The following is a 69,147-nucleotide window of genomic DNA, read 5'->3' as shown; positions in this document are numbered from 1 at the left end:
CACAAGTTCCCAAAGCTGCAGTTACACAGCTGCATACATGCCATTTAGCCATGCAAAGCAAAGCAGGAATAAGCCCAAGGAGACTACAGCCTCTCTCTAAGTAACTAACTCCCACTTAGCAATGGGTCCCAGCTTCCCAGCAGCCCATTTCAGTTCTGAGGTACTGAGGTATCAGGTGGATGAAGTGCCAGACATGCCATAGTTAAGGCAATTTTTCCTTTGCCAACAAAGTTCAAACCCTTGCCACAGCAGATGCTGGACATAGATAGGCAGCTCCTATTCCAAAGAGCTCACTCTCTCAACTGACAGCAGTCAAAGGATGAGAGAGGAAAGAAACACACAAAGTCACTAGTACAGCTGCAAGCAGCATCCTAGTCTCCAATGTCCCATTCCAGTGCCACTCCTCTCAGTCATTTCCCTGAGGCAAATTTAGCTGGTGGGGACAGATGCTGCATTAATGTTTTCTACTATTCTTGGATTTTTTTTCACATCTGGACCTTGGCTGAAGCCTCATGAGGCACTCAGATACCATGATGATGGTGCCTGGGCAAATGGGCACACAATCTGATAGAAAGGCAGAATGTCAGACACAAAAGTCTATCAGGTCATTTAGAGATGTCTTTTCAGAAAAATGTACACATACATTGAATAACTACAAAAGAATGAATACAACCTTGTCCCGCATCATCCTGAAAAAGTTCTTCTTCCTAGATTCAAGGGCTTGTCCGGTGATCTCTTTTATTGGACCAACGGCATATCTGGAAGAAATGTCAGAGAAACTTGATTTTGTGCCCAAAGGCTTGTCTAACAGCTCTTTCAACTATACAGTAGTTGGTCCAGTAAAAGAGATTACCAAAAAAGACTTTGCTTTTCACATATCCTGGACTACTGTAGCCACAACAGCACGCCAGGTCTTCCTAGAGCTATTTGAGAAAGCATATATGCCTTGAAAAAACTGTGGCTATTGCTTCATTTAAATGATTCATTAATTTGTTCGTGAATTCCTCCAAAAATCATGCTATTTACTGCTGAAGGAAAAAAAACCCAGACTACCTGGGAGTGACTACATGAGACACTACATCATTGTTGTGACGAGTTATGGCAATGCAGCATTGGCAGGCACAAACCGTGATGCCAATGCTGCATCGCATAGTGGTCAGCTACACCACCGTAGCTCATTGCTACAGCAACATAGCATCTAAAAGTAACCGTGCACTGCCAGAACTGTGCAGTACCAAATGCGCAGTCCCGGGAACATGCAGATGCGCCAACTGCTACTGGAGTATTTCGGACCTGCTATAGTCTTGCAGTCTTTCCATGCTTTTAAGCAGATCATTCCCTAAAGACAGCTCCACTTTGACAGTCTTAACTCCATTGCTGGGATGGTCAACAGCAAACCAAAGTGGAGCCACTTCCCTGTTCTCCTCAGGGGTCCCTACATTTCTCCACTGACCCAAAGCAGCTGCAAACCTGTCTCAGAAACAGCTAGGTAATGGCTCCCTTGGCACAGTGATGTGAATCAATGTACTCATCACTTCTCACTGACTCTGACCCACGATGTAGGATTGCAGTTGGGCAGAAACACACCTAAGTACACGAAACTGTTAACAGGATGCTGAGTAGAGCAGAGAGGCACCGCAGTGGTCACAAGGAACAGCAACATAAATCAGACTAGCTGGCCGCTCAATGGAAGACCCGCTAATGAAGGACATACACTCCATTGGATTCAGTACTGAAACTCACTCCAGTGCTTATTCACTCCAGCACTATCCATCTCCCCTTGCCCTTTCTTTCTGGATTAGACCAGTCATCCGCCCGTTCCAGCTCCTCACTACTTATTTGCAGGAGCACAGGGATTCCCAAATTGTACCAAGCTACTGATCTACCTTATCTGATTTCCTGCCTCCAACTGTAGCCAGTACCAGCTGCAGGAGAGGAAGGAGGACAATTATGGATGTGGACGAGGGGACAGTTATGGAGCAAGAGGGTCACAAAGAAAACCTATACTAAATACCAATACTTGGAGATAGGCTTGTATTCTGTCCCTCATCTTCACTAATGCCAACAATTTGTTTCTTCTTTAACCTTACTGTTCAATGTCTACACCCCTCAATCTGGTATTTTCATGCCAACAAAGCTCATAGGAAATGCCACTTACCTTCATTCTCCTTTTCCACCTAAGAGAGCAGGATCGTTCCTTCAGCTACCAAAATTCATGATCCAGATGTACCAGACAATAGATCTTCATAAATTAATCCTTCAGGCTAAGGAGAAAATGGTCCTCACACATTGCTAAAGCTTTCTTTACTTGCGAAAAGCTTTGCCTGGATGCCAATCACATTCCGCAGTTCAAGAAAAAATTATAATAATTAAAAATGAGAAATTAAGCAGGATGCTACTAGACACACCAGTAAATTAAAATTGAATAGCAAGACATAACCAACTACATTTCTACATTCTGTTTGAAAAGAATATGAACATAAAGTAACATTTTTAACTTTTAGTTTGATCAGATTAAAAGCACATGGGAAGCTGGTTTATCGTCGTTTAAGTCACCGTATGTCAATCTCTGCCATTACGATACTTCTCTTGTTTTTCCTCGGCAAAGAACCCAGGTTTAAAGAGATTCATTCTCTTCTCTGTTTCACTGATCTTTGCATAAACTGTGAAGCTTATGATTTCACTGAAAAATTATTTCAAAACTGGCTTTGAATCCCTATAGCATTTCATTGAAAAAAAAGTTAATAGTCAAAGGCAAAAGCAGCTTGCAACTTGCTAGTCCTCTCCTGGGTTTTATTATACCATCATTCAACTAAAACAAACTTACTAAATGAAGAGGAATGCAATGGGGAAAAAAAAGTTTTTTGTTTCCTGAGTTTATTTTATTTGGGGAGAAAAACAGGACTTCAAAATATTTAGTTTGGTTTATTTCAATGAACAGGCAGACAAGGGAATGTAACCATGGTCTCCCACACCCAGGGTAGGTGCTGCAAGACCAGGAAACTATTGGACAAAAGGGGCAAAGGGCTGGAACCATGTCTGGCCACCACGTCTGGCCCTCTTTTACTCACAAGACTGACCTCTGCTCCCTTCCTTCCAAAGCACATAGACACCAACCTGCAGCAATGGGCTCTAGCCTGTAAAAGCCAACCAGAGTGAGGGGCTCTCTCTATACTGAGAGACATGGAGTGGACTCCACAATGGCCAGCACAATGACCTGGGAGCTGATGAGAGTGCTCAGGAGGGCAGACTCAATGCTTCGCTGTCCCTCAACAGCTCTCTGGTCAGTGCTGCCTGTTGGAGATTGTATTCAATATCTCCTACCCCTCATTGGGTTTTGTACAAGGAGCCTCTGTTCCTAACCCAGGATGTGGAGTCCACTGCTGCTGCCAACTGACCAAAAGACCCCTGCCAGATGTTCAGTAAAGGTACAAGGACATCAGTTGCACAAGTCACACAACTGTGCGTCTAGCCATGCCACATGCATAGTAGAAGGTATAATTGTGGGATCGAGCATCAGATCCCATCATGCCAAAGTGCTGATGCAGAGGAAGCCCGGTGTGTCCAGTAGCCATCTCCCACAGCTGAGAGCCCTGTCAGGTGATCTAGTGCTGATCCACACCATGGTGATCTGCAGCACGGTGTTCCCCCAACGCTGAGAGCCCAGATTACCTGACAGGGCTCCAAGAGTCAGGGATGCCTGGCCACACATTCAATTAATGGCATGATACGCCAGCTCTCAGCTTTCAGTCACTGTTGGACTCGAACAAAGCAACGGAGCAATTCTTGAGTTGCAAAGAACTCGGGAAGACTCCAAACAGTCAAATGTTTTGCACACTGTGGACTCCTAGTGAAAATCTCTGGGTTTATCTGGACTCACGTAGGTGTTTGCAAATCTAGCAGCACTCATGTCGTGCATCCCTGCAGAAGGAGCTCCCAGCGCCCTGGGGCAGTGGCTTTTCTCAGTTTACCCACATGGAGAAATTTGTGCACCCAAATAATCCCATTTCAATGCAGGGGGCTGTAAATTGGCAGCCTGCCATGGCCGAACCACATTTGGCCCGGGCAAGTCTCTGGTCAGAGATGTCCAGAAGAGTTCCCCAGTGGCACAGAGATGTGCCATGAGGTTGCCCAAAACAGGATATCTAGCTATAATCCCAGCCCCAAATCCAGGTCCTTTTTCAGGTCCATCTACTTAGCACAGTGGCTAGCCTGCTGTCAATTGGTAGCCTGGGACGGCCAAACCACGCTTTGAGCCAGGCAAGTCTCTGGTCACAGATGTCAAGGGCAGTCCCTCAGTGGAGTCAACAGGAAGTCTGAGGTGTCCCAAAATGGATTTTGCCCCATAATCCCATTTAAACCTACCCATCATTTAGGGCTCTGTACTTGATGCAGAATATTTTTATCAATATTAATTAGTAAATGTGCATAGCTAATGACATTCTCTCTGTTTCAGATGTTTAATTCATTAATAACAAGCTTTTATTAGGTGTAGATGAGCTTTGAAAAAGGAACTGGGCACTGGGAGTAAGAAATAGGGAACTGGGAATAAGCAATCAATTTTTGATTGCTCTAGGTAGCTGGGTCCAGTGTTTGACCACCCCATAAGTCTCATACTGCAGATCTCGTACAGTGTTGCAAAATGATGTTGGATGCCCAGTTTCAGCCAGATGTTGGCTATGTTTGCTACACCCAACCCCTGGGGCTCAGCTCCTCCGTAGAAATCCTCTTTGCAGGGACTCAATTGAGGAACCAGTGCAGCCAGTGCCACGCAGCACAGGGTGAGGCCAAGCCCAGCAGCGCAGCTGGCCCCATGGCACGTGGAGCAGCAGGGCAAGCACTTCTGCAGCTGCTAGTTGGAGTTTCCCTGGGGGATCTCCCCCACCCCACAACCCCTTGCCCTGACAAGCTGCTTGCCGTGGGCTGTTGGCATCCAGGCAGGGCCCTCCTTAGGGCAGGGCTGGGCCACGTAGCCGCAGCCCCATGTGCATCACGTGCCAAGCTTTTGTCAGGGCCCTTCTTGTTTGCTCCTCGGAGGAAAAGAGTCTCAGGCTCCAGTCTCCCCTTCCACATCCCCTCAGCACAGCCTGTTATGAGAGGTTGAGATGCCGGTGCCACACTGGGACACACGGCCATTCAGTGCAGCGCCAGGGAGTGCCCCTGTGCTGGGAGACACGGGATTGAGACCCCAAGACACACATGTCATGTCCAGCGAGTCCAGCCTCTGTTAGCCGGGCTGAGAGCCGCTATCAGTCCCAGCTGAGCTGGGCTGGTTGGATATCACTTGTGGCCCCGAGGTGTCAGGCTGGGCACTAGCACATCCCTGGGGCAGGCAGAGCCCCTCCATGGGGCTGGGGTGAATGTGCACCCAGGGATATAATTCCCGTGTCAGGACATTGCAGCACCTCAGTGACGACGTCCTCCTCCTCCCCCACCAACACTGATCACACCCCCCGTGCCGGGGAGCCCAGGGCAAGGCTGCTGCGCCTGAGGAGATGAGAAAGTGTTTGCAGGCTCCGGTCGGTGCGGGAGGCTGGTGCGCGGCGTGCCATGCATTTGCTGAGCTGCCTCAGACACAGAGGACTGTTCCCTGTGCTCATTCACCATCTGTCTGGACCAGTGCAAATGTGCTGGGAAAACATAGCAGCATAGCAGAGATTTTGCACGGGCCTGGATACCAACTGCAAGCTTTTCCGTTCCCTTCTTTTGGGTGTCCTGGGTCTTGAAGGGGGCTGGGTGGGCATTGAACCCCTGCTCCTCACATGTCACACGAGAGCAGTGACTGTGAACACGTGCTTGAGGTCAGGGGGGCAAACAACCAGCCAGGAGCTCCCAGTGCAACGCTGGGAGGAAATGTCCCAGGGACGCTGAACGAGGGAAAAGCAACAGAGTTAGGCAGGGATGCTGTCTTTTGTACAGTGTCAGTGTGAGTAGTACTGGGAGCCATAACCAGGTCTGGGGGTCGCATGTGGGACAAGGGGGAAGAGGAGAGAGGCGTCAATAAGAACCAAAGCAGTGACTCAAAGCTTGGTGAGAACAGCTCCTAGCAGGGTGTCAAAAATATGGCCGGTGAGCTGGATCCAGTCCCCAGAGCCATGTCCTGTGGTCTGCAGGGCTCCTGGAGGGGCCAGGGATTTGGGGTGGGACAAGATGAGGAACCGCCACTGAATTGCAGGGTGCGGAGCCGCCATGGACGTGTGCTGCAGCGCTGGGGGGTGACTGACGGCTGCGTGAATCCCTGAGGCTCCCTGAGCTGACGCCGATCTGCTCCGACCACGGGTGCCACTGCTCCCACAACTGCAGGCGGGGGTCTGGATCCAGACTGCGCGGATCCCTGCAAGCCAGATCTAGCCCTGAGTGCCGGGGGGGGGGCTAAGTGGGTTTATTCCCAAGGGCCTTGTTTATTCCAGTGGAAAAGACTGGGAAGCTCCCTGTGCTGCAGCATGGATACAGAGCTGGGTCTTCCCAACCCACACCAAACAAACACAGCTCAAACCCCCAGAAACCCCACAGCCCCCATGACTGAGAGATCTTGACTCCAGTGACTTGGTACAAATATTAGCCTGGAATGGGCTCCAGGGATCGCGCAGGGGGAGTGGGGCAGGGAGGGGGTTGTCCCCTGCTATTCAGAGAAGCCTGTTACAAGGGCCCATTTGTACACATTGTACTTTCACCAGAAAAATATACTGCGTAGCGAAGGGCCCTGCTTATTCCAATGAAAAGACTCTGGAGAAATCTGCGTTCCAGCTGGGATTCACAGCTGGGTCCTTCCCTTCCCATTGAGTGCCTTCAGCACCACAAAGCCATTGCTCCTGAAACATACTCCCCATCCCCATCTCTCTTCTATTTCTCCCTCTGGTCTTGACAAACTCCAACCTAGAGAACAATTATTGGTTGTGGCAGTGGGTGTTTGTGCCCAAAAGCTTACAAAGAACATTTTTTCCAACTATATCTCCTAAGAGATATCACATCTACCCAAAGCACCTCGGCAACCTGGAGCAGAGAGAACTTTTCCCGTTGCCACTTTCTTGAAACACCTCCCTGACCACCCAACGTTGACTTGTTGAGGAATAAAGGTGGTTTCCCATTGAACAGTATTAGCAGTTTCTCAGGCAGCTCGACCTTGACTTTCTGAGCTAAACATGCCAGGTTTCTCCTGTGTGTTGTAGACCCTGTTCTCTACAGCAATGGATCATCTTGTCTTCTTTCTTACCTTGCATGTCATGAGCTTGTATTTCACACAGGAATTTGAGATGAACACCAACACTTATAAGAAAAGAAAACTAAAGCTTAACTTTATTATCCTACATCTCCTCTTAGTTTCTATAGCATCTATGTTCAACATGACACATTACACTAAATCTATGTTCAACAGTGCTCATGGTTTATGCCTTTGCTCTCTTCACTCCCTGAATGGCTCTCGATGGATTCAAGGACAGGCTACTAACACAACAGACGCCGGGATGGTCTGATTATGTCCCGATGCCTCAGAGGAAGGCGAAAAACCCCCCGAAGTTGGTTCCATAAATGAAGGGGGAAAAAATTCCTTCCTGGCCCCAAATGGCGACCGGCCAAAGCCCTGAGGCAGGGGTCACAAAATGCCATCCACACAACAAGAGCATCCTCCACTTGGCAACCTGGGCACTACAAACTCATGGTGCCTGGTCTTTCCCCAGCCCTTTGCAGAGCTGGTCTGGAAGATATTCAAGTTCTTCACCACGAGGGTTTCTCAGGCTGCCCCTCTTGCAGAGGCTGACTTGGCTGTGGCGGACGGCTCAGACTGGATGATGACTTGTCAGTCGGTGACGTGTGTGGTGGCTTCAGCGCTGTTGCAGCTTTTCTCTGTAGCCATCGGGCTCCCGGTGATGTTGGGGAGGTCATCTTCTCTCATGGAGGTGCTGTCAGGGTTGAGGTGGTCTGCAGGTGTTGCTACGCAGTGTAAGAAAAAGCAGCAGAAGATTAAATCCATGCATTGGGACCATGATACAAGGCTGCGATGTGAGGAAGTGGGGACTGGGAGCTTTCCCAGGACACAAAGGCCTGAACATTTGAATGAGGGGAAAAAAAATAGATGGTGCTTAGCCTCCTGCCTGGAAGAAGCTGAACATCTTTAGGCATCACTGCCCAGCCACGTTCAAGATGAGGTAGATGCTCTGAATGGACAACCCCAGCCCCAAAAAGACCATGGTTGAGAGAGCTACAAGCAAGGGAAAGCAGGTCTCCGACTGTGGGAGTGACAGCAGCCTTTAACAGGAGGCAGAGGGTCCCCCCTGTCCTGGGGTGGCTCAGCCACTTGGGACAGGTCCCGGGACTCCTTCATGAAAGATGGCAACACCCTGCAGGCCCACCCATGCCACCCGGGGCAGAGGGCAGGTTTACCCGGGGGCAGCAGGGCACGAGGAAAGGCTCCTGCCATTGAGAGGAAAGAAAGGAAAGACCTGCGGAGGACGGATCCTAGGACAGGACTCTGTAGGGCAGAGGGGAGAATTGCCCACACGCGGCAGGGAGCAGGTTTGTGTTAGTGCCAAGAGCCTCCCCCTCCCTTCCCACTGCTCCCTGATCCCCAGCGGCAGAGGGGACAGGACAGTACCTGCAGGAGCAAGTGTGGGCGGCTGGAGAGAGGCGATGGCGCTGGAGGAGGTGACCAGCAGGCTGTGCCCTTGCAGATCTTTAGGCAGCTCCTTCAGGTAGGTGATAATGAAGACCTTATTCAGGACCCTGATGGGGATTTCTTTCTCCTGCAGAGGTACAAGAGCTGGTCATAGCCTGTCCTACACCCAGAAAGGACAGGGGATGTGGGGAGGGGTCATGGGGCAGGGATTGGACTGAAACCAAGGGGTCTTGGCAACAGCTCAGGGAAATGGGGGGCAGGTTCCTTGAGCAACATTTTTCTGAGAATCGCGGTAAAGACAGAGGGTGGCAGCTCTGGGCTCTGGGCAATGGGGCAGATCAGCAGCGCCAAGTGCCTGAATCCTCCGTTCTCCCTAGAGCAAGCACAGGATCGTGGGCAGGAGAAGAAATGGAGCCATGCGGGGACCTGTGCACCTCCTAAAGACTCCTGACTGCAGACTGGGAATGGGAAGCTTGTCCTGAGGGAACACGCTGTGTATCTTTGGGCCTGGCAAGAGACCTTGACCCTCAGGGGCATGACATGTGCAAAGGACAGGCTGGTGCCATCCTGCCTAGGCAGATTAATTCATTCCTTTCTCCAAGGCACTTGGCAGGCCTCCCGTTCTCCTCAAGGCCAGTTTGCTCAGAAGGCAAGGGAGATTTGCACCTTACAGACAGGGGCAGGTCACTAATTGAGTTAGTCTGTGAAGTACAAATGGACCCCACCGTGAGCTAGAGCTCAGACTCCAGTGTGTAGTGACCTCTCTCTGCTCCACGTTGTCCCCACACAACAGGTCGTGATGGGACGACAGCAACTTTACATGGAACAGAGCCGAGGGGCCGTGAGCTCACTCTCCTCCCTCCCCGCACTCCCCAACGTGGCTGCTGACCTTGTGCCCCATCAAGCAGCCGGCTTCCCCCAAGATTGCATACAGGAAAACCAGCCCAGCTTGGCTGATGTGCATCGGTCCATTGCGAACTGCATGAAGGGCCCTCTGCAGGAAAGCTCTCCTTTGCTCCTCCAGCAAGATCTTTCTCAGCCCCTGAAACAGGAGAACACAAGGCTGGCTACAACCCACACACAGGCTCCATCTCTGGCGCTGGCACCACATTGCCCTGGACACTTGCAAGGCTGTAACCCACCGCAGGAAGACCCCTGCCAGCTGGAGACAAGCACCAAGCCTTTCTCCGAACCCCTTCATCACACACACCATCCTCACCTCTCCCACTCTCGCCAGGTCCCTGTACTTCTGGACCTGGCTCTGATCGTTCTGGCGCTTGCACCGCAGCTCCTCTGCCCCTCGCATGTCTTGGCCTAGGACAAATGGAGACACATGGCTCTGAGCTGCCATCCTAGCTTTGGTGCTCAATGTCCACCCAGTGGGGCTCTGGCTGCCCTTCTGGCACCATGAAGGGCAGGGCCCCAGCAGGAAGGTCATTGTTCTGCAGGAGTCAATGGACACCACGTGTCCTGGGACCAGTCTGGGCTGGGGGCCTGGGGATGGGCTCCCTGGTTCCCGCATGAGACACCCAGGATGGGTGCATTAGCACAGGCTGCAGTACCACAGCTCGGCGCTGAGGTGAAGAGGCCCAAATCATTAACGCCGACACCCTGAGTTGTTCCCAGGTTGGGAATGGACAGATGGAGACAAAGCGTCTGGCCCAGCACCTGGGACCAGGCTTTTGGAGGGAAACTGCTGGCATCGGAGCCTTGTACTCCAGCTGGGTCTCCTTACCCCTCTGATGAAGGAGGATTTGAGCGAGCAAATACATGCACGCCCTGGCCTTGCAGCTGATGGTCTCCTCCGGGTCGTTGATGGACAGACCCAGGCGGGCTGCCATGTCCCCCACCTCCAGTATGTCAGGGGAGCCCTAAGCAGGGGGAGAGGATCAGGCAGTTCATGCATGTCCCACCTTCCTTCCCCAATACATCCCCAGGCACAGTTCTCTCTCTCCACCTCTCCGCATTACCCAGCAGGAGGGCAGGAAGGCAGAGACCACAGTGCCAGAGCATGACAGCCCTCTCTTCCCATGGGAACCTGCAGCCCAGGGACTTGCTCGGGGCCCCAGGATCACTCCCCGTGCCTCATGCTCCAGGGCTAGTAGGCCCCATGTCCAGGGCTGACCATGCCCAGAGCAGGCCATGGAAAAGAGACCCGTAAAGAGTCAGGGGCACCACTGAGGCAGAAGCAAAGCCCTGGAGTGAAGCTCCTTGTCCAGCTTTGACCCCACTCTCCCAGGAGGGCCCTGGCAAAGGCAGGGGACCAGGACACTGGGGAAGGAAGGGGCTCACTGACCTCAAATTGTGGGAGGAGCTGCACAGCAAAGGCAATGGCGCCGGTCATGATCTTCATGCCCAGTGCACGGTGCTGGGCATCCGGCGCCTCAGTCCACGATGTAAAGTGCTGTGGGAGGAAGATGTTAAGATGAGGGCACATGCCCTGCTGAACCCAGCAGCCTTGGGGCCCTCCTCCTCAGGACCCAGGTTTCAAGCTCGGGCTTGACCATCTTCCTTATGCTTTGAGAGAGGCTTGCTGCAGTGCACAGGGCAGGAGCTGTCCCGGCCCGAGCCCAGCCCCTCTGCACGGTGCTCACCTCCCAGATGGAGTAGAGCTTGCCCAGGCTGGGGGCGCTGGACAAGACGCAGCACAGCAGGCCCTCCAGGTACTCCTCGTACAGTCGCTGCACGACCTGAAAGGGGAGGCAGACCCGAGGGTCAGTGCCACGGAGCCTGGGGCCACTCCTGCCAGGGGGTGGCTTGTGGGACCTGGCAGTGGCAGGGGCACCTACCTGGTTTCGATGGGTTTCACGCCCTATGGCCAGGAAGCTCTTCTCCACGGCGGCCCGCAGGAGGCGCGACTCCAGCGCTGGCTCCAGGCTGAGCTTCGGGTCGCTGTGAGGAGAGAGGAGCCTGCGTCAGATTGAGCTATGTGGGGCGGCGGTGGCACTGGGGTGGGCAGGAAACAGCCTGGAAAGCTGGGCCTGAGCAGTGGGGATCCCCCTGGCCCACAGCAAAGTCAGGAGAGTCAGGCAGAGGTCCCTGTACCTGAGGCAGCGGATGGCGTCTATGCTGTACGCCAGGATGTGTTTTCGGTCGCCCTCCACTGAGATGGTCTCCATCAGGTCCTGTGAGCCCAAAAGGGGACGGGGAGGTAAGGATCAGCCACGTCCCCCACGGGAGACCACCCAGTGCTGCAGGCGCAGGCAGCAGGATCCCAACCAGCCCCCTCCCACCCACCCAGCTGGGCTGGCCCTCTGCCTCCCACGGCCTTGCAAGCATGGCACTCAAACCTCTCCTGATCCCACCCTCCCCTGCCCTCCAGATGCAGGATTGCCCAACGCTCAACATCCAGGTCAGGAATCGACCACTATCTCCCTCATCTAGTACCCCCATGTCATGCCCAGGAAAAGGCGCGCCTGCCATTCTCTCTCTTATCCCGCTCCACCTCTCCCCTCCTTCCTGGTCTCACGAGACAACATTTCCTCTCCTTCCCTCTCCCCACACCATCCCGTGCTACTCACCACGATCCTCTCCATCACGGCCGCTTTCAGGTCCTCCAGCTCCACAGCCACCTCTCTGCTCTGGTCCGCGGCGATGGTCAGGCTGATGATGGCCAGCAGGAAGCGCTGCCTGTCCTTCCCGTCCAGCATCTACCAGGAGCGAGACCAGGGCTAAAGCAGGCTCTTAGCCAGGAGCCTCCTGCTCCTCCGCAAGCCCCCTGTGGGACTCAGGCCTCCTCTGCCCCCACGGAGCTGAGATGCATCTCCTCGGGGCAGGTGTTGTAAAGAGCAGGGCAGTGTCCGTGGAGGGAGGGACCCAGCTGGGGCTTCACAAACACCCACCTCGAGCAGCGCCCCGGGGCTCCCTTGCGGGCTCTGGGTCCCAGGGGTGACCTCCTGCCATGGGCCGCATGGGGGAATGGAAGACTGACTGGGTGCCGGCTCCGCTGGGGCAGTTTCATACCTCCCCGGGGTCCTGCAGGTGTTTCTTCACAAGGAGGAGGGCAGCTTCTTCCGGGGACCTTCCATCTTCCTCCTCCTCCTCCTCTTCCTCCTCCTCTTCCTCCAGCTCCTCGCCGGCTGGGCTGGGAATCACTGCACACGGAGGAAAGGGGAGAGGTCACTCGTGTGCCCCTGAGGGGAAGGGAAGTGGGTGTCGGGGGAAGAGATGGTGTCGTGCTCCCACCACCAGCACTAGGGTCCCCTGTCTGCCCCAGGACGTGCCAGGGAGGTGTGCGGCTCAGCCCCCTCACCTTGGCCAGGATCCCCCTGCCCGGCCCCATGGAGGGTCCGAGTGGCCTCGCTTAGTGAAAGGTGCTGAGACCTCTGGCCCCAGCGGCTCCCCTCACCTGTGCAGGTGGCACCGGGGGCCGGGCTGGTCCCAGACTCCAGGGAGCTACTGGAGTCCTCCGAGGAGGAGCTGCTGGTCGAACTGGTGGTGTTGGACTCCTCCGAGCTATCGCTGTCCTCCGAGGAGGAGCTGCTGCTCGTGCTCGTGCTGGTGCTTTGGGCCTCTTGGGACTTTTCAGAGTCCGAGGAGGAGGAGGAGGAGGAGCTGGTGCTGGGGCTGGTGCTCCCGGACTCCTGGGACGTGTGCCAGTCATCCCAGGAGGAGCTGCGGCTCAGGCAGGGGCTGCTGTGGGCCTGGCTCAGCTCCTGCCCCAGGGCAGCTGGGCCCTCGTCCCCGGCTTGGCACGGGGCTGCCTCCTGCTGCGCGGCTGCAGGGCCGGGCTCCAGGCTGCCCCATGACCCAGGAGGGGAGCTGCACGGCTCTTCGGGTGCCGGGAGCTGTGATGGCGCTGGCTCCCGCCTGCCCAGGCGCACCCATGGCCACCTCCATCTGGACTTGGAGGTGGCTGATTTCTTTCCCTCCTTTCCCCTGCCGCTGGGAGCTGCCAGTTTACTTCGGCAGCAGATGGGGCACAGCCACCTCCTGGCCCCGATGGGCCCCTCGTCCTCACGGCAGGTGGGGACCCGCTCCTCCTGCCCAGGCTCCCTGCTGCTCTCCTCTCCCATGGAGAGCACCTTGGCCGACCTCCTCCTGAGCACCTGCCGCAGCCTGTCCATCCTGGCACCCAACAGGGGCAATTATCACTGGGGTTCAAAGCATCCCCTTCACACGTATCCACCCCCTCCTCTGCTCATCCAAGACACAGGCAGGTGAACCCTGGGTTACAGCCATATCCACAGCCTCCCTGGCACTAGGGTTGGCAGGTGGGGAGAGCCCTTGTCGTAGGGTCCAAGACCTGCAGCTGGTTTGGACACACAGCTCCCTGCTCCTCTACTCCCCTCTCACCCCACGTGACTGGCCATGGGCTGAGTGCCCATGCATTTGGGAATGCCAAGGAGAGGAGGACAGGGGCCATTTGCCTGGGACCTGCAGGAGCCCAGCAGCGCCACGGCTTGGGGCTCCCTGCACGCTCAGTCTGGGCAGCACTGGCTGGGCTGGGAGGGGTGGGGAGCTTCAGCACCTGGGGATGTCTCCAACCCGCTGGAAGTGGTGTGAGGGAGCACCAGGGGCTGAGTGCCCACATTGCAGGGGGTGGATTTTCTGCCCGTTTCTACATTTCCTGCGCAGAGACGGGAAGCCCCCCCGGCGCTGCAGGCCCCTCACCTGCCCTGGGGGATGGAGCGCTGCTGGGCGGGTGCTCACAGGCCCTGGTGACGCCGCACTCCTCCCTCCGGCTCTGGACTAAGGTCTCCTGCCTCTCCTCCGATGGATGTCCCTCGCCGCCTCAAGCTGCAGTCGCTGCCGTCGATGGGGGGATGCGTACCCCTGAAAGGGACTATGCCATCCTGTTGGAAGCCATCCTTGTGCACAGCCTCTTCCCCCAAAACAAAACTACACCTCTCCTCCCCCCCACCTAGTCCCCTCTCTGTTTGCCCATGCCAGGACCCCTCTTCTTCCCTGATCTTCTCTTCCTGGCCCTTTCCTGCCACCCAACAGAAAGTCCTGCCACCCTGCGCTGGCCTTGTTCCACATCACAGGCGCTACTGGCTTGTGCCTGCAGCTTTACTCCATGCGTGTTGGTGCCCAGGAAAGACCAAGTGTCCTGCTCTGCGCCATCAAGACTGGTGGCTCTAAGTGGATTGTAACCAGGGTCCAGTCCACACTGGCTGTGCACCGCGCTCCAGCCATCCTGGCGGGGAGGGGAGCCCTGTCCCAGGTAGCTTTGGGAAGAGGTACGACACCGGTGTGAGAAATGATGTTCTGGATTGGAGATAAAACATGCAGAGTTCAAGGAGAAACATTTCTCATCATGGCCTCAGCAGGGGGTGGCATCCAGAACATGCCCAGCTCCTGCACCCTACACACATGACTGCAGGGAGCGTTACTCAGCCCCTCACGCCAAGGGCAGGGTCCTGTTGGCTCCGTCTTGATGCTTCACAGTTTCTCTGGACGCGGGCCACAGGCCTGAAAGCACAAGAGCCCCTCGCTCCCCTCCCAGCTCGACCCCTGCCGGCGTCTCCGGCAGCGTTGCCCAAGGACCGATCCTGACCTGCTCACTCCGGGCTGAGAGATCGCAGAGCGAAATTCTCCACGAAACCGGTTCTGCTGTCGCTCTCCAAACGGCGCCTGATGATTACTAACAGAGACAAGACGGGACATTAAAATCACATGAACATGGAGGAAATACTTACTCTTCCCCCTCGACTGTGATTGCAAGGAATAAATTAATTGGTATGGGTTTGTTCTTCAATTCTCCCCTTCATTAAAAAGGAGGAGAAACCCCATCTCCAGGTGTCTGGGCTGGGGCAGCTCGGCCGGGCTCGGCTCCGTTTCCTCCCTCCGGGCTTTACACAGGCACAAACCACCCCCGAGGGAAAGGCACAGACCTGGTGCCCGCTCTTGGCTGAACACAACCTGCAGGATCGGGTCCCACTGCCCTTCCCGGTCCCATCGCTGGTGGGGCTGGTGCAAATCCCACCCCATCGGGCTGCGTCCCCCTGGGACACCTCGTCCAGGAGCAGGAGGGCGCCGGCCCCGCGGCTCTTTCACGTCTGACTCTGACAACCCCTGGGGCAAGAGGCCTCCTCTCGACACCCGCGTTGCCTCAGGCGGGGGCACAAGAGGGGCAGCGCTCTCCGCAGCCGACTTACCCGTCTGTGCAGACCCCGGGCGCCCGGCAGCACCGCTCCAGCCTCCGCCGGCAACTGCCTGGAATCCCGCGGCGCCGCGATGATACGAACGCTGCCGCGGCAACGCCCGGGGACCAGCTCCATCGCCCCCCACCCCGCACCCAGCGCCGCAGCCCCCCGCGGCACCGCCATGTCCCCCAGGGCCACTGTCCACGTGCCTGGGGATGGGTGTCGCTCAGGACAGACCAGGTGCTCCCTCAAATTGAGGGCAGGGGGAGGAAATGCCCAGTTTCCCACTTTACCATAACTACTTTGTTTTTCACCGGTGCCAACACGAGAAACAGGCTTGCCGTGCGCACTGCATGGAGCAGTGTGCACGGCACCGGGGCCCTTCTCACAGCTATACCCCTGCTGGGCTCCCTGGGCTTGCTCTGTGCTCCCTTCTTTGCACAGACACCGGGGACCAGGCACAGGGCCATGCACCAACCCTGCCCCCAAAGCCTTGCTCAGCCTGCTTCAGCAACCCCAGGAAGCAGCGCCTGAGACACCTCCTGACAGGACCTGTCCTGGGAAACCCACAGGTGGCATGGGAGACACCAGCCGATACATCCCCAGTTGCCAAAATAGCCCTGCAGCAAAAGGCCCCTGCCACTCAAAATGCCAACCCCAATGCTGGCAGCTCTCCCAGTCCATGCCCCACTGGGGTGCTCTAGGGTCCAGCTTGTGCATGTGGGCTGCCCTCTCCCACCGTGCCCTAAATACATCTCCGGGAGACCAACCAACTCCAAGCAGGAAGACACCTCTATCCCTTTCCTGCTCCTAACCCTGGTCCCAAACCTGACCCTAACCCACGCTCAGCTGCTCCTGCAGGAGACCCCGCACAGCCTGGCTCCAGTGACTGGCCTAGAAGTCCCAAAACCCCGTCACTGGTCCTGCTGCAAATTGCCTTGCTGCCAAAACACCTCCCGGATCCATCTCCAGGTGGGGCCCTCAGGCTCCATCCAGCTTCTTAGCAGCGTGGAGGAGGCGACCCACTGCAATACAGCACTAACAGGGAGTCCTACTCATCCCGAGCAGACAGACAGCTCCACATTTGCCTGTTCTCAGTCCCTAGCCAAAACCCAGCCCCTGCCCCTGCCCCTGCCCCAGTTCAGGCTGCTCCAGCAGCCTCCGGCAGGAGCCCCTGAGCAAGCTGACTACAGCCGAGCCCTAGCATGGGAAACCTGAGCTTGACCCTGGGGTAAGTCAGCCTGGGCCTGGAGAGGGAAGAAGGTATGGGCACGGGAGCTAATACAAAGCACCTCTTTAGGATGGTCAGCACTCCTGGGTAAGGATTGTTATGAGACTGCTACGTTTCCCTCTCCAGCAGCATCTCCACAGCCTGCCTCGCCATGCCTCAGCCTCGCTGGTGGCCTCTGTGGTCCAGCAAGTGCACGGCACATCTCTGCAAGCCTGGCCATTGCTGCACCCTCCTGACCAGTTCAGCACAGCAGTTTGAATGATTTGCCGTCCAGGCCTGCCAGTCATCTGCACCCACCGCTCTCCTCTTCCTGGTCTTTCTTATTGGCTGCAGCCTGGCCCCTTGCTCAGCTCCCATCTCATGCAATGCACCAGCAGCAGTAGGAACCTTGCCCCTGACAGCTCTTGACCCTAGAAAGCAAATAAAGAAACAAGGCATCTGCTAAACTTGTCCAACTTGATGGTAAGCTCTGAACTCGCCGTCTCCTTTTACATTGGGTCTCCGAATCCTCTTTGCATTTGGTTCAGGCTCCCAAATCTGTCCTGAGGCTCTGGCCCTGGGATCCCTTTCTCTTTATGGCTGCCAAGCTCCCCTTAGTGGTACCAATGAGAAGAAATCCTGGCCAGATCCTGGCTCCACCCATGACAGGGGCACAGTCCCTTGTTCATGTGAAGGCAGAGGGGACGGGAACAGACTTCTTCTATTTGGGGTCAGACCCAGGAGACCACCATCACATTCCCAGCTCTTCAGAGGCCACTGCCCATGCACCTGGGGATGGGTGTCCCTCAGGGCAGCCCGGGCACTCCCCAAATCAAGGGAAAGGGGAGGAAATGCCCAGTGCAGTCGCCCACTTTGCCACAGCCACTTTTTTCCACTGGTGCCAACACGAGAAACAGGCACGGTGTGCGCTGTGTGGAGCTGTGCACATGGCACTGGGGCTCTTCTCACAGCTGCACCCCTGCCGGGCTCACTGGGCTTGCTCTGCCCTCCCTTGTGTGAACAGATGCAGGGGACCAGGCACAGGGCTGTGCACCAGCCCTGCCCCCAAAGCCTCACTCGGGCTGCTCCAGCAACCCCAGAAGGCAAAGCCCAGGGCAAAAGGTCCATGCCACTCAAAATGCCAACCCCAATGCTGGCAGCTCTCCCAGCCCATGCCCAGCTGGGTGCCCTGGGGTCCAGCTTGCTTCCTGCTTCCAGTGCTGGCCTCTCTCTGTGGGGGAGGGGGCTCTGGCTGCCACTGAAGGAGATGAGGTTGCTTTTGCCTTGCCTCTGCTCAGGAGACCGGAGTTGAGCCTCCTTCAGCGGCTGCTGCGGCTGCTTCCTTAACTGTGTTTGATGTGTTGTGGGTTCTGCAACAGCACTGTGGACCCTGCTGTGTTGAACTAAGAGTCATTTATTATTATAACTCTCTGAAATCATATCCAGGGTGGATCTTAACATTTGCATCCGTATATGTATGAGGATCTGAGACCTGCTCTGCCTCAACTCAGTCCAGTCCTGTGGAGGGAGAGGAAACAAGAAATGCCTCTGGCTCCTCATGGCAGAGAACAGGGAGTCCCAGTGCTGCAAAAGTGCCACAAGCAACTGAGCCCTGCAGTGCTGAGCATGAGGCTTTAGCCTTCAAGGGACAGCGCAAGGAAAACACAACCAGACACAACCGTGTTGGCAGTCTGGTTTTGAACCTTTGACCCCCACTCTGGTGCCTGGTTTCATTATAATTTGTCCCAAGTAATTAGTAACATGTCACTCTGCCACCAGTAGTAATAGGGCCTTATAGTTTCCTCCATGGGCCTGGGCTTATGACATCCCCTGGTGTTCACAGCCCAGGGTTGTGCTCTGGCAGGTGCTGCTGGGGCTGTGCTGGGAGACGCCTGCACTGCAGCCCCCGATGCCCAGCCCTGGGGGCACTTTCTGCAGTGCTGGGACCAGCGCCCCGGGCAGCCCGGCACCAGCTCCTGAGCCAGAGACTCCAAGTCATGCGGAGAGACCTGGGGGCTGGCAGCCCAGGGGCTCTGCACACGCGGCCCCTCCACACCCATCGCTGGTCCCCGCACGGCTGCGCATCCCAGAGCTGCTGCCCTCACTGATATACAGGGCACGGGCAGATCCAAGGCGGCGCACTTGCTCTGCTTTGGTTCCTGTTCCACCCAAACTTTCAAACCAGCTGCCTGGGAGAGGCAGCATCATTTCTACTTGGAGGGTGCATCTATACAAGGTGCTTATTGTGCATTGGCCTATTAAAACTGCACAGTAGCACGATGGTTAAAAACCGTACTAATAACCTACTGTGCAGCATTACTAGGCTCATGCGCAGGAAGCATCACAAAATAACCGTGCTCCAGTGCGACTGCACAGTAACGCTAGCTCCTGTGCCTTTAGTTAGTATTTTAGAAACAAGTACTAACCTAAATGCCCAGTATGTAACATGCACTGATGAATATGTAGATCTGCCCAGAGAGACTCAACCTATCTCATGGCCTGTAATCAGCTTCCTAATTCTTGTTAATCTTCCTCCCCTCCACAAGTGTCAATGACCCTCTCTCCTTTTTAATGGTCCTGAAGATCCACTTTTCCAACTGTCCTTTCTTCTGCAATGTCACTGCCTGATAGCCACTCTCTTCTGTTTCACAGCCCTGCAGACTGTGTTTAGCATTAGCTAAAAACTTCAGCTCAGGTGTGGACATCTTATTTTAACTTGGGTGTAGAAATGACTGACCGTGAAGTATTGGAGGCCCTGTCAAAATCCTTAAGAAAGCTAGATTTTGTTTCATGAATCTGAATAAATGATGTACATTTAAATTTAATGATAGCAGGGCTTTTGATGCAATGACCTTTGACAATTTAACCTGGTTTGTTGTGTTTTTTAAACCTGATCTATATTCTAGCATAGGGGTTGTCAACTGGGTGCATGCATACCCCTCAGGGGTACTTGGAAAGGGGCTAGGGTGTATGCACAGGAGGGTGGGGACAGAGCAGCGTATTCTCATAATCCTTGACATCGAAGGGGTTAAATTATAAAATGTATGCTGATAGGGTACGTAGGCAGCTGGTCACTCTGGAAGCGGGTGCGCAATAAGAAAAAGTTTAGGAACCTCTGTCCTAACAGGAACACATCACGTGCGGCCTTCTAGTTTCCTCGGTGGGCCTGGGCCTGTGAAGTCCCCTGGTGTTCACAGTCCAGGGTTGTGCTCAGGCAGGTGCTGCTGGGGCTATGCCGGGAGACGCCTGCACTGCAGCCCCCGGTGCCCAGCCCAGGGCATCTGGGCCTTTCTGCACTGGCTGGATCCAGCTCTCCAGGGCAGCCCGGCGCCGGCTCCTGAGCCGGAGAATCCTAAATTGGGGAACCTCTGCCCTACCGTATTAGAGAAGCTTCTTGTTTTGCTTTAGCTGGAGGAAAATGCGTGTCGTGTACCGTGTGATGACGTGCCACAGTGTCTGCATCGCTGTCTTCAAAATCCTAGATCCACTCGTGCACTCAGGATCTTGTTCCCAGTAGCCCTGGCAGGAGCTGACCTAGGTCCTAGGAAGTGGACATCCCCGGGAATGGGCAAGGGCGGAGATGTCCCAGCCTGGGGTGAAGGAGATGGGAAGGGAGAGCCTGGCTGGACGGGGCAGCAGGAGCAGGCATTGGGGAGGGAAGTGGCCAGCTCCAGCCTGGCCCAGGCCCAGGCCCCTGCTCTGTAGCCAGCCTGGGAGAAGCACTGTCCTGTGAGCAGCAGAGAGGAAAAGCCAGTCCCTGCCCCTGCCTGGTGTCTGCACTGCTGAAGGAAAGGGTTTTCAGCAGGGACAATTTTGGGAAGACTGAAAATACTAAGACACCCATATTCTTGCCATACGGCCCTGGCTCGAGTAAAGCTGGAAAGGCAAATGGGGGACATCTAAAGAAGGCAGATTTTGACTTAGATAATGCACCCTGCAGCAGGAGGACAGCAGGCAGCACTGCAGTGAGACGGGCTGTCTGGGCAAGGGGCCCCGGCTTTGCCAGGAGCGCAACCACCGCAGTGCCGCCTGCCCCCAGGCCAGCGTGCTCCGCTCATCGTGGGAGATGTGCTGAACAGCAGAGGGGCTGCGTGGCATCACGGGGCAGGGCCCAAAGTGTGTAGGGAAGGTTGTGACCAAGGATTGTCACAGGAAGGGAAGAAATCTGGTCAAATCAGGGCATGCCCTTGACTGAAGCCCCTTCAATTCCTTCCCGCCCCCACTCCCCTCCCCTTGCATTTCTCTCCCAGGCCAGCTGCAGAATAACTTCCCACTTCACTGCAGATTCTCCCTCAGGCCAGGAGACACCCTCCCCTATATTACTCCTTTCCAGTTACCCCTTTTCCCAGGATCAGTGAGGTTTTCACCATTCTTTCCAGGCCATTCCCTGATGGTTGGGATGAATGCCAAGTGGCTTTCAAAAGGTCCCGTGTGAAATGTGTCTTTCAGTGGAGTCTCGTGCCTTGCTTCACTCAGACAGAGAATTTAGGGCAGGCGTTTGCTTGTGGGTGGGAGGTGACATCTGTCTTTTCAAGGGTGTCGCTTCACATCCAAATTGAAAAGCTGCAGGGAAATCCTGGCCATCTTCAATACGAGCAGGCCGTCTGACCCCAGACCTCGTGATGGGAACATGTGGAATAAAAGAAACCAGAGGCCTTTTGTGTCGGGAATGGAGAGATCTTGGCTAAAGCTAAGTGCGCTGCTTCCACTGAGACGCTCCTGGCTTGAAAAACCAGGATTATCTCAGCACATAAAATGACTTTAAAAAATGGGGCTCTTGTCCCAGTTTAAAAGTCTGTCTCAGGAAAGCCATAGAGTCGCACCATCTCATTAGAGGTGAATGCAGTGAGTGAGGCCGTGGCTGCTCCCTAGGACACGTTACTGACAATAAATGGTGCCACCCTGCCCCTGCTGCCAAATTCCCAAACCCAGAGCCCTACACAGCAGGCTGGGATCAGATTCATAGATTCATAGATGTTAGGGCCAGAAGGGACCTCAATAGATCATCGAGTCCGACCCCCTGCATAGGCAGGAAAGACTGCTGGGTCTAGATGACCCCAGCTAGATACTCATCTAACCTCCTCTTGAAGACCCCCAGGGGAGGGGAGAGCACCACCTCCCTTGGGAGCCCGTTCCAGACCCTGGCCACTCGAACTGTGAAGAAGTTCTTCCAAATGTCCAGTCTAAATCTGCTCTCTGCTAGCTTGTGGCCATTATTTCTTGTAACCCCCGGGGGCGCCTTGGTGAATAAAACCTCACCATTTCCCTTCTGTGCCCCCGTGATGAACTTATAGGCAGCCACAAGGTCGCCTCTCAACCTTCTCTTGCGGAGGCTGAAGAGGTCCAGATTTAGACTGGACATTAGGAAGAACTTCTTCACAGTTCGAGTGGTCAAGGTCTGGAACGGGCTCCCAAGGGAGGTGGTGCTCTCCCCTACCCTGGGGGTCTTCAAGAGGAGGTTGGATGAGTATCTAGCTGGGGTCATCTAGACCCAGCACTCTTTCCTGCTTATGCAGGGGGTCGGGCTTGATGACCTATTGAGGTCCCTTCCGACCCTAACATCTATGAATCTATGAATCATCAGGGGTGGTGATGGCATTCAGCTTTCTGTAGTCCATGCAGAACCGAATGGTGCCATCCTGCTTCCAGATGAGTACCACCGGGCTGGCCCAGGGACTCGTCGAAGCCGGATCACCCCTAACTCCCTCATCTGTGCAAGTTCCCGCTTTATCTCCTCCATCACCCTGGCACTGATTGTGTAGGGTCGGGATTGGATAGGGCGATGACTACCTGTGTCTATCGTGTGCACAGCCAGGTGCGTTTTACCTGGTTTGTTGGAGAACACTGTCTCGTAGTCCTTGAGTACGGTGAGCAGCTTGTCTTTGTCCTGGGACAGCAGATGATCCGGCCGGTGGAGTTCCTCTATCCTTGCCTCTTCACCCCAGTCACCATGCATAACCGGCTCCTCCGGGTCCTCGGGTGAGCTGTCAGCTGGGGAAACCCAGAACACCGTCTCCCCTCAATCGATGTAGGGTTTCAGCATGTTCACATGCACTACCTTAGGCGTCTTTTGTGACCTGCTCTTGCTTCCCACATAACTCACATCCTCCAGCCTGTCCAGGATGAGCTGGGGACCCTCCCAGGCCACTTGCAGCTTGTGCGCTTTTAGTGGCAGGAACACCATGACCTTGTCGCCTCGCTCGAAGGTACGCAAGCGAGCCTTTTTCTCATACCAGACACTCTGCTTCTCCTGCGCCTGGGCCAGGGAGTCTCGTGCCACCTTCATCATGTCAGTCAGTTTCTGACAAAAGTTAAGCACATGCTCCACCGCAGGTCTTTGTGGAAGGGATCTTCCCTTTCCACTCCTCTCTCACCAAATCGGGAGGACCTTGAACTCGCCTCCCGAACATCAACTCGAATGGCGAGAACCCAGTGGACTCCTGGGGCACCTCCCGGTAGGCAAAGAGCAGATGTGGCAGTTTCTCATCCCAGTCATTGGGATTAGAGGCCACCTAGGCCTTTAGCATCCCATTCAAGGTCCCATTAAACCTTTCCATCAGCCCATTTGGTTGAGGATGGTAGGCTGTGGTCTTAAGGTGTTTCACCCCACAGCACTCCCACAAGCACTTCATCACCTCGGCCAGGAAGTTCCCACCCCGGTCAGTCAGGATCTCGGAGGGGAAACCCAGCTGGAAGAAGATGTTAGTCAGGGCATTCGCAACTACTGGTGCCTCGGTGGAGGTTAAGGCAACTGCCACCGGGTACCGTGTCCTAAAGTCCACCAGAGTCAGGATACATTTCTTCCCTCTGCAGGTCCGATGTCTCCGCGGGCCCACAATGTCTATACCCACTCTGTAGGAAGGTTGTACGATGATCAGGAGAGGCTGTAGGGGAGCTCTTTGTTTGCCCCCACTCTTGCCCGTCCGCTGGCACGTCTCACAGGATTTGCAGTAGTCCGTCACGTTCTGGGCAATCCTGGGCCAAGAGAAGTTCGCCTGCAGCCGCTGGTGCGTCCGTTCCCTGCCTATGTGACCGGCACAAGCTTAATCAGGAACTGAGGAAAACAATTGCTGCCTGAACTTTTGAGGTACTACGAACTGGCGAGAGGGCTCCCAGGTCTCGGCCAGGTTCTTCGGTATCCACGACCGATAAAGGAGTCCCTTGTCCCAGACCACCTGTTCCCTCTTTTCTGGGGTGAACTCTGTCTCCGACTCCTGAGCCCTCTGCCGGAGTTCCTCCAAGCTGGGGTCTGCTAGACCCTCCTGCGTGAACTCCTCCTCCCCGCTAAGCAATCAGCAGGTTGCTCAGGTGCTCCTGTAAGTAGTGCACCCCCACCCTCAGGGGCGTCCTCCAACTTCTCCCCAAGAGTCTGTTTCCTCTGCCACTAACTGACCAGACTCCTCTCCGGGACTGTCACTTAACCCCACCTCCAGGTCGCTGGTTTCCTCAATGGCCAGGGGCTGCTTGCAGTCAGAGGGAGTCAGAGTCTCTCCTTCCTCCCCCTCTGCCTCTGTAGCCAATTGGGTGACCAGGCCCTGGGAAGTTTTCACTCCTCCCGCCTTAGCCTTTCCGCTCTGTTCACGGGTCACCACATTAACACAGTAGGACTCTAGCTTGAGGAGGTGGCCCTCCTCCCTGGGCAGGTATTCTAGCTCCATAATATCATGTCCCGCCAGGATGGGGACAGGAGCCCCTTCCAGCACACTCGCGTCTATGCACATCCCACAGCCTCTCCACTCGATGTAGGGACGTGTTACAGGTACCTCAAATGGTGGGCACCCCACCCCTTGAATGGTAAGGGTCCTCCCCCCCAGGATTATAGCTGCAGGTGACACAAGGCTGGCATTGATTAATGACACACTGGACCCTGTGTCCAGCTCCCCAACAAGGTTCTCCCCGTTGCGGAGAAAATGCCATTTCCCAGTTGGTCTAATAAAAGGTATCATTTTGAAACCAAGAGTTCTAGTTTTTGGTATGTCTTTATGTCTCAGACAAACAGGACTACCAAGTACACCTTTAAACGTAAAAGATTTTTTTTGCCCATTTCATCCAAGGGTTACGTGGTGTTAAACAGATGAGCTGAACAGATGTGCCATAAGCTGACAATGGCAGCGAGCTGAGATTTGCTAATTTACAGATGCCAAAAGAATGGACATGTTGTTTAAAAAAACAAAACAAACAGCTTTCACGCTTTGCAGAACCTGCCTTCTTCCTCCTCATCGCCACCTTCTTCGACGTAATCGTCATCATCATCTTCATCCTTCAAGATACAGAATATTAAGAGATTTTTTAAAAACTACCGTATGCTTAGGTTGTAATGACATGTGCTTTGCAGAAGATTAAAACAGCACTTTGAGGTTTAAAGATCATGTTTAATTTCTGTTTTTATTACTAGACATTTGTACAGACCAGAGTCCCAATTTACTATATTACACTTATCAGGTTAGCAAAGATGTACAAAACCAAGGCTGGAGTCTTTTATTTGGAGTCTTTTTCTGCTGTTACTTCTGATCTACCAATAATGATTATGCCAACTAGCTGTGAAAATGTCTCAAGAAGAGTGTTACAAAATTCAGTGGCCCACAACAGCAACAGCTTAGAAGAACCCTTTTTGTCAGTAACAGAAGTCAAACAAGAAGGGAGAAAAAAGAGTTTATACATCCAGAGCTGTTTTGTTTCGAAACAAAACAAAAGTTGCTTTATAAATGGGGTAACTGGACAAATTTAGGCCACTTGGCTACATGAAATCCTAGAAATGTTACACACATACACCGACATCTCCAGTAGTATAAGTGCACTAGCAGGAACTGAGGACAAACTAAAGCTTTTTTTGCATGTAGGTAATATCTTTGCAAATATATTATCTGCCAAATGAAATGCTTTACAACATCTGGTAAAAGTTTAAAGGCATTTAGCAATTCATTCTGGAATTTCATCTTTAACCGACACGTAAATTTAGGATGTGCTTTTGCTGGATTTATTCAAGTTCAGGTTTAGCTGGTGTATAATTATGCTGATTCCAGTCCTCATTTTCCCTTTCCAAAATATACTGAAATTGTTAAGACGGGACTTTCTGAACCGTGTGTGCTTAATGTTGGCTACTGCCTACTCCCCATCAACAACAAATGAAAGGAGTCCTTCCTCTGTTACCAAGCTGTGTTGTGGTAACATTAGGAGTACTTTAGTTCCCAATTTCTTTAGCCCATGCTGCAGTTCTTCACCTCCTGGCAGCCGCTGTACACAGAAGCCACTAAGTATATTGAGGTTTCTACCAATATTGCCACCCCCACCAATCAAGTGTTCATTCATTTTCTCAAAGAATTACTGCCAAGTTCTTACTCAGATCCTCAAATGAGATTTCGTTTTTAGCTTTGGAAGGGGGTTTTTCTCCTCAAAATCTGACCTGGTGACCTGGTAGATAACAACACTAATTCTTCAAGGCAGTGCAGTAATGAACCTTGAAGCATTTCATTGAGCAAGACAATGCAGAATACCAAAGAGAAGTGGCTCTCCTACTGCAACGCACTTTTTTGATAGTAAAAGGTCTCTCTCTAAAGTAGCCTATGGCTCACATCTGATAGTGGATTTACACGGTTCTGCTTACAGAAGTTTAAATTATTACACATGTATAATCAGACAGTGTCAAGGAAATCCTAAGTCTTACAGTAGAAAAGGGAAAGTCCTACCTGGATCTCCTTCATCATCAGGTATAAAAGACCAACTTCTTCCTCCTCTTCACCCTCCCCCAAATCTGAACCCGCATCATCTTCATCTTCTTCGTATTCTCCTGGTGGACCAGCTTCCTCTTCATCTTCTTCATCCTCCTCATCCCCTTCTGAAAGGCAGGTAATTAATTCCTTACAGCTTCACTTAAACCTCAAAGGCTCGTTTGTAAACTCATCTTAAATAAGCTTCTAAAAACCGAATGAGCTACAGAATCAAATATGAAAATGACGGGTACAAAAAAAAGCAAAAGCTTTTGGTATCAGCAATAAAACGACTGCTTTTATATAGTTATGTCTCAGTAAAAAGATTTGTACTCATGTTTTCCTACGTGCAACTCTCCTTTAACTGTGCACAGCACCCATGACTACACTGTTTGCAAGCGCATTCCCCCCGCCCTCATTACTCAACAGAAGCAGTATTTGATACTGGCCTACACTTCAAAAATGTAGCTGATTTGTGCTCCAGCAGTTGCACAGTCACTCTAGTTCCAATTTTATATTTAGATACCAACTGAATGGCATAACTCATGACTGCATGTTTAGAGACGTTACCTTCATCATCCTCGTCTTCCGAGTCAGGGGCCTCGTTATCTTTCTGATCAAACCCATCTAGGTAGGCGATCTGTTGAAGCAGCTCAAAAACGCTTTCCCTGTAATCCTCCAGGTTTGTGACATCACAGTTGAACAAGTCCAGGCTCTTCAAGTTTTTGAGATTTTGCTGAAAATGAATGAAAAATGACTCACTGAGATGAAATAACTATTTGGTACCTCCAAGTACTGGACTGTTGCCTCCTAAATGTCATTGATTTTACTACGTATACCTACTACCTTCTTTTCTCCTTTGCTGTTCCCCATTGTCCAGAGTTCATTTAAGAAGTCTTGGTGCTGACAGTCAAAGTTCCTTCCCCATAAGACCAGAGATCCCACCTCTCCCTCTACACTTGCTTTTGAAATAGCTGTGACCCAGGTTACTTCCCATTAAGATGCATGTCTTTGTTTCTGGAAGCCCCATATGATCCTATAAATCACCCAGGGCTCTCCCATTCTCTGGGGTCAGCACAGCCAACTGTCCCAGCACCAATCCTACCATGCCTGGTGGACAGACAGCTTTCCATGGCCTGAATGGGGCAGCTATGGGATGTGCTGATAGAGGTAATCCTGCTTAGGGAGTAGGAGATCTGGGTTTTGTAGCCCATTATAATCATTAGCTGTTTGAGGTGTTCTTTTCAATACTTCAGTGATACTAAGAAATTGCGGTTTTGGGGGCCATGTATAAGAGACACCACTTTCAGAGGGTAGTTTTGGCACTTAAACAAGTATGCAACAAGTATAATTAACTTAAATAGAAACAATTTTATCTCTGTGACAACTCGAACCAGTGAGATGCAAGGCAGACTATCATTACCAAGTTTCTAAAACACTTGTTTAGCCTGTGTTTAGTAATAAGAACAGCAAAATTAATCATAAAGATTAGCACCTTGCTTCCAAAAACTTAATTAAAAATTTGTGAACTGTTTTTACTAGGCCACAAACCACTTGTTAAAAATGGTCTTGTGGATACCTTTCATTTACTAACCAAGCAGTTTCACTTCTTTTTCCTGCATAAATCGGTTGTTATTAAAGAAATCACGGTGTCTTTTAATGCGTTTTAACCACTGAAAACAAATACGGGGGAATACAGAACTATCGCTGACAGACCACAAGTTTGAATACATCTCCTCCTGTAAACCCCACGGCTGACACAAAATTGATTACTACAGTGTCTTTACAAGTCTGTCTCTAATGAACCATCGGATGATGCATGTATTGCAATAGGAGTAATCAATACTGGCCTAAGTGGGATACAGAAATTCAGAAAAAAGAAGATTCAAATGTTGCCAGAACTGGCAACAAAAAGCTACCCAAGGTTTGGGAAATAGAGAGAGTTTTACTTTTTGCATACTGTTCAGTTCTGTTGAATGTCACACTAAAGCCATCTTGTTTATTATCTTTTTGTGTTTTATTGATTTCCTATTTCAACTGTGTTTGTTGTACTTATCCCTTCTACTTGCAATTACCTTCTATCGTCAGGCACTTACAAACTTTACATTTGCATTCAATGATAAAATTATTGTTATTTCTCTTTTATAATGCTAGAAAGATTCTGACTTCTTTAACACACTGCAATCTTCTAAGAATCTGACTTTGTACTTACAAGGGCTTCCACAGTGCTGAGATCTTTGATTTTGTTGCCACTTAGATTTAGAGGTGTGAGATTTGGACATCTTCCTGCCAGGACCTCTAGGCCTCCCGAAATGACGTTGTCGCTCAATTCCAGCTACAGCGCACAAAAGTTGGATAATTAGATGGTTGGTTTGATTGCTATCAAAATCAAGAGCCTGTATTTTATTGAAAGAACAAATGCATCACAAGACTATTGACTTCCTGTAGAGCCCGTAAAACCTCAGATTACTTGCATAAAATGAAATCTGGTTAAAAACATAGCAACCCATGTTGATCACATGTACGTCTCTTTAGAGTCTAACATTTATTTCAGAAGCTCTTCACACCTGCGCTTGATAGTGATAATTCATTAACTAGTTTCATACTTGGGTGCCTACAGACACTCAAGCATGTTCTACTGTAAGTTGGCAAGTGATCTCACCGATTCCAACTGTTCAGTTAGCATACTTAGTATGGTGCAAACTTAAAATATTTCCAGGCTTTATTTTTTACACGGGGATGTGAAACATAGCATTGGATCTTCGTACAGGCTTTAGGTCAACAGACTAGGTTGAAACTGGTTCCTTACAGGTAACGAACAATGATTTCAGTGTTCCCAGCACTTCACCTAATGCGACTGCTCCCGACCCCCTCTCTTTACAACAGATTGGGATGGCCATCGTTAACAGTTTTCAAGTGATGCTTTTTCAGTACTTTGGCTCATTAATGTTTGAAACCAGCTTTAATTACATTTAGGGTCTTAAAGACTTAATTCTTAAGTTCGCAATGTTTAGTAAAACATTTCAATGAGATGCAAACGTGACTGTGACTATGGAAATACGCAAGTAGTTTAACTGTTGCTTTGTTTCAAGGTATACAACTTTGGCAGGAGAGAACCGATGGGTTTTTGTCTGAAGATGCATACCTTTCGGAGCTTACTCAAGGTGGGGAGCTTGGCCAGGGATGTCAGCTCTACGTTGGCCATGCTGAGAAACTCCAGCTCTTTAAAGGAGTCATTCAGACCTTCAATTTCGCCATTGCTGGATCAGCAGTTATCAAGCACTAACTCTGTCATCTTGAAACAAAACAGAACGTCACTTATTACTTTAATAGGGACCCTCAACCAAGCAAGCAATTCGGGCCAAACCAGCAGCCTGACGACAGGCTTTACTTCTCATCTGGGACGACCTGAACTTGAGTTGTCTGAACTCATCGACCATATCAACCTTGAGAGGAAGTAAACAGAGTATGAAGCACCATCACAGAGAACCAGAAGATAAAAACTTAATTTATTTCTGTTAACATGCTGGCTTCAGAAAGCACAACCACCAAGACAGAGTTCACAATCGCAGTCCTTTACAGGGACGGACAAAAACCTATGGTCCTGGTTCTGATGAAAGCCGGAACAGATGCATCAGAAGAAGCAAGGAGCCAAAAGCCAACTAGGCAATTACAGAATGACCTACGCATATAGTTTCCTTCCAGAGCCATCACTTAATGGTTGCTTCATGCCCAGATGAAGGTTTATATTCCCATTCGCTATTTAAAATAAGGGGGTATAGCCTCGCTTAACAGAAAAAAGCACCAAATCCTCTTGCAAACCCTATAGCTTTGACCCTCAAAATATTGAGGCAGAGAGTACCATAGGTTAATAATGCACCAGACTGAAGCATTTGCTTCTTCATTCTAGATGCATTTACTCTGTGTCGCTGAACGTCTTGTAGGGAAAAATCCATTTTCTGCTTGTCCGTCCTCCATGTCCCCAACGGTGGGTTGACCACAGTTGCTAGTTTACCAATCCGGCTGCAAACAAAAAGGATTAAACGCAACACCAGTCTGGGAAGTTCAGCTCTGAAAGATTCATCTGTAGAGAGGACTAAAAAAGTCACTTGTTCACTGGCAACTTCTGAGTTATTTTGGTGGGCACGAGCTGCTCATTTGTTTCAGGTTTACAATCTTATTTCATGTTGCTGCAGAAAAAGGTGACCAGAGAGACTAGCTTTGAATTGTTTCGTGGTTTCCAAGTCCCAAAGTTGTTCAGGCTTTGCCCTGAAGAAAAGGGAAAGACTGAAACCATTTTGGGGGGGTGGGGGTGTGGGAAGGGTAACTCCAGCCACGGTTTAAAGGCTTTAAAAAAAGAATCCGACACAGTCAACTTGTTAAGAAATACACTGTTTATCGGAGTAGTTTTTATGCAGGGAATCTTTGTGCCGTCAGTCACCCAGGCCGGGGTGGAGTAAAAGCACTTTGCAATATCAACCTATCTGGACTTTATTCTTGGGGACAGCAAGACACGCCAGTCGATAGCGTCCTTACTGACCTAAATGCCAAAACATCTGCTGGAGCGACAAATCATTTGTTGGCCGAGTTCAACTTGCAGCCTCCGCTTCCCTGCTGTTAATCAGCCTTCTCTCCATGCAGCTGGCACTGCAGTCAATGAAGTTACTACAGGAGATTAAGTAAAACCACGACCCTCTCCTAAAAAGCAAAGCGCGGCCACAATCTTTCCCTACGCAGCAGGGGAAAACCATGCATCAGATACCACCTGCCTACAGCCACCTTGGGGTGTGGGGGTGGAAAAAAAGGGGTCTTTTTTTTTTAAGATGGATTCGGTGCCGCTACGACCTGTTCACAACCTCCACCAGCGAGAAGGTAAAAATAACTGAAGACCCGTCCTGCCAGCAACGCCAGCGCGGGAGGGACGGGCGAGCGGGGGGCACGCGACTTCGGGCTTCTCCCCGCCCCGAAGAAAAGCAGCTGTCCATTTATTCATTTATTTTTAACAAGGATACTTTAACACGTCCCCCCCCAAAACTCACCCCCAAACACAACCGAGAAACTGATGGCGGGCGCATCGCGGGGGAGGACCCAGACTCGGAGATCACCCAAGGAAAAAGGGGGAGGCGGAAAAGAAAAGCAAGTTCCTAATTCCCCGAAAATCAGCCGAACAACGAGAACAGATGCCCGCAGCAGCGACCGCGGCGAGCCCGTGCCCCGCGCAGGGGCTTCCAGCCCTCCTTCACTTTTCTACAAGCAGCGCAGGGGGCAGAAGAAGCCTTGGCCCGTCCAAAAACAATCTGATCGTTGCAATAATAATAATGATAATAATAATACGCGGTCAGGAGGTGAATAATTAGGAGAACGCACCACAAGGCACAACTGCGTAGTAAGGAGCACGCCGAGGAGGGGTGTTTTGGGGCCCGGGGCTGCTCCATGCCGGGTCGGGGCACGCGCAGCGCCGGGCACCGCCGCGACATGGCGGCCCCGAGCTCACCTTCTCGGGCGCGCGGTTCCTCAGCTCCAGCACCACGCGCTTCATCACCTCCACGGCCGAGCCCGCGCGGGCAGGGAGACCTGGGCCGCCGCCGCCGCCGGCCGGAGCTCCGCGCTGCTCAGCGGCCGGGCGCGCACTGAGCCTCCATGCCATGGCGCGCCGCGCCCCCTCGCCCAGGACACGCCCCCCGCGGCCGGCGAGGTGGGGCCAAGGAAGGGGCGAGCGCTTCCTCTCGCTACGCCGCTTCCCATTGGAGGAGCGGCGCGGCGGCGGCCGATTGGCTCCGCCGGACGCCCGTCGAGGCTCCGAGCTCTTAAATGCGACTGTTGGCAGCGGCTGGGTGCCATTCCGTGTGACGCGGTTGGGTGGTTTGGTCGGCGGGGTCAGGGCTGGGCGGCTGGAAGCAGACTAATGAGGTGTTATAGGCGCTAGAAAAGGAAAAGGGACGTGTCTAGGTGTTCGGTGCGAAGGCAGAGATTAGCCGAATGACGGGCTAAAGATAACACTGTGTTTAGTGAAAACTGCAGCAAGGAGCTGGCAGATACTTGTGCAAGGGGCTTGAAAGAGGAGGGGTGCTGTTGGGACCTGCTGGCTTCCGGTCCTGATTCCCAAACGAAGGCTTTCTGTTTCGATTGGGGCGCGCGGCGTCTGGGGTGTCGCTTTCGCGGGTGCTGCGCGTGCCGGGTAGTGCTTAGCCCTGTTCGGCGTGCACGCCTGATTCACCAGAGGAGAAACGTGGGGGCTTTCATACAGGAATCAACAGTTCAAAGCCTTGCGGTGTTGGGGGCTTTCTCAGCGCTTTGCGACGGGGCAAAAATGATTTGTGACAAAAAACCCACTCGGGTGAAATGGGCAGTTTCTGAGGGGCGCCGAAAGGGACGCCTGACGTCTAGGAAACTGGAGAGCCGTGGGTTTAGTTCAGTGCTGTGCAAATACCCGGTTGTTGGGGTGTGCAAGGGCAGCGGACGTGCTCAGAAAGGCTGCCAGATTCCAAGAGCTGTTGGCTCCTGCCAGCCTTGTGGCCTCGCCATCTCTCGGGTTTAGGGGGAACGGGCAACGCAGACTGGCGTGCTTGATTAGTGCGAGGGACTGGTACGACGAGAGCCCCGACACAATAGACGCCGTGAAGACGAGGACTGCAGGCGTGTGTCGGGGGTAGCGGTGAAGCTTCGAAGGACAGAGAATAGCGCGGTCGGGGTCAATGAGCGGCAGAGATTTGACCTGTCAAGAAGACCAGAGTTTAGGCTGCAGTCGGTATTGGGCCATGAAGCCCTAGGCAGCAGTTAACAAACAATGTGGGTGTCAAGGAAATAAACCCACCTGGGATGCTGCGTAGCCTGGGTGTCGGGTCTGGCAGGCAGCGTCTTGCTGCCCTTGGACTTCTGGTCGTGGCTCTGAAAGGGAACGTGCTGAAATTCAGGTTGCAGTATTGAAGGGAGTCATGTAACTGCTCCCTCCCTCCAAAGTTTGAAACTACTTGCAGAAAACTTATTATTATGTTTTTCTTGCGCTTAACTTCTCATACTTATCGTTAAGAGTAAAAAAGAACGTACCGGGACACCAGAGGCCGAACGCAGCACCCCCTCGTGGCGAAGGGGATTAATTCCAAGTCTTTGGAGTCAGGCTCTGAGTAGTGTTATTTTAAGGTGCTAAATGGACTTTAAAGAAATGGAAAATCCTGGGTCATGCAAACAAACGGAGCTGCGTCGATGTAAATGGGAACTTTTGTTTCGTCTGTGCGTGCCCTAAGGCAGCAAGTACTTCGAGGTGCTCTCAGGGGCCCTGTGGTCTGTGGCTGCCTCGCAGAAGGGCTGTGGCATTAGGCTAGCCCCTCCCACTTACATTGGTCTCCTGGAGGGTGACTAAACCCTGAAATGCCTGGGTGGGATGGGAGTGGAGCTGATGGATGGGGAAGTAGCTCTCAGGACCCGCTTTATGCGAAGGGAGCGGCTCTTCTGCAGAGCCAGCAGGGAAGCAACACGTGCCCCTACCCCATAACCCCTCATGCAGTGGGTGATACTGGCAGGGCAGGAGCAGCACAAACCCTCAGACATGAGCTGTGGGCCCTCCTTACAGATCAATTCAACTTCAATTAAATTTATTAAGGATTGTGGTTGAAAGCCATGCTCCCAAAAACATGAGAAACATGCAACCATAATAAAAAATAAATTTAAGCTAAAAATAACGAATACAAATGTAATAATAAAATATAGCTAACCATTGGAAATAAACGTTTATTATTCATACTCCGGACATTAACGTAATCGAATAGAAATATAGTGATAAATCAGGTCATGAATCTATAAAAATGTTATAGATAGGCCTACAATTGACTCACACTTTATCACTGTATTTGATTTTACTATCAGCCTCATCAACAGTAAAGAATGTTTAGCTCTGATCGCTGTAGCCTTATAAGCAAAAATTGCAAGACGGCTTACTAAGTATAGATCTGTTTGCTGGAAAAGTCAGATTAATTTCTCTCTGTTTGAAAAGTATTTCTGCAAGAATGGTGATAGATACTTTCTCCAGACGTTGTCATATGAAGAACATTTTAAAACCTAATGGATCGCTTCCAGACCTCCTAGTGGAGTTGGGCTCTTGGAATGGGAAGTCGACACTCAGCCAAAACAGTTGTAGGCAGCTCTTCAGTCCTGAGTCTAGTCAAAGAGGATCACCATTTATTGTTGAGATCCAGCTGTAAATACCTTCCCCGCCCCCCCCCGCCCAATTCTTAGATTATAGAATCTAATCCCATCTCTAATCTCAAAAGAGAGTTGGAGGAAGACCCAAAAGAGCTCCAAGAAACTTATTCTGAGATATGTCTACATGGTTACTGGCAGCGTAACCCCATACTTCAGCACCATATAGGATCTGAGATTCAACTTTGACTTGATATACTAATACAGGATCTTAGACTGATGATCCTCCTGCTGTGGTCTCATACAGTTTCTTTATAGCCACGACTGGTTGGGCTGCCTCAGTTCTAAACGACTGAAAGTGGTGCTTGTTTCCATGATGGAAAAACTGTAAACCTCATACTCAAGTACCTATAGGTTTTAACAACTTTGAGTTCATTTCCCCGCGTGTTCCACGGTTATTGCATCAAACAGCTTCCCCAAGACATTATTTTGGGTTTATCATAATTTATCTTTAAATTGTTCTGTCCACAGAAGATACTGAAAAGTTGTAATTGCTCTCTGTAACCCAGTGGGGGTTCTTAACAGTATAATGGTGTCATCCGCGTACATTAAAACAGGAATTGGAATTACTAGTAATTTTGGGGGGTGAAAATGAGCATCCTGCATGCTTCTGATAATGTCATTCATGTAACAAAGGGGCCGAAATACATCCTTGTCTAACCACAACCCCCTTCTGTAGCTGAAATTTCTGTGCAAGTTTGACCCTCAGGCCCCTACTAACTTGGGCTCATGTATCTTTATAATATTCTATCAGCAGGTGCAAAAGAGAAGGGTCAATCCCATAATTCAACAATTCCTTCCAAAATTTAATTCCATCTGTACTGTCAAAAGCTTTAATGAACATATAATCAATGGTACTTGATCCCCTAACAGTGGTCTAGGTTGAATTCTTTGAGGTAATGTTAGGGTAGGATACATTAATTGATCTTGAATTTAAAGTTAACGGTAGTGTCTGTAATCTTAGACTTGGGTTATTAATCCCTATATCATTGAATGATGGAACACCAATTCCCTCCTCACTGATCCAACTCCAGAGGCATCTTCATGTTGATGCCACCTGTAGGGTCCCTTCCTGCCGTGAGCCATTGGTCCTGCCCCTGGTCCTGTGCCGGAGGAACAGCCGCCCTGTCTCCACCTACCTGGCCACATCATATGGGTTGGGGGGGTGGTGCCGTGAGCCACGGATGGGCCTGTTCCCATGAGGGGTTGGGGCCCCCAAGTGTTGCGTCATCCCAGAGCCAATCTCCAGAGGTGCTGAGCAGCCCCAGGTCCAGCTGAAGTTGCTGGAGACCAGAGGTGCTTGGCCCTCCTGCAGATCCAGCCCTGGGTGTCTCAGGCTGGGGTCCCAGATGCTGCGGCAGCTCCCGCGGGGGCTAATACCACTGCAGGCTCTGTCATTGCTCGATTGCTTAGACTCCACGACTAATATGGGTAGCTTATTCCAATGCCTGATGGCTCTCCTATCAGCACTTCAATATTTCTTAGCTTTTAGAAGAAGATTGGATTAGTTCGATGCATTCAAGCTGGCCATGCTTGCCAGGAGTGTACGCAGCGGCAGAAGCCACCCTCTTCCCATCCCCATCTCCCCAGATAAGACCCTCACGGCTCCTCCCTGCTCCCGCCCCAGCTGGGGAGCGCCCCTTGGCGTCCCCTTCGCTTCGGCACCCAGGGCAGTCGCCCCACTTGCCCCCCGCCTTGCTACGGCACTGCTGGAGGCCACATCCTTGGAGCATGCCGATGTAATGTGGAGATGCTGAGGCTGTACCGCTGTGCAGCGTAAGCAGGATGCCACGCAGTGCCTGGAAAAATGGGCCATTGATTCCTTCAGTAATAAAGCAAGGTAGAGTTGCACCTTTATCAACTAATTAAATAAGACAAATATGCATAGAGAGCATAAGCTTTCCAAATATATAGACAGACAGACAGAGCACAAGCCTCTTCCAATCTTATTTCATCTAGAACCCGACATCTGACTGACTCTCATGGCTCGGCACCTCTTCCCTTTCTCTGCACCCTTCATGATTTCACAGCAATCAGCACCCACGAAAGCAGGGAATCCCCTGTCTGACCTCACCCATGGGGAAACGGGGGCAAACAAAACACCTGGAGCACATTCATCAAGAACCACCTTTACTAAGAGAGACAGAGAAAAATATCACATCCGAAATATATGGAAGGACACGACACATCGTTATCAATCCACTGCCGACAGGTCAGGGCACAGTGCTGGAGCCCTGTCATGCTGGAGGTCTGGAACTCGTAGCCACGAAGGTGTTGTAGGATGTCCCCACGTTGAAGAGGGTGAAAGGCAGATGCCAAATGCACTCTCTCTCAGTGCTGTTCCCATGGGAAGGACCTAGAGATGGTGGAATTGCAGGGGGGGATGGGAAGTATACCACCGTTTCCCAATGCCAACTGTGGGGAGTCAGTGGGTGCCCATTTGTGATGCAGATGGGAAAAGATAACAGTGCCCTAGAAGAAGACGACCAGGAGGGCGAGCACCTGCCCGAGCCCAGGGAGAAGGTGGATTCCTGGGTGTCCCTCCCAGCAGGCAGGTGGGGACTGGGAGGTGCCAGTGGGGCGCCACCTTGGAGGCCTGATGGCGCAAGGGAGGCTTTGTGAGCCTGACGTTGGGGACCTTGTTCCGTGGATCCCGGGACAGCCGGGCCCTCGTGGTGAGGCAGGGCTTGGAGAAGGTGCGCTGGAGGCACCTCAGGAAGCGGCAGCACAAAGGGACCTTTTCTCTGGGCACCGATGGGGTCCTGCTCTGGCGTTTCTTTTCTTTGGTGGCCAGGAGAGAAGTGGCTCCGTCCATCTGCTGGGGGGGGAAATGCGTGGTGCTGGTGCTGACAGAGACAGTTCGGGGTCGTTGGTGGGAAGCTCTCCTCAGCCTCCTGTCCTGCCTCTGGCTCCCTCTCTCCAGGGGCTTCTGGTCCAGATTGGAAGGACCCAAGGGGTCCCCTGGAGATGAGCGCTGAGGCTCTTCAAGGGGTCCCTGGCAGCCGCCAGGGCCCAAAGAGCCACCTGGCTTCCTCCCCTGCTTCTTGCTACTCATTTGACAGACCCCATCCGGGGCTTGGGATGTGCGGAGCCAGACGTTCGTGGTATCGTCCAGGCCCTGCTCAGATGTCCCTGCCTTCGCCTGACCCATCACCCCCTTCCGTGTCCCCCGGGAGCCTCCTGTGGGCGGCCCCTCCTGAGCTGGCCCGCCGGGGGCATCTAGCCTGTAGCTCAGGCTCATCTTGTGGGCGTGGACCTGGCCTGGAGCCTGGACATCCAGCTGGGTGGAGAAGGCAGCTGGCACAGGGGCCTGGTGGGGGAAATGGCACTGACACCCTGGGGGCACTGCTTCTTCAGCAGGTCAGCAACAAACTGGAGCTGCAGGTCATGAGCGCGGAGGGAGGTCAGGATGGAGGCCAGGAGCTGCACCCGGTCAGGGGGCTCTACATGGTCTGGCCTGGGTGCGGGCCTGCCTGCCCCCACAGGGCACTTCTTGGTCCCTCCCTCCCTCCTTCCATGGCCGAGGGCCTGGCCCTGCACCCCGTCCCCTCTCCCTGGGGAGCCTGTTGGTGTCTCCGGGGGTGCCGACGAGGCTTTCTCTTGCCACAGCCCTCGAGCTGCTAGCACGGGTCGCTTTTCCCTGCTGGGGCTGGCTGGAGCCAGGGGGTCTCCCCTGCCTGGGTCCCATCCCGCTTTCCCCACCAGGCTTGTGGATTGGCTTGCGGGGCAGCACTGAGGCTGGTCGGTGCCTCCACGCAGGCATGGAGGTCTGGGATAACGGGACATCGGTCCCCGGGGATATCTCGGAGCCTGGGGGCAGCTGGGAGACCCGTTGATCCCGTTCCCAGCTGGTCTCAAGGCTGCGCTGCTGGAGGCCCCTTCCTGCACCAGCCATGGAGCTTGTTGAGGCCTTGGGGCTTCTTGCCATGACCCTTGTGATCTTCCGGAGCAGCCCCTGAAGCTCCTTCAGGCTGCAGCTGGCACCAAGCTGCCCAGAGTCTCCTGGCCAGACCGCACGGGCTGGCTTTCCCTCCAGGCCACAGACGTAGGGGAGGTCAGGCGCCTGCCCACCAGCCTGATGCAGCTCTCGGCTCCCAGTTGCCACTGGCTGCCCGCTGGGTGCCCCCCTCTGCCCTCTGGGGTGCCAGGCAGGGGGCAGCTGGGTGCCTTTCCTGGGCTGTTCCAGGCTCCACCGCTCCCTTCCTCCATGGCGGCCTCTCACCGGGGTGGGAAGGAGGCATCTGATGCTATTTGTTGTACTTCCATTGGAGGTACGCCACGGGTGGGACAGGTCCTTCTTTCCTGGATCAGTCTCTGCCCCTGAGGGCATTTGGCAAGAGGCCGGGCCTGGCTCCTCAGTCACCTCCTGCAGCTGCTTCCCCACGAGGTGCCGCTCTGACGCATCCTGGGAAGCGCAAACATCCTCAGATGGGTCTGGGACCTTGGTGCTGGCTTCCCCTGGCAACACGGTGGTGTCTGCAGGATCCTGCTTGCCCGGAGGCTCTGGGGCCAGGAGGTGCAGCTTCCACTGCAGGCTGGTGCACCCCAGTGGCCTGCAGGGGTTCGGGGGGGGGGGGTGGCGGTGCTCTGGGCCCTTCTCTGGCTCAGCCGTGCTGCAAGGCTTCGCCCGAGGATGGCCCTGGGCGGCTGAGGGAGTCTCTTTCCCACACGGAGCCATCCCCTGGGACCCGCGGGCCAGTGGAGGCTGTGTCTCCGGGCTCCCCTGCTGGAAAGAAGGCTGCAGACTGGTGTCAGCATGGGGCGTGGGCTGGCTCAGGGCAGCCTCAGGGAGGCTCATGACCCTCAGGGCCCGGCAGGGCAAGGGCTTGGGGAGGCAGACACAGGGCTCCTGGGTGTCCAATCCTGGAGGCTGCGCGGCCTTATCCCGTGGGTCGGATCCAGGCTCCTCTGTCTTTATGGCCTCAGCCTCCTCACACTGTGGCGCCTCCTCAGGCAGGGCGGGCAGCGGGTGTGAGACCCGCAGGGCTGCGCGGGAATCCCGAGGGGTGCGGGAGATGCTCTTCCAGAGCCGGCGTCTCTCAGCGTACGTGGGACGGGGGCACCGGACCGGCACTGGGGGGATCAGACGGGCAGTGACTTGGCATCCGGGCTGGGGAGGCCCAGCTGGCGCTGCAGCTCCAGGCACCAGATGTGGAAGTCCAGACGCTGGGCAACGCCCGGCTCCAGCACTGGCACAGGCATGGGCTGACTCTGACACCCATCTGCCTGTCCTGGTAGGGACTTAGGGGGGTGCCAGGCTGGGCTGGGGAGAGCCACGCCATCTTCCTCCCAAAGCACAAAGGTCTCCCTTAGGCAGGCCAACGGCAACGGCCCCACGAAGGCATCCCCCACAGCAGCATGGCTGGGAGGTTGCATGAAGGGAGCGTCAGGGTCCTCCGTTTCCTCAGGCTCCTCGGAGATCCAGGATGGTGCAGGACATGCAGGTCTGGGCCTATGGCAGAGATGAGATGCGGGGCAGGGCACGTCCCCTCCACCCCGCCCCACACGGTCCAGACCCTGTGGGACGTGGGGCGGGGCCATGTCCTCCCAAAGACCACAGAAAACATGGCTTCCAGGTCCCCTCTGGTTCAGATCTCTCATCAGGTGCCAGGTCATGTGCTGGAGCCTCCTTTCCACCAGCTGCAGTGTGCGCTCGAGGCTGAGCCTGTGCCCAGGCATGGGGCAGCTGCAGGACAAAGAGGAGGGCATCTCCTATGGCTGCATTGCCCCCTCTCCTCCTCCCTTTCCTGAGCCAGCCCCATCCCTGGCAGAAAGGGGTCCCTCAGGCCCCGGGAGGCTGCAGGGGCATGGGGCAGTGCTTACTGTGTGCACTGGCGTGGTGGTGTCTCCTCCACGTGTCCCCAAGCTGCTGTAAGGGAGAGAGGAAGGAGCTGGCGTGGGCCTGGGGAGACTCTGCCCCTCCCCAGCCGGCACCCCCAGCCTGTGAGCGGGGCCCTGGCTGCTCCTCCGTGGCTCCCATGGGCTGGGAGGAGGCAGGGGGCCATGGTCTTTCCTGCCCCAGGCCAGGGCCCGAGGCTACTCACCTCTCAGCTTGGCTCTTCCCAGTATCTGCCTCAGCCTCCGACGAACGGTCTGCACACACAGAGAGCAGCGGGCTAGAGGGCAGCTCCCTGGACCCCACAGGGCCAGAGAACTGGTGCCCGCCCGGCAGGTCCCACCATCCCCACGGGGACCCTGAGCAGAGGGACAAGACCCTCTAGCCAGGAGCCTGTCGTCCCAGCAGGAGCATTAGCACAGCCCTGTCACCATCCCCGGCCTCAGTTGCAGCCGACACCCAACGCCTCTAAAAACAGGTTTTGTTTTGTTTAGTTCGGGGTTTTTTTTAAAGAAATGTTTCATGTTCCAAGCCAAACCAGCCGAATCGAGTCTAAATTCATGAGTCGGTCCAAACCATAAGTGGCCCTACAACTGGCAAACATCCTCCACCCCCGCCAGGGGCTTCAGATCTTGCCAAAGTCTTTTGGTGGGCATCCTACGTGCAGGCCCGAGTCCAGAGACTTGGTGTTAAGATGCCCCCAAGTTTCGCCTGCCCTCAGTCATACATACGGCCGCAGATGCAAGTTAGGGAGGAGCCTCCCATTTCCAGAAAGTGGGCTTGAAGCCCCAACCCCGAGGCGGGTACTAAACCATGCCAGGGGAACAGTTATCCCTGGGAAGACTCAAGGAAACTGCCTTAATTGACCCAGTTCCAGGGTGTTTCCCTTGCCTCTACAAGAGGGTTAAGAACATCCTGACACATGGAGCAGAAAGGAGAGGAGGAGCCAACCAGCAAAGCCCAGAAGCCTCCTCCCCTCTGCCCCCCCACCTACCTGCAAATCCAAAAGCCCACTTGAGATACGAGTAAAACCAGGATGGATTTGACGAGAAAATCCATACTGGTAAGTTGCCAGGGTGGTGGAGCAGAAGATATAACAACCTCCCTCCTCCACCTCTTTCTTGGCAACTGCCCACCTGAGGGTCCCTGGGCCCTAGGAGGTAGTCAGGGAGTGACATCATGGTGAGGTCAGAATGGGAGGGTCCTTGTGAGCTCATAAGGGGGCAACAGACCCTGCCTGGCTGCACTCAGGGCATGAACTACTCTGGTGGGAGCAAACCCATGGGGATGTAGCTGCAGAGAGGGAACATAGGCTTTTGATGCTGGGGCCCCCTAGCATTTTAGCCAAGCTGCTAGGATGAAACTTCCAGGAGTCCTGGATCCCAGAACTAGTGATCTATTGATGAAACCTAGGAGTCCTGGATCCGAACTACCAGCTCCTTCCTTCACGGCACCAAGCCATCTCCTCCACGCTGAATTAAGCACAGAAGTGCTATATACTGGGTCAGACCAGAGGTCTGTATTGCCCAGTCTCTTGTGTCGCACCATGGCACCATGCTGGAAGGGAGAGTAAACTGTGTCTGACCAGGGCTATCCATGGTTTCTCACTTGCAGCCTCCAGCATTTAAGGTCTAGGAAGCCCTGATTCAGAGGCCGTGCCCCTCATTCCTGTGCTCAATACCTACTGATGCCCCTTTCCTCCAAGAATATGTCCAATCCCTGTTTGAACAGTTTCCACCACATCTGGTACAATGGGTCCCACACTAATGACCTGCTGGGTTGCACCTTTATCAGCTCCCTACTAGTTTCATCCTGGCACCCCAGTTCTTGTACTGCAAGAGAGTCAATAATAAATCCCTATTGACTTACTCTTCCCCATTTAGTATCTTGTAAACCCTTCACATGGTCCCCCTCAAGCAGGTCTTCTCTAAACTGAATAGACCTGGCCTCTTTTACCGGCTCTCATGTGGAAGGAAGCCCCTCTGTGACACTCATGATTCTTGGTGCCCCTCTCTAGTTCTTCGATTTCCTTCTTGAGATGCGGGGACCAGACCTGGGCACAGTCTTCAGTGTGTGGGGGCACCATGGATTTGTAAAGGGGAATCCTGAGACTTTGTTTCATTTACAATTCTCTTCTTTAGCCATCCAGCTGGTATTTTTTAGCCAGCTGTCCGCAATTACTCCCAGATCTCTTTCCTGTGTGGTACCAGCTCATGTAGAGCCCATAATAGGTAAAGCATGGGTTATTTTTGCCCATTTGCATCACTTTACACTTATCAATGCTGGATTTTTATCTGCCATTTCATTGCCCAGTCACTCAATCATGCAGGATCCTTCTGTAGTTCCTCGCAGTCCACCTGGGTCTTTACCACCTGAAATCACTTTGTGTCATCTTGCCGCTACCCCCCTTTTCCTTAATGTTTCAGCTTGGAAATAGCCAGCTGCTCTCTGAGGCTTCAAAGGAAGGCCCCAAACCAAGAACTGAGCACTGTATCAGAGGCCAGGTTCTGCCTTTAAGGGGAATAAATATTTCTTTCCGGCCCCTACAGCCCCCAGCAACAGCCAGCAGGTACCCTGAGGCACAGGATGAACCCAGGAATTACAACCCCATGACACATGCATATATAACAGTATGCTCTATGAGCTAATTAAACGCATAACAGGGAAAAAGAGGAGGAAAGAAGGAAAATTGAGCGGGGGAGGAGTTAGGCTGGGAGGAGGGGCTGCCCAGGCTGGGGAGACTCCCGGAGATCTGGAACCCAGAACGTGGCTTAGGTAGATCCACCCTAGAGGCCAGTGCCGAAGCACCAAAGTTTGATGCCTGGGACAAACCCCGCAGTGGCAGCCCGCCCTAGCCCCCTGCACAGATCGGGGGGGAACCCCCCCATGCTTGCCAGGAGTGTACGCAGCGGCAGAAGCCACCCTTTTCCCATCCCTATCTCCCCAGATAAGCCCCTCACGGCTCCGTCCTGCTCCCGCCCCAGCTGGGGAGCGCCTCTCGGCGTCCCCTTCGCTTCGGCACCCAGGGCAGTCGCCCCACTTGCCCCCCTCCTTGCTGTGGCACTGCTGGGGGCCACATCCTTGGAGCATGCCAATGTGATGAGGTGGAGATGCTGAGGCTGTACCGCTGTGCAGCGTAAGCAGGATGCCATGCAGTGCCTGGAAAAATGGGCCATTGATTCCTTCAGTAATAAAGCAAGGTAGAGTTGCACCTTTATCAGCTAATTAAATAAGACAAATATGCATTGAGAGCATAAGCTTTCCAAATATATAGACAGACAGACAGAGCACAAGCCTCTTCCGATCTTATTTCATCTAGAACCTGACATCTGACTGACTTCAGGCTCTCATGGCTAGGCACCTCTTCCCTTTCTCTGCACCCTTCATGATTTCACAGAAATCAGCACCCACGAAAGCAGGGAATCCCCTGTCTGACCTCACCCATGGGGAAACGGGGGCAAACAAAACACGTGGAGCACATTCATCAAGAACCACCTTTACTAAGAGAGACAGAGAAAAATATCACATCGAAATATATGGAAGGACACACGGTTATCAATCCACTGCCGACAGGTCAGGGCACAGTGCTGGAGCCCCGTCATGCTGGAGTTCTGGAACTCGTAGCCACGAAGGTGTTGTAGGATGTCCCCACGTTGAAGAGGGTGAAAGGCAGATGCCAAATGCACTCTCTCTCAGTGCTGTTCCCATGGGAAGGACCTAGAGATGGTGGAATTGCAGGGTGGGATGGGAAGTATAGGACCATTTCCCAATGCCAACTGTGGGGAGTCTGTGGGTGCCCATTTGTAATTTGTGCCAAAGTCTTTTGGCGGGCCTATGTGCAGGCCTGAGTCCAGAGACTTGGTGCTGTTGTCCCCAAAGGACAGTGAGTTCGTGCCCGGTGCACTTTTGCCAATAAACACACAGGGGTGAAGGATCCAACTTAATCTTTATTTCTGCGCAGAAAGTGGAAGTCCCCTGTGGTGACGCAGGGCTCACAGGATAAGATGGGGGAGCCGTGGGAGCAATTAGCAACTGCACGTCTCCCTCCTCCGGCTCCTCCGGACATACTGTGGTGACCCCCCGTAAAGCCATTACCCCGCTTCCCCTAAATATCCCACACGACTTCTGTGTAACCCCATCCCTATACAAAGTCATATATGCCTCTAATAAAGCATCTCATCCCACTTCCCTTGGTGCCTACAAAACAACTAACTGCAAGATTGTGCTATAATCCAAAGACCCGTTCTCCGGCCAGGCTGCAGCATCCGCAAGTTGGTACTGTGGCCAACATGTATTGCAATACCGAATCATCTGTTGTTTCATCATAGGGTCGCTTCCAAACTTTGGGCAGTTTTTCAAAATGCATCCTAAGGGACTGCAGGGTGGAATCTTGGACTGGTTACTTCCCATTGTCCGACTACCGGACGGCGACCGCCGCTCAGCCTCAGAACCAAACTGATCAAAGGGAGCTCACGGGGCTGCCACCCGATCTCACTCGCCTAGGGCGTCTACACGGTCGGAACTTTTAAAGCCGTCTCTTCCCCAACCTGCTCAAAATATGGAAAGAAGTACTCACCAGTCCGTTGAAACCTCCCTCGCCCCGCCCGATTTAGTTGGTCCTTCGAGCGTTGCGCCATTGTACCCCTCCACGACTCCGTCAGGCAACCAGGAGACGGTCAGACCTCCGACGAATAAGGTCGGTGGTGCCTGGCCCTCGCGCCGTCCACAGTTGTTGCCGGAGCCAAAGAGGTGGACCGGGCAAGGCAGTCAGCTAGGGTCCCATCTGGGTCGCCAGAAATTGTTGTCTCCAAAGGACAGTGAGTTCGTGTCCGGTGCGCTTGTGTCAATAAACACACAGGAGTGAAGGATCCAACGTAATCTTTATTTTTGTGTAAAAAGTGGTGTTTGGCAATCGTTTATAAAGTAAGCACCCCCACCCCAGTGGGCGTCTGCCTTATATAGCTATGTAACAGGTTAAACTTGTTGATGTGATGAAATGTGTAGCAAGCCCAGCAAGTAACCCCCCTTCCAGCTCTCTCCCAAGTAACCCCCCTTCCTTTTCTGGGACTTCGTTGATATAGCTTTTTTTTTAGCGAGGCCAGCAATTAAACAACTAAGCAACAAGCGATCTTTTTTAGCCTAAACAACCTATTTTATGTCTTTGGTTAGATAAAATATATTTTTTAAAACATATAAAGCTGTTTTCGAAGTATAGAAACTGTAGTGAAAGTTCAGGGGTGCTCATCACAGTGGCAGATGCATCATGAACAGGGAGGACGGAGGGGCATGGGGAGGGGAGGAGTTCAGCTGTTCATCTGGGGGCAAAACAGCATGGGACCATCCAGGCCAGGTGAAACTTGTGGGAGAAGGGCAGAATCAGGGCACGCGCAGGGTGGGGTGCAGGCCAGGTGAGAAGAAACTAGTGTGAGCGGGATGGGGTTGGATCTCGGCCCCTCTGCTCACACCCAGGAACAACCAAAGGGTAAAGGAGAGTCTCCTCAACTGGGAGCAGTACGTGGTTCTCACACTTGGTTCAACGGGGATTTCTGTCCCAGCAGGCCTGACCTGGGCCAGAAGCTCTGACCTCCAAACCCCTGGGGTGAAGTCCTGGCAACTCACCTGCTCAGTGCTCCCCACCTTCGCCTCCTCCCCTCTGCCACCGTGTCAGCACTGGGGGTGGGAGGCAGAGACGCTGGTCACCTCGCAGACACCCCAAACCCCCAAGCCCTACCACTTCCACCAGCCCATGCCCCGGCCTCCCCTCTCTCCAGAACCCCTGCCCGTCATGGAGGCGAGCACTCAAACGAAGACTCGCCTCTGTCAAACTCTGCGTCCCCTTGACCTCATGGGACCCTGCCTCCGTTTCCTGGCAGCTGCTAATGCTCCTGGTTGCACAAAAAGGAGCTGGTCAGAAATGGGTCCTGGACTGAATCTATCCCCACCAGCACCGGAGAAGGAAGGACTCCCCTACCTGCAAACAGCACCACTTGCAACATGCCATAGCATGGCCCAGAGCCCACCAGCTACCCAGGACAGCCCCGCACTTCACCCTGCCCTCTCTGTCCCCCACTTACCTCTCCAGGGTGGCCAGCACTCCTCCGCCATCCCCTCCATATCCATGGGAGTCTGGTGCAAATGAAAAAGTAACATAGCAGTGAAGAGAAAATCAAGCCTGTGGGCCAGCGCTGGCATGTGGTGGAGTATGTGGGGAGGCTGGGGGGCAGTAACCCAGGGAGCAGGGGAGGTCAGTGCAGCACAGACCTGTCACCCCACCGGTCCCACTGTGCCATCCACACAGCTCACATGGTGCCCAGCGCCGCACACACAAGCCCTCCCCCCAGGGCAACCCCCCGTCGCCTCCACTTCGGGGCTGGCACAGCAGGGGCCAGCCTTGCCCTGTGCGCACACGGGCACATGCACACTCCCCCTCCCCTGGGGCAGGGGCATGCAGAAGGACTCACCTCCATGGGGCTGTCGTCCTGTTCGCAGCCCTGCTCCCTCTGCGCCTTGAGGGCCAGCACCAGGAAGAGGTTCTGGCTCCTCAGCGCCTCCACTTGGGCCTGCACGAGAATCCCCCCAGCCCGTCAGAGCCTGCCCATGCCTGCGCCCAGCGTATCGGGCCCCGCACCCACCAGCGTTACCTCCCTGCGCACCCATCAGGTCCCTCCTCTCCCCGCACGCCATGTGTCGGGACTCTGCTCCCAGCTTCAGCAGCCTCTGGGATGTCCCCCAGCCTGGCCAAGCTTGGCCTCAGCCTCTTCCCTCCCCTGCCCCACAGCCCTGAGGACCCCTGCCCCACGCAAACTCACCCGGAGCCGCTCCTCCCTTTGCCGTGCGCTGTGGAGACAAAAAACCATTACTGGGCTGAGAGAGATGGATGGTGCCGTCCCAGAAAACACCCCTTCCCCAGGCAGAAACATGCACAGAAGGTGGGATGGGCCCTGGGCTTGTGCCCCGAGCCCTGTGCCGCACAACAGGAACAGCCAGCTCCCTCCCCAGCCCCACACCTACCAGGACAGCACAGTTTCCATGTCCTGCTCTGCCTGTGCCAGCCGGGCCCGAAGCGCCTCCAGCTCCAGCTGCAGCAAACGAGACGGTGCAGGTTAGGGAAACGTCACGCCATGGCCTGTCTGCACACGTAGCCACCGGTTGACCCCATCTGTCCCTCTGGCCATGCATTCACCCGTCATCCCCCAGCCCAGCCCCAGCCTTGTCCCTCTGGTCCACCCCTCCATGCAGCCATGCCCAGCCCACTCGGTCTCCCTCACAGCCCCCAGCCCGCCTGGGTCCCGCTCAGCTGCTGACGGCACTGCCTACCACGGGGTTTCTCCACCTGGGGAAGGAAAGAGCTGCTGGGGCGATGGACTCCCCTGGGCAGCGAGTTCCCCATCTCCCCAGGGTGCAGGGATGGCAGCCCCCAGAGCCCTGGGGTTGGGCAGGGCTCACAGGCCTGGGTCCTGAGGGTGCCAGGGGTTGGCTGTTACCACCCATCTCTGGTGAGCCCCCACCTCCCACTCAGGGTCCCAGGTGCCCTCCGACACTCTGGTTTGGGAAGGACTGTCCCTGTGATCGGGGATGAGCCCACAACCCCCTCCCTTATTCTTGCAGGGCCCGTGGAGTCGGCAGGGAGCGAGATTCTCCCCCGGGATCTCATGCCATGCATGGAGGTGGGAGGGGCACAGGGCACCTGGGGAGAGACCCCTGACCCCCAAATCAGACCCCACACAGCCCTGGTCAGGGCAGAGACTCACGGCAGCGGGAGGGTCCGGCCACATCTCGGCCCTGGCAGAGCTGCCCCGCACAGCTGGGAGGGTCTCCCCCACCCCTCCACTTCCCCCCGGCACTGCTCCTGGTCCTGGGCAGACAAGGGGCATCGCGTCAGCTGCACCCACTCTGCTGACAGAATGGGTGGGTGCCAGGGCACGAAGGGATGAGGGGCAGTAAGGCTGGGGAGGGGTCTCCTGGCCCAAACAGGCATCTGGAGGGTGGAAGAAAGTGCTGTGGGGCTGGAGGGGCTGGATCCGCTCGACCCCTGGGAATGGAGACCGAGGAGGGAGAGGGGGTGCCCCCATGCAGAGACCTTGCCCCGTCCCCATGCAACCGCACAAGTCCCCCAGCTCAGGCGACCCAAACTCACCGGGTGCAGGCTCCCTCCGCTCCTGGCCTGCCCCCAGGGGAGGTAAATCCGCAGCGCCCTTAATGGCGGGGAGTCTGTCTGCTGCCCGCCTGCCTGCGCCCAGGGTGGCATCTGGTGCTGAGGGGAGACGAGGGCTGAGCATCAGGCTGGGGGGACTGAGCACCGCTGTGAGGACGGGGGTCCCAGAGCCCGTGTGGCCCCCCCTGCAAGGGAGCAGAGGGCAGCAGGGCCATTGCCACGGGCAAGACTCGGGCAGGGGCAGGGCCAGGACCGGGGCAGAGTGAGGAGCCCGTGGGGGCCAGTCCTGCTCCCCGTCTCCAGGACCTTGCTGGTGTGGAGCAGGGGGCACAGCTGGGGGCACGGAGCCGGGTCTGTCCAGGTTGGACCTGGCACAGCGGGGCTTGGCCTGCCAGGCAAACCCTGCCGGGCCTGAAGCCTCCCGTGCCACCCACCCCCATTGGTGCCGTGGGGGCCGTGCCCAGCCCTCACCCGGGGTGCTGGAGCCCAGGCGCAGCGGTGGCAGCTTCTCGCGCCGCAGCATCTGCACCAAACACAGCCCTGAGCTGCAGGAGGGCGAGAGGACCGGGCTGGCGAGAGCAGGGACGAGGCCCGGGGCCGCATCCTGGGCCTGGCACAGCCTGAGCCCCTGCCCCACCACGGCACCGTGAGTCCCGTGAACGGGCACTCACGGCTCCTGCAGGCGCGCGCTCCCGCCGCTCGGGTGGGGAACGACAGGAAACTAACTACTGAACTAACTAACTAACTAAACTAACTAACTAACTAACTAACTAACAAATACACTACTGATCTACTGAATTAAGGAACTAATTAACTGTCTAACTAATGAAGGAACTAACGATCTATCTAACCAAAGAAGTGACTACCTAATGAACTAACTACTGAACTAATGTACTACTGAACTAGCAAACTATCGAACTAATGAAGTAACAAACTATCTATCAAATTAACGAACTACCTAACGAATGAATGAACTAATGAACTACTGAAATAACAAACTATCGAACTAACGACCTAACAAACATAACAAACCAACTAACAGCGAATCAACTAACTCCGCAAACACTGCCGACCGGGACGTGCGACTGGCTGCGGCGACGCCACGAGCGCGCTGGGCGGAGCCGGGCTGACAGTTAGGCTGGGGATTGTGATGTCACACTTTTAAGCAACAGGACCATTGCCACGGCAACCAGAGTGTTCATCCCCCTGGGGCAAGGGCTGTGGGCGCCGGGGGTCTGGCCTGGCCTGCGGGGGTCCCCAGCCCCGGACGACCTTTGACCGTGACTCTTGGGGCCGGCAGCGAAGCACAGGGACAGCCCTGGGGCAGGGTCCCGGGTAACCCCGAGCCCCGGGGCCAGATCCTCAGGCCTCTCTGCTCTCTGCAAATCCTGATGAAACCTTCCCTGGGCTCACATAAGGGCTTCACTGAAGAGAAGGTGCTTGGGTTTGCTTTAGCACGTCATCCTGCACGTTCCCCTAGTCATTGCTTCCCATCTGCCCTGAGGGTTTTCTCCTCCTCCACTTCCCAGAGGAGTCTGACCCCTTCCTCAGGCCGGGTCAGGGCCAGGTTTCAGGTGGCAGATCACATCAGGATTTCTATGCAGGTACCGTCCAGGTGGGAGCTTTCACCTCTGGGGTCCAGCTCCCTGGCCTGACACATGCAGAGATCCCAGTAAATGTGAGGACATGGGGTCCCTCAGCGCTGTGGCAGCTTGTGGGATCCAAGCCTGCCCTCTTCCCCGCTCATGTCACCATGGGATACAAAGGTGACCTGGGAAATGTCCGGGTCATCCTGCCCTTGCTCTCTGGGTGCTCAGGACCAGTCCTGCCGTGAGCATCTCACCAGAGCACGTCCACATGAGGTGCCAGGGCTTGAACTCCCCTGGAGAGGCCATGGCTGGTCACAGGCCCTGTTCTGCAGGGCACTGCTGTATCCCGCCATCTTTTCCTTCTTGCAATGGAGTCACTGGGGTCACGGCAAGAAATCAGGGTCCCCGTTCATCCCACCTGACCACTGCGGCAGGGTCCCCTCTAGGATACCTTGCTTGGAGTCTTCCCCAGGACCAGGTCCAGGAAGACAGAGCAGGCCAGAGAGCACGGGCAGCCGGGCCTGCAATGACCTTGGCTGGGCAACGCTGAAAGCTCTTGGTCCCGACCCTGTGTGCATGATGCTCAACAGATGATGCTGTATCTTCAAAGTGCACACGCATTTTTTTGTGGCATGAATTCATTGATTCATAGATTCATAAACATTAGGGCTGGAAGGGATCTCAGAAGATCATCGAGGCCAGCCCCCTGCCCCAGGGGCAGGAAGTCAGCAGGGATCGTAAGATCCCGGCAAGATAAACATCCAAATGTCTCTTGAAGGTGTTCGAAGTAGGTGCTTGAACCACCTCCGGCGGCAGGCTATTCCAGACCTTGGGGGCTCAGATAATAAAGAAATTCTTCCTTACATCCAGCCTGAAACTGGCCCCCGGTTCTGTGCTGTGCACGGGGCAGTGCCGGCTGCCCGCCCTTGCAGTCCCAGGAGACGGGGCTGGGCCGGGGCCTTCTTCCAGGTGCCCCGGGGTGGGGGATTGACCACGTCCCCGCCGGGAACATGGGGTCAGGGTTCAACCCCCTCAGCGCCCTGGCCTGGTGCAGCCAAAGGCTCCAGCTGCAGCAGGTCCTCTAGGCCAGCTGCTACCCCCACATCTGGGAAGCACATCTGGGCACATTGCACACGTCCACATCCAGGTGGGGACAAGTCTCCTCTCCCCCACTCCCAGCCCAGCGTTGCTGGGGACAGGACTCGGCAGTTGTCTTGCAAGCGGGCCAGAGTGGGCTCGGGCTGAGATATTGGACCAGCCGTGTGAGTAGCCAGGCTTGACGGCACTGGTCAATGGCCTCCCCAAGGCTGCGGTGCTGGGGACGCGCTGTGTGGGCCCGGGGCAGGGCCTGCCACCGCCACCACCGCCTCCAAGAAGCTGTTGATCAAGACTGAGGACGTGATGAGAACAGCATACGGCAAAGGGATGTTACGGCAAGAACAAGATTTATTTGCACGCTTTTTTTGTAGGATAGTTTTGCAGAAAATCCATGGATTTGAGCTTCCCATACAATAATTTCAGATTTCTGACCTAGCAATGCCAGAGGGCAGCACGGCCTGGAGACCCGGACACCTGGGTGCTCACCCCACTTGCTGGAAACCTGCTGCTGGGTTGCGGGTCACGCCATTCCTGCCTCAGTTTCCCTGCTGCCCCAAGTTGGATCTGGGGGGCATCAGGCTGGGTATAATTGGTAGGAGCTGTGGCTGGGTCTGGCAGGGGTGACCAGCTGCAGAAAACAAGGGTAGGAGCTGCAGCTGGCTCTGGGGCAATGGGCTGGGTATAGCGGGGACAGGAGCTGCAGCTGGCTGTGGGGGTGTCAGGCTGGGTACAGCGGGAATAGGAGAGGTGGCTGGCCTTTGCGGGCAGACGTTGGCCTAGGTATAAGAAGGGGTATTGGTCTCAGGTTGCATCCAGCCAAGTTTAGGTTAGATCAGAGGAAAAGCTCAGGAGGCAGTTAGTAAAGCACAGGAACAGGCTCCCACAGAGGCTCTCTAATCTCCATCCTTGGAGGTTTTGAAGCCCCAACTAGAAAAAGCCTTGGCTGGGATGATGTAGTTGGGGCGGGCGCCCCTGGTGCCCAGCGCAAGGCTGGGCGTCCAGGCAGAGGTGCTCTGTGCCCTGCCCTGGGCTCAGCCCCTCTTGCCCTTTCCCCATCCAGCTTTTCTGCTTCCCCTTCTCTTCTCCCCGTGGGGGGCAGAGACGTGGCGGGGGAGCTGAAGACCGAACTCAGGTGGGTGAGCGCTTGCTGGGGTGCGGGAGGGCACCCAGGTGCCTGGGTTCCCAGATCCCCCTCGTAACCCTCCAGCCCCTGCCAGAGCAAGGGGAGCTCAGGGGTCCGGGCTCCTGGCCTGCCCCCGACTCCCTCTCCCAGAGCAGGGAGATAACTCAGGCCCCCTGGCTCTGCTGCCTGGTGCAATCTCCCAGCATGCTTTGGGCTGGGGCAGATCGCCTGGGGCAGGTCAGGACTCACACTGGGCTGGTGCCCACCGGCTTGAGCAAAGCCCATGCAGATTCGAGGCCCCATGGGGATGGCAGGGCATGGACAGCTGTGGCTGCCCTCGATGGGCACCAAGGTCGCAGCTCCCACCCCTGGACTCCCGGGTCCCAGGCCCAGCTCGTGTAGCGGTTGGGGGTTGGACACTTCCACGAGTGGCTGCATACGTCCGAAGGGCGACAGAGCTCCCATTCGCCGGGTCCTCTGGAGCAAGATCCCCGGTGATCTCCAGGACACTGTTATTGGTCACCCTGAAGATCTGCAGCCTCTTCCACTTGTTACGTCTCCTGCCATGTACTGCAGGAACGATCCTACAGAGCACAGTGCCTGGCAGCGGTGGAGAATGAGCATGGGAAGCCTTTGCATAATATTGAGTGTATGCTTCAGAGGAAATGACTCTCCATGTGGAAGCCAAAACTCATAATAAAATACAAGCCAGATGTTTGGCTACTATATGGGTGATCTTACTTAGAGGGATTAAGCTGTAGGAGACAGTCCAGCTTGGAGCAGCATCTTGCTTAGCCCTGTTGTTAACAGGACAGGAGCATGTGTTCACAAGAACTGTTCATAACCACATCGCTATCCAAGGGACCGGGATGGTGGACTGCTGGAGCCCCATTTCTGGGTACTAAACTGAAGGCTGCATTAGAGCTGCCATAACCTTGAGCCCTGCCAGAAGAGAAGGGCAGTGCCTGGGCGTGTTGTTCATCATGTAAAAACATGCCAGGGACAGCTCCCGCCCCTGAGTCTTGCTGTGCCATGAGTGCACAGGCCCACAGTGGGGAAAGCTGGAGTCTTGCTGCATCCAGGGATCTCTGGAAAACTGTGCCTTAGACACAGAGCTGCTCCCTAGTGCACCACATTGCACGTGGCGTATCCCTCCAGGGTCCGGCCTGTGCTCCATCTGGGGCAGACGTCCAGTGAGCAGTCCCTTGCCTCTTTCAGGAACTTGCAGACTGTCACTGTGCTTAGTCCTGGCTGTGCAGGGCGGAGGAACGATGACTGCACGACCCTTCTCGCCTCGCCCAAGCTGGGAACAGCCGGGGTCTGGCACTACATTGGCAGCAGCCTCCGAGATGCTGCTTTGGCTCTATGCTGCTGGGTTTTGTGAAACCAGGTCCTTGCACTGCAAGCTCCTGTAGGGTGGGAACTATCTCTACTCTGCATTTGTATATCTAGGGCAATAGTGTCCTGGTCCGTGACTGCAGCTTTCAAGTAATACCCGGTGCAGATGAAGGAGGATGCTAGTGGTGTGAGACTTGCATATCACCCCCAGTGAACTCCTTGAGGGGAGTCTCTATATTTAGCAACTCCAACTTGGACATCAGTGTTGTGAAGTGTGGCAGCAGGGAAGTCTGCATCTCAAAAGTGGCCTCAAGTGTTTCGCAGCACAGTCAATGTTGGTGCAAGGGAAACATCTAGCTGTTCCTTTGCATCAGCCAGGGAGTTGTCTACAGGCTAACATTGAGCTGCAGTTAGTTATAAGCACACAAAACAGAAAGCTGGCTGAGGTTCCTTTGAACCGTGTCCCTAAATGCATCCTTGGGCAATACAGTGCATCCCTGTGAGCTTTGCTGTTCTTAAAAAGGCTTGGAGGTAGTTGGGAAATATTGGCCTCCTTGCATTGGATCCAAAGGCATTGCCCACGCCACTGAGGTGGGGGCGGGGCAGGACCCCAAACGATCCCTACCACCTCCTGTGCAGAACTGCTCCTTCTACCCCATGTCCCTAGCAGAGGATGACGATGCTGCGAGGGTTACCCTGGGAGAGCATCAACCATGACCCATGCCAGGCACCTGGCTCTTTCATGACAGGGGGTGCTGTAGACCTAGCCTCCAGCATGCCCCACCCCAGAAGCAGCTGCATCTCAGCACTTGGTGCATAATCAACTCCCGATACAGCCTTCTTGAATCGTGTGGCTCAAACCAGGACACAGGACCCCAGGGGAGGCCTCAGCAATGCTGAACAGAGCAGGAGATTCATTGCATCTGTTGCTAATTGGCAATACCTCTGACATTTCAGTTGACTGAAGGTCATTGAGTGGCCTGTAGTTACCCGGGTCCTCCCTCCTGCCCTTCGTGTGGATGGGCACAGCATAGGCCCTCTTCCAGTCCTCAGGGACTTCTCCAGAGCGTCACGAGTTGTGGAAGAGTTTCACCAAGGGGTCCTCAGTGACTTTGGCCAGCTCCTTCAGCACTCTTGGATGAAGATCATCTGGTCCCACTGACCTGTCCATGTCTAATATTTTTAGTTGATCACACGCCAATTCTACAGCAATAGTAGGAAGGCAGTTATTCCTGCCGTGCTCATCCTGTACTCCACCTGGCGCTGTTTTCCCCTTGGTCCAGTGAAAGACTGAGGCGAAGTAGTCATTCAGGAGTTCAGCTTGCTCCTGGGTGCTGGTAACCAGCTCTCCTGTGTTGTTGAGCAATGGCCCCACACTCCCATTTATTTTCCTCCTGTTCCCCATGTACCTAAAGAAGGACTTCTGGTTGTCCGTGATTTCTGTTGCTAATCTAAGTTTGGTCGCCACTTTAGCCTTTCTTATCTGTTCCCTACATATGCGGCCATCCTTGTTAAATGTTCTCGGATTAAAACAAATGCAAATTCTTCCCTGTGCAGGCTGCTTGTCTCACGCGCTGTGTCTGTGATTTGGAAATGCATGCATGCGCTCCTTCTCCGTCATCTGGATGCAGTACTCCAACTGCGGCGTGCCCAGCGCTGCATAGAGGGGAAGGATCACCTCCCTGGACCTGCTTGTGATGCATCTGTAGATGCACAACAAGGTGCGGTTAGCCTTGCTGGCCACTTCCTCCCATTGGTGGCTCATGTCTGTCCTGGAGTCAACGATGACTCCAAGATCCCTTTCCGCAACCATGTTGGCAAGAGTGGTGATTCCCAGCCTATAGGTGTGCTGCTGGCTCATTTGCCCTGCACTTGTCTGTGTTGAATCCCAGCCTAGTCTCATGCCCCCACCTCTGCAACCTGTCCAGAGCTAGCTGGATCCTGTTCCTCCCCTCCAGCGTGCCCACCTCGCTCCACAAAAGTACCGCACGACAAGGATGGGATTCAAACCCATGCATGCAGTACACAATGGATTAGCAGTCCCTCACCTTAACCACTCGGCCACCTTGTCATGCCTGTTACAGCTCCTATCACAAAAAAAAAATCTTTCTCAATACCAAAAAACCGCACCCGTGCTGGAAGGTCTTGGGCCATTCCTGCAGTATTGAAGTGGCTGAGTCAGATGCTGGATCATGAGAAGGGTTGGCCCTCACCAAACAACTGGTCATCAAAATGTTGGGGGCGGGGGTGGAAACAACAGGTGTAGTCAGTGCTTTAATGTTATTCGTGTATGTGGCCCCTCTTATTCCCTTATTGCTCCTTTGAGACTAGGCTTTGGATTTAGCACCGATGGATCCCCCTGCAGCGATTCATGGTGCAATTGTTTGTCTCTTTTCTCTTTCTTCCTCAGGGCGCGCTGGACAGGTGCTCTCAAATTCAGCCCAAGCTGATCTTCTCGGGTGAAGCTGTCGTTTACAATGGCAAAGCGCATAACCGCGCGGGGAAACTACCGAGCGTGGTCAAAGATATTTCACTACATCGCACGTGAACTCTCGCGGATCTTGTTAGAAACCTCAAGGGTAAAACACGAGGAAATGGAGTCCAGATTCGGCAACATTACTGAACCCTGAAGATCACAGTCCGCTTGAGACCTAAGTACCTGCGCAGAGGGATCCCGCAGGGTTTGGGGCGCAGGCTTGGAGCCCAGCGTAGAGCTGGCCTCTGGGTCCCTCCACATCTTCCTGGACTCATGTCTTCTCCACGCGAAGAAGGAGAAGGGAACTCGGTGGGGGAGGAACATGTTATATGTGTTTCTACTGGCCCGGCAGGTGAGGAGAGATGTTCATTTGGCCAAAATCCACTCTTGCTTATACCCAGGAAGCCTGAGGCTGTCTGGGGTTGTGTGGGCTCACCGGACAGCAAACCATGGCCTGTTTGGAGAGAAGATGATTCATAGATTGTAGTCGGAAGGGACCACAATGGATCATCGTGTCCGCCCCCCTGCCCCGGCAGGAAAGAGGGCCAAGGTCAGATGACCCCAGCCAGGTGACTATCTAGCCTCCTCTTGAAGACCTCCAAGCTTGGTGAAAGCACCACCTCTCTTGGGAGCCCACTCCAGATCCTGGCCGCACTTACTGTGAAACATTCCTTCCTAATATCTAACCTAAATCCACTCTCAGCTAGTTTACACCCGTTGTTCCTAGTCACTCCCTGGGGCGCCTTAGGAAACAGCGCTTCCCCTATTCCCCGTTGACGTCCACTAATAAATGTATAGGCAGCCACAAGGTCTCCCCTCAGCCGTCTCTTGTGAAGGCTGAAGAGATTCAGCTCTCTCAACCTCCCCCCGTAGGGTCTATCACGATGGCCACTAATCATGCGAGTGGCCCTCCTCTGGACCTCTCCAGATTCCCCGCGTCCCTCTTGAAGTGCGGCGCCCAAAACTGGACGCAGTACTCCAACTGCGGCCTGAGCAGTACCACGTAGAGGGGGAGCATCACCTCCCTTGAGCTATTAGTCATGCACCTGCTCATGCATGACAGGGTGCGATTGGCCTTGTGGATGGCCTCGTTACACTGCCGCCTCCTGTTCATCTTGGAGTCAATTATGACTCCAAGATCCCTCTCTGCCTCCGAGCTGCTGAGAAGGACACTCCCCAACCTATAGGTGTGCTGGGGCTCCTTCCCAGGTGGAGTACCTTGCATTTATCTTTATTAAAATTGCATCCTATTTCTCTCTGCCCATTGATCCAACCTGTCCAGGTCGGCCTGAATCTGCTCCCTGCCCTCCGGTGTACTAACTTTCCCCTATAACTTGGTATCATCAGCCAACTTGGAGAGAGTGCTCTCCACACCCTCGTCCAAATCGCTGATGAAGATATTAAATAATACCGGTCCGACGACTGAACCCTGCAGGACCCCAGTGCCCACCTCCCTCCAGGCCGAGAAGGACCCATCCACCACCACTCTGGGTGCGGTCCATAGCCGTAGTTTCCTGGTGTAAGCGTCCTTCATATGGAGGCAAAGTTTGGGGAGCACTTCCTGAGGTCAAAGATTTAAACACTGTCAGCCCAACAAGCTTCATCTCACAATGTTTCCGAGTTTGTTGGGGAAGTCTGAGCAAGACCCTTCCAGCTCTGCACAAGTTTGGCAGAAATGCCAGTGTTTCCTCGGAGGTGATTGTAACTCGTGCTGCCTACGGTGGTCTGTATGGAAAGGCTGACGTTTGAAACTTGCCATCTGGCCTGGTTTTACTTCTCCCCAGGGATGCTCGGGTTCAAAAAAAGTGCCATTTGCTTTAAGAAAGTACGAAATATCTGGAAATGACCTGTGAGCCTGGACTGGAAAGCTCTTCCTTGTGCATACTCGAATGTACGCTCGTCTCTCTTGCCCCCCAAATGTCTCTGTGTGACGTTTCGGAGGGAAGGGTGGTGACGAACATCTCGGGGAAATGGCTACAATAATTTACAGCCTTTTACCACCCGTGGGGGATAACGAGGGCCCTGAGTGCACGTGTCCCCTCCGCCCCTTGGTGGGAAGGACAGGAGGACTTGCACCGAGGTGACCCCTTTGGTCCCCCCTGCTCCGAAACCCCTCCTGTCCATCACCAACAGGCGCTCATCCACGCGGTATCGTGCTCTTCACGGGAGCCGTCTTGGGTAGGGAATCCCCCCCGGGCGGCAGAAAATGGAAGACATTCCCAAGCCGCGCAGGGATCAGAGGGTCAGGCTGGAGCAAAAGGGCCAGCGGGGTGAACGCGGGTGCATGATAAAACACTGCGGGGTGAGACCTGCCGCGCGCAGGGCAGAGAAATCCCATTACTGGGGAGGGTTGTTCCTTCCTGGTGCCTGTCCAGGCAGCTGCTCAGCTTGCTGCCAAGTGCCCCCCGCCCCAAGATCCCCCAAACTCCTGGGGCTTTCTAAGCCGCGCCAGGGGAAAGGCCAGACTGGGAATGGGATGACAAGGTGTGTGGGGAGCACAGTGCCCACTTGGTGTTCCCACTGCGCTGCTCCACCACAACCTCTTGTGAAGTGACGACTTTTTGAGGTAGGATGTGTGTTATGTGGGCTGGCCTGGTGTGGGCATGACAGGTGTGGCTGCTAACATTTCCCCACTTGCCTGGAGCCCAGAGCCCCCAAAACACACATATGCCCAGTGCATACACTTGCCCAACTTTCACCATTTGACAGTCTGGTTCCTAGGGAAGTCAGCAGAAGGACAGCCAGTGGTTCAGCCCTGAATAACTCATGACAAGGCCAGGATTTGAACCCACACATACAGAGCCCAAAAGATTAATAGCCTGTCGCCTTAACCACTCCACGACCTTGTCATTAGGTCCTGGAAGCTAATTTTTACCCAGAAGCCAGCCAAAGGTTAGTTGAAGTTTGGTGACTAATTAAAAATATGAGAGATGATGAAATGACAGCAAAAGTACATCCAATTACTGTTGATTGCTGTAGGCTTTTAAAGCAGCTTGATTATCCTATTGATCTCTGTCTAGTCATTGATAGAAAAGGTTTTCTTTTTTTTACTTTAACTTTATAACTTAAATTAGTCGAAGGTGCGACTTGTGTTGAGTTTATACATTTCCTCTGCATGCCTCTTGTGTCTTGTACTGAAACAACACATGTAAATCATTTGAATGAAGCCAAACCTTTGAAAAGACTTAAACTGTATTGTTTTGCAGACAGAAAGATTGTTGGGTTTTTTTGGCCTTTGGGAAGCAAAGCTGTGCTGTATTGCATGGTGATCCTGCAGTGAGGTGTATGAAAGAGAAACATATGGAGGCTTTTCCCCTAATTTTTAAAAGAAATGATCCAGTCATTCCTATTCCTCATCATAGAAACATTGGCCTTCGGTCTTATCTTTCTGGTGCGTATTTCATGCGTTTGTGGTTACTCCTGCATTTCATGCAAAGGAGAGGAGACGCAAGCTCTACCGAGAAGTAACACAGTCACCGGTTACCTAAGGACTTTGGAAAGCTGAGCTTCGTTCCAGCCTCTGCCACAGCCTGCCCTGCTGACCTTGGGCACATCCTTTTGTCCCTCTGTGCCTCAGTGCGCTGACCGTGAGTGGGAATGATCCTTCTCTACCTCACGGGGAAGTTGTGAAGATACATCCACCGTAGGCTGTAAGGCACGTGGGTGCAATGGTAATGGGAGTCAGATGAGCTCCTAACATACAAAAGATAAAATGTTAATCCTTCTGTCCCCAGACTTCTACTTAAACTGAGTTTTTTCCAAGTTCGTAGTCAATGGCTGGACTCCTCATTTAAAATGTCATTCCAGTGTCCAAGCTCTGTGTTAGTCAAGTATAAACTGGAATGAAAAACCAAAACAGCTGAGTTTGAACCAGTGGGCTGTAGTCCTGCTACAGGTGTCTAACCGAGATGCTCCTTTGAGATTCAATTCTTGCAAAGCCCGTCCTGCACTTACATACTCCGGTATTCTCAGTAAGCCTGTGACACTAGTTTTCCATGATGTGGATTTGAATTCTGCTTTTAAGCTCCGGTTGGATGAACACTGCGTGTCGGCAGAGGGCAGCCCTGTGACACCTCGGGGCATGGCAGCAGTGCAGGTAAAATCGAGTCATTGCTCCTGCGGGAAGCTGAGGGAGGATCAGGACTGAGAGATTGGGGAGAGAGTGGCCCGCCTGTGAGAAATGTGCCCCCACCAGTAATTGGGTGTTTCTGTCTTTGATAGATGTCGTGCCAGGAACATCGGTGGCATCCGCTCCAAATGCATCTGCAAACAGGTCCAGCTCGTCGCTGCGTTCCCTGAAATCCGCACGTCTTTGTTTGAATTCGTCCAGCGGACGGCTGATCGGTGCAGAAAACTTGTCGTGGGTCACAGTCCCAGCGCATCCCGGTATTGTGAGATGGGTGACATTCTTCTTATTCAACTGTTTCTGAAACAACTGCAGCTTGTGAATGAAGGCTTGGACGTGTGGATTGACTGTTTATCAGTAAATCTGCCCAAACCATCTTTCACAAATTCTCCATCAGACAGTGGTTTCCCTCTCTTAGCTATTGCCTCGGATATCAGGAGACGGATCGTGGTCGCTGCCTCCGACTTCTGCCTCACAGCTCTGAAAGCAGACGGCTGCCCGGTCATGCTCCGTGTTAGAGACTTCACCCGAGCAAGTCTACTGCGCCCACCGCGCTGCCACATTTCTTTGTGTGTTTTGTAGAATAACGGTGCTCCACGTTGTACTCCTTGCCGACAGCCACTTTCTCTTGGCAAATCAGACACAGGATGTTCCCGTTTTGTTCAACAACACAAAAATCAGCGGTCCAACTATCCCTGAAAACTCGACATTCTGCATCAATTTTCGTTTCCTCTGATTCGCCATTTTTTGAGCGTAGCGTAGGCCCTGTGGCTAATAGAGCCAAACTTAATTTTAGTCATAGAAAAACGAGTTTGGCAGAGACAGGTGAAGTAAAAAACAACTCACCAATTCAAAATCGCCATTTTATTACGATATAGTGATACTGTGGTGTTGACATGGACCCCCACCCATCAGGTATAGTCATAATATGTACGGCACAGCCTGACACGTGCAGGTGCTGCCATCATATGCCAAGTGCACCTCAAATGCCGATGGGGAGTCAGGGCAGGACTAGGATTTTTGTCTCCTGGGGCCAGTCCCGGTGTCTGTGTGTCATGGCTGGGGCAGCCCAGTCATTACTGGGTTTGGGTCCCACATGGGCAGCGCTGTCAGCTAGCCCCACAGGCCAGTCAGTTATTATAACCCAAGACAAAGACCCCTTTACACCCTCTGTCCTGGGCCGGCCAGAGAGACCCTGCCTGTGCGGCCATACTGCCAGGTTCATGGTAGCTGCTGGTGGGCAGGGGCAGGCGGGGAGGGACCCACTCTGCATCCAGCCAGCCCCTGCCCCAGAGACCGAAGGGGAGAAATAAATGGCTTCATATCCCCATCCCTCGAGCAGAGCAGCCCCACGAGCTGGCGCTGCCCAAGGGGGGCCGGAGCGAGGTGGCCGCTGCACTGGAGCCCCTCATCTGTACGGGCCCGCTCACCGTGGTGCCCGGCTGCCCGCGGGGGCGATGAGCCCAGCCCCGAGGGGTGAGCAGCTCCCCTCCCTTCCCCCACCTGCCTGTCCCCAGCGAGGGACCTCGGGCCACGGAAAATGGCTTGGTGGCCCGCTGGCCGTGTGTTTGACAAGCCAGAGATATAGAATATATCTAATGTGTGTGTGACTGATGCTGCATCAATAAAGTTGCACTGTGTATTTATTTGGTCTGTAATTAGCAGGTAATTCTTATACCTTGCAATGGCTGTAATTTGGGATAAGTATGTGCTCTCCACCTAAGGTGGAGTCTCCATCTCTTGACATCTTCAAATCAGGATGGGATGTCTTTCTGGTAAACGTGCTTTAGTGAAACACAGGCGACTGAATTCGAGATAGGAGCGTCTGCTCGGGACAGCAGCCAGGGGAAGATGCCCCAAGTGGTGCTGCCCCGCGCTTCGGCTGCCCGGGGCACGCGCAGAAAAAACGTGAATTTCTGCCGCTGACTTCCGGCGGTGGGTGTGAGCTCGTGTCCTGGTGTGAGGACAGGGCAGACACGGCTCTTGGGGTGAATGTGATCTCTTTTATTGCACCAAATAAATAGGTGGGAAAATTCTTCTTTGCAGACTTTCAGGCACAAACTGCCTTGGTGAGGCTGAGGCCGCGTGTGCGGATGGTCTGTGCTGCTCCTGGGTGGAGCGGTGAAACAACACAGGCACACACAGCAGATATTTCACAGAAACCAACCTGGGGCCCAGCCTCTCCCCCAGGCTCGAAACAAGTCCCCAGCAGGACGTGGGCAAGCCGCAGGGGCTCGTCCAGCTCAGCGCTACCCACAGTCCCCGTGTCCTGCTTCCCCGAGGAGCAGGCAAGGACGAGCGGCATCACTGCTCCCCGAGGGAGAGCTCTGCTCATTCAGTGCCCAGGCGCTAGGACGGCCCAGGGAGGAGGGTGTGGGGGACTGGAGGCCTTGTCCTGCGTCAGGAAAATACTCCAGCAATGGAGAGAGAGATCCAGATTGCAAGACTTGGCAGCCAGGAGGAGCAGACGTGAGAAAACTCCCAGCAAGCTGCGGACCGGCACAGTCTGTGAACTGCTCCTTTGTGGCCAGGATGCTTAGGAAATAAGGGGGTTATTGTTAACATGATGGGCAACTATGTCCTCATAATGCTAATAAATATGAGTGCTAACTACCAACTAACTATACTAATTTGAAAGAATACTAACACTAATTCCTAGTACTGCTAATACTGCTGGCTATAGACATTAAAGAGAAACAATACAGATAATTGAATAAAAGGAACAAAAGACAAGTACGGCTACAATGAAATGCAACAGCCCACTAACTTGACTCTTCTCCCCGTCCTGATTCTGCTTCCTCCACGTCACCCATTTCCCTAAGTACCGCAGGACTTTGGTCACCATCTCCTGGCAAACCAGGTTTAAAGCCCTCCTCGCTAGGTTAGCCAGCTTATCTGCAACGTGACCTTCCCTCCTGTGTCCGGTGGATCCCAAGTCTCCCCAACAATGCGTCTTCTGGAACAACATCCCATAGCTGAAGAAGCCAAAGGCCTGCTGGTGACACCACCTGCAAAGCCATGCACTGCTCTGCAAGATGCGTCCACTCCCTGTAAGGCCCTTCCCCTTGAGCTCAAGGATCGAGGAGAAGACTACCTGAGCTCCTCACCCTTCAGCCTTGCACCCAGAGCCCGGGAGTCACTTGTGATCCTCTCAGGGTCTCCCTGGCAGCATCATTGGTGCCCGCAGGGATGAGCAGCGCGAGGGGCGGTAGGGGCAGCGTGGAGTCGTGGATGAGCACCGTGCAGTCAGAGCGCAGAGACAAAAGCAGAGCAGCAAGGAAGTGAACGGGCAATAAGGAGCAACCACTTTCACCTTGGCCACGAGGAGGAGGCTGAGTCCTAGCTCTGCCTCTTAAGGCTGCAGAGCCTGGGGCAGGTGGCCCTACCCATGGCTCAGCCTGCTCCGCAGGAGACCCCGTGCAGTCTGGCGACAGCACCTGGCTTGGACAGCCCCAAACCCCACTGCTGGTCCTGGCTGCCTGATCCCTTACTGCCAAGACAGCGCCTGAATCCAACCCTGGGGCAAGGGGGCGCGAGTCCATCCAGCAGCCTTGTCGAATGGATGAGGACACGCATCTGTCTCCAAAATATGGTATCAAGAGGAAGTCCTACAAACCCTGAGCAGAAAGACAGCTCCATGCTTTCCTGTTCTCTGTCACCAGCCAAAGCCCCAACCCCAACCCCAATCCCAGCATGAGCTTCTGCAGCAACCTCAGGCAGGAGACCCTGGGCAAGCTGCTGCCAGGCAGTAGCTGGGAAAGCCCCCAAGTACCCTGCGGAGGCCGACACCGCTGCTTTCCACAATGTAAGCCTACGCGAGGGGGTCCAGGATTCATCCCACGTCCACTCAGCAGAGACTGGGCAAACTGCTCGTGTCCTGGGAACAGCCCTCGGACAACTCCCATTGCCAAGGGAAAAGAGCTTCAAACCTTCCTGTTCTCTGCCCCGCCTCAGCTCAGCTGTCTCCAGGAGCCCCCGGGCCGTGACCACAATATCTGCATCCCCAAACCTGGGGAAAGCCCAAAAGCCCACCACTGAGCTCAGCTGGGAGATCCCTCCCTGGCAACACGCACCCGGAGGAAGAGGAGCCCTCCACAGCCAAGCCTGACCCCACCGCTTTCAACCTACCAGACCCAACCCCGTGTGGGGCCCAAGCTTCAGCCTCGTGTGATTAGCATGGAGGAGGCTACCTACACACATCCTAAATAGCCCTCCAGGCATCCCACCAAGGCAGCTCTGAACTATCCCATTCCCTAACCCTAGCTCAGGCTACTCCAGCAGCCCCATGCAGCACACTGCCAACTACCTGACTGAAGGGACCTGCCTGCAAAGGCCTCAAACCCCAGGGCAGAGCCCCACCAGGAGGTCCGGAGATCCCCAAAGTGCCCTGGAGCAAGAGGATCCCTCCAATACCCAAGCCTCACCCCGCTGTGAGGAGCGCTCCCAAACCCAGCCAAGGTGGGGGCCCAGGGACCCTCCCACATGAATTACCTGAGCCAAACCTACCTACCTGTGTCCAAAGTACGACTCCAGGCGGCTGACCCATCCCCAGCACAAACACAGCTCAACGCTTCCCACTGTCTACCCCTGCCCATCGCTCCTGCTGCTCCAACAGTTCCCGGCACACGTGTGTGAAGCGTGAGCAGAGGAAGAGCTCGGCACTGCGGCATGGGGGGTGTAGCCCAGGAGTTAGTTGCCCAAAGCACAGGGGTAGTCCAGATCGGCTCCCCAAGGTGCTAGGTTTCGGAGGGGCCGGGGTGGGACTGGGTTGGAAGCCGTAGCCAAGTCAGGACAACCTGGGCTCAGACTGTGACCCAGACACAACGGCAGCCAAGGGCGAACCGGGAGCAGAAATGCAAACCCAGAGGCAAAGGGCAAACCAGCCTGAGGAGCAGGGAACGCCCCGGGTCTGCCTGGAGTCAGGGCCAGGAGGCAAAACCCGAGCAGGAGGGACGGGAAGGAGCCATGAGGAGCACGAACTCGCCTTGGCCTGGATGAGGAGACCAAGGCCTGGCTCTGGCTTTTACGGGCTGCAGAGGAGAGGCCGGGGCTGCTGCCTGTGGCTCCAGGGGACGGTGCCCGCACTGCCTCCCTGAGCCCAGCTGGCACCGCGGCCCTGCTGTGGACTGGCTGCAGGCGCCCCTTGTTCTGGGGATGCCGTGACCCCGTCTCTTCATGGCGACTGGCTGGGCCCAGGGTTTTGGCTTAGCCCCATGTCATGAAGTGTCTTGGACGCCCCAAAACAACATCATTGACCCCAGCAGGGGGATTTCTACCTGCCAAAATATCCCAGCAGAAAGAAAAGTCTTTCTGCACTGCCAATGACAAGGAGAAAGGTGCCTCTAACCCTTTCCCTTTCTCTGCCCCTCACACCCACTCACAACTGGACCCCAGGCTGGAGACCTCGCCCCTGGGAGGGCATCAACCATAACCCATGCAGGCACCGGGCCCTGACTCTTACATGACAGGGGGTGCTGTAGACCTAGCCTCCAGCATGCCCCACCCCACAAGCAGCTGCATCTCAGCACTTGGTGAGGGGGCCCTTTCATAATCAACTCCCGATACAGCCTTCTTGAATCGTGTGGCCCAAACCAGGACATAGTTCCCCAGGGGAGGCCTCAGCAATGCTGAACAGAGCAGGAGAATCCCTCCCCATGATTTGCAGGTGACATTCCTGTTAATGCAACTCAGGAGGCTGCTGGCTCTTTTTGCAGCAAGAGCACAGGGCTGGCTGACGCTCCGCTCAGGGTCCACTGTAACCCTTAGGTCCTCTGCAGCACTGCCGCCCAGCCAGTCACTCCCCAGTCTGTATTTGTGCATGTGGTTCCTCCATCCCAAGCGCAGGGCTTGCACTTGATTTTGCTGAACGTCACTGCAGAAGAGGTTCTGCCGCCGGGGCATGAGACATTCATGAGTGGTGCCTACTGCTCTCATGCCCAGGCCCATATTCCCTTCCTTAAAGGATAATAATTTCTTTGCTAATACTTGGGATTTCTTGGTTTCCCTACCTGGAGCAGGGCTCTGGGGGCCACACTAGTGGGGGAATGGCAGGATCAAAAGCTCACATGTGACAGGACCAGAACACACTGTCATGCTTGGCCCTGTTGTGCCCCCCGTCCTACACCAGGCAAGAACAGCCCCTCACCCAGCTCTCATCCAGCCCCGAGAAGCAGCAGTTTTTGTGTTCTTGTGGAGGAGACGTCCGAGGAGGAGCAGACATTAGGTTTGGATGCTTTTTAATTAGGAAAACTGCAATCAAGCCTGCACAGCTGCGTCCACACAAGAACTGATGAAGGTGCCAGGCCAGAACAGTGCATGGGACAAGGGGGCGCTTGAGGCGGCAGCCTGTACCCACCACAGAGCAGGCGCAGGCAGGCTCCTGGGGGCCAGGACTGGAGCACAGACCTGCAAGCAATGAGGGCCCATTCCAGGGGCATCGGGAACAGCTGCTGCTCCCTCTGCACCTGGAGGCTGGAGCCAAAGCCGTGGGGCAGACCAGCTCCTCGGTCTGTGGGTTGAGTGTGCGAGTCTGTCAGTCCAGTGGCGTGACCAGTGGGAGGCAAGTGCGAGCGAGCTCCAGGTGCAGGTTTAGAGGAGGCACCACAGTGGCAGCTCCTGGGGAGCCCACACTGCCACAGCAGCAGCCACGGCAAAAGGACACTGAGTGGTGGCGGCAGCAGGAGCAAGGGCCTTTGAATCTCTAGAGAAGGCAAGAAATGCACACACGTGCATGCATGCATGTGCTCTCTCACACATACATACATACACACACACACATGCAGACACTCTCTGGCATCTCTGCCCAGGGTAGAAAAGTTTTCAGTTTTGCCTCAGTGACACTCCAACGCCGTGAGGGGTTTGGGGAAAGGTCAGGATGGGATGGCAGTCCCTCTACCCAGCCCCCTCTCTTCTCCTCTCCATCACTCACATTGATGCTTCCTCCTGGTGACCATATGCAGAACGATGATCCCAGGGACCAGGACTGCCAGCACCCGCAGCAGGACAAGCCCCTTGGTGCGGCAGTAGGACAGCGATGGGGCACCTGGATAGCTCAGTACACGTGTAGGAGTTAGGTCAGCTTGGAAACAAAAACCATGGAGGCAGCTGAAGCTCAGGCTCCAAAGCACTTGGCTCAGGCCGGGCCAGGGGCAGCATGGGGACTCCCAGGTGCTCAGTCATCAAATCCCTGCCTACGCTGCTGCTGTGTTCGGGGTCTGTAGGGCACACCCAGTGCGCGTGCGGCTGACACGAGCCGCACTGAGGTCAGGACGGAGCACAGCACCCAGCACCCGCTAGGCAGCCGCAAGTGCAGGACGCGTGGGAACAGCAGGCTGGCAAGCAAAGAGTGTCCTTCTGCAGCCCAGCGATGTGGGCGCTCTGGGGGCTCCCTGCTAAGAGCAGCATTTCCACACTGTGTAATGGAAACAGTCCTGGCCTGACAGCCCGCGTGAGCCAGAAAGAGGCCCTGGCAGGCCCTCAGCATGACGACACTGGGCTGAAATCCCTACAGGTGCAGAGGGATGGCCACGGAGGTGGTGGAGGCGGTCAATGCTGGTCATGAGGAGGATGGAGAGAGAACTGGAGGGCAGCAAGCAGCAAGGGGGAGATTAAGATTATTTTGAAAAACAAATTAATTTTGTCACAATCTTTTCATGATTCATTTTTGCTTGCTTGCTTGAACCCTGGCTGCCTGGCACCTTGAATGGTGCATATCCTGGTGCAGGGCAGGACCACTCAGCTCGGCTGTGTCTGGTGCAGCTCCCAAACTCAGAGGCTCCAAACAAGCTAAGGGTGCAGCAGAGGATTGTAGCCAGGACAAGCAGGGTCTGTAATGCCTCCTGACAAGTGCCCTGCCAAACGCACCCCCGTGAGGCTTGTACAAAAAGCATGTGGCCAAGTTGGAGAGAGTAAATGGCTGTGGGACCGGGGGGCAGGATTTGTAAGGAGAGGCTAAGGGAACTGGGTGTATTGAGTTTGGAAAAGAGAAGACTGAGAAGGGATTTGATAGCAGCCTTTACCTACCTGGTACGGTTAAGGGCTTGCAGACCAAGCCCTACGAGAAGAGACTAGGGCACCTGGACCTTTTCAGCCTCTGCAAGAGAAGGTTGAGAGGAGACCTTGTGGCTGCCTATAAATTCATCACGGGGGCACAGAAGGGAATTGGTGAGGCTTTACTCACCAAGGCGCCCCCGGGGGTTACAAGAAATAATGGCCACAAGCTAGCAGAGAGCAGATTTAGATTAGACATTAGGAAGAACTTCCTCACAGTTCGAGTGGCCAAGGTCTGGAACGGGCTCCCAAGGGAGGTGGTGCTCTCCCCTCCCCTGGGGGTCTTCAAGAGGAGGTTGGATAAGCATCTAGCTGGAGTCATCTAGACCCAGCACTCTTTCCTGCCTATGCAGGGGGTCGGACTCGATGATCTCTTGAGGTCCCTTCTGACCCTGACATCTATGAATCTATACCTGCAGGGTGGTTTCAAGGAGCACAAAGCTGGACTGCTCTCAGTGGCCACAGATGAAAGAAGAAGGCACAAAAGGCTCAAAGTTGAGCAAGGGAGGGTTAAGTTGGATGTTAGTAAAACCTCCCTCCTTATG

At 54.2% G+C, this 69,147-nt stretch overlaps 3 protein-coding genes, 1 long non-coding RNA gene and 1 other non-coding gene across 5 annotated transcripts; all 5 read right to left on the bottom strand.

The window, feature by feature from the left end:
- Positions 1-7,267: 7,267 nt before the first annotated feature.
- On the bottom strand, positions 7,268-22,841 carry LOC132244172 (uncharacterized). Its single transcript, XM_059715215.1, has 15 exons — positions 22,736-22,841; positions 16,992-17,340; positions 14,225-15,197; positions 12,960-13,678; positions 12,575-12,705; positions 12,133-12,261; positions 11,657-11,736; positions 11,401-11,503; positions 11,206-11,301; positions 10,908-11,015; positions 10,347-10,482; positions 9,831-9,925; positions 9,501-9,653; positions 8,591-8,738; positions 7,268-7,929 (listed from the first exon to the last, which is right to left on the bottom strand). Exons 4-15 carry the CDS (start codon positions 13,675-13,677, stop codon positions 7,796-7,798), a joined length of 2,031 nt encoding a protein of 676 aa, XP_059571198.1. The 5' UTR covers position 13,678; positions 14,225-15,197; positions 16,992-17,340; positions 22,736-22,841; the 3' UTR covers positions 7,268-7,795.
- Positions 22,842-24,869: 2,028 nt separating this feature from the next.
- LOC132244171 (acidic leucine-rich nuclear phosphoprotein 32 family member E-like) lies at positions 24,870-29,928 on the bottom strand. Its single transcript, XM_059715214.1, has 5 exons — positions 29,762-29,928; positions 28,829-28,951; positions 27,187-27,352; positions 26,596-26,744; positions 24,870-25,169 (listed from the first exon to the last, which is right to left on the bottom strand). Exons 1-5 carry the CDS (start codon positions 29,819-29,821, stop codon positions 25,095-25,097), a joined length of 573 nt encoding a protein of 190 aa, XP_059571197.1. The 5' UTR covers positions 29,822-29,928; the 3' UTR covers positions 24,870-25,094.
- Positions 29,929-36,925: 6,997 nt separating this feature from the next.
- Positions 36,926-40,808, bottom strand: LOC132244170 (collagen alpha-2(I) chain-like). Its single transcript, XM_059715213.1, has 2 exons — positions 40,636-40,808; positions 36,926-40,264 (listed from the first exon to the last, which is right to left on the bottom strand). The coding sequence occupies exon 2, from the start codon at positions 39,608-39,610 to the stop codon at positions 38,246-38,248; it is 1,365 nt and encodes a 454-aa protein (XP_059571196.1). The 5' UTR covers positions 39,611-40,264; positions 40,636-40,808; the 3' UTR covers positions 36,926-38,245.
- Positions 40,809-44,128: 3,320 nt separating this feature from the next.
- On the bottom strand, positions 44,129-45,731 carry LOC132243902 (uncharacterized). Its single transcript, XR_009455473.1, has 2 exons — positions 45,225-45,731; positions 44,129-44,365 (listed from the first exon to the last, which is right to left on the bottom strand). It is a non-coding gene; the product is annotated as an uncharacterized LOC132243902 (long non-coding RNA).
- Positions 45,732-55,940: 10,209 nt separating this feature from the next.
- On the bottom strand, positions 55,941-56,022 carry TRNAS-GCU (transfer RNA serine (anticodon GCU)). Its single transcript has one exon. It is a non-coding gene; the product is annotated as a tRNA-Ser (tRNA).
- Between the last annotated feature and the right edge of the window lie 13,125 nt (positions 56,023-69,147).

Source organism: Alligator mississippiensis, chromosome 11 (assembly GCF_030867095.1).
Source record: "Alligator mississippiensis isolate rAllMis1 chromosome 11, rAllMis1, whole genome shotgun sequence".
Classification (NCBI taxonomy): Eukaryota; Metazoa; Chordata; order Crocodylia; family Alligatoridae; genus Alligator; species Alligator mississippiensis.
Note: the sequence above shows the minus strand (reverse complement) of the source record. Positions and strands in the feature narration are given on the sequence as shown.

Bases quoted from the DNA above. Each gene is read 5' to 3' on its own strand.
- LOC132244172 (XM_059715215.1), bottom strand. From the start codon at position 13,677: ATGGACAGGCTGCGGCAGGTGCTCAGGAGGAGGTCGGCCAAGGTGCTC. The intron at 11,302-11,400 runs GTAGGTGCCCCT...CTCCCCTTTCAG, and splicing joins GTGAAACCCATCGAAACCAG to GTCGTGCAGCGACTGTACGA. The intron at 11,016-11,205 runs GTGAGCACCGTG...TTCCTCCCACAG, and splicing joins AGCTCTACTCCATCTGGGAG to CACTTTACATCGTGGACTGA.
- LOC132244171 (XM_059715214.1), bottom strand. From the start codon at position 29,821: ATGGCCAACGTAGAGCTGACATCCCTGGCCAAGCTCCCCACCTTGAGT. The intron at 28,952-29,761 runs GTATGCATCTTC...TGTGCGCTGTAG, and splicing joins CCTTGAGTAAGCTCCGAAAG to CTGGAATTGAGCGACAACGT. The intron at 27,353-28,828 runs GTAAGTACAAAG...ATTCATTTTCAG, and splicing joins TCAGCACTGTGGAAGCCCTT to CAAAATCTCAAAAACTTGAA.
- LOC132244170 (XM_059715213.1), bottom strand. From the start codon at position 39,610: ATGAGCCTCCCTGAGGCTGCCCTGAGCCAGCCCACGCCCCATGCTGAC.